Source organism: Gorilla gorilla, chromosome 4, assembly GCF_029281585.2.
Source record: "Gorilla gorilla gorilla isolate KB3781 chromosome 4, NHGRI_mGorGor1-v2.1_pri, whole genome shotgun sequence".
NCBI classification, from domain to species: domain Eukaryota; kingdom Metazoa; phylum Chordata; class Mammalia; order Primates; family Hominidae; genus Gorilla; species Gorilla gorilla.
In genome coordinates, this window is record NC_073228.2 from 69,584,529 (window position 1) to 69,656,617 (window position 72,089).

Sequence of the window (72,089 nt, forward strand, 5' to 3'; positions counted from 1 at the left end):
ATTTAATGGAATGGAATGGAATCAACTCGATTAGAAAGGAATGGAATGGAAAGGAGTGCAATGGAATGGAATGGGATGGAATGGAAAGGAATGGATTGGAATCAACACGAGTAGAATGGAATGGAATGGAACTGAACGGAATGGAATGTAATGGAGTGGAATGGAATTTAAAGGAATGGAATGTAATGGAGTGGAATGGAATTTAAAGAATGGAATGGAATGGAATGGAATGGAATGGAATGGAATGGAATGGAATGGAATGGAATGCAATGGAATGGAGTCGATTCAACCCAAGGAGAAAGGAATGCAATGGAATGGAATTGAATGGAATGGAATGGAATGGAATGGAATGGAATGGAATGGAATGGCATCAACCTGAGAAGAACGGAATGGAATGGAATGGAATGGAATCAACCTGAGAAGAACGGAATTGAATGGAATGGAATGGAATGGACTGGAATGGAATGGAATGGAATTGGTTCAACCCGAGTAGAACGGAACGGAATGGAGGGGAACGGAATACAATGGAATTGAATCAACCCGAGTAGAATGGAATGGAATGGAATGAAATGCAAAGAATGTAATGGGATGGAATTGAATGGAATGGAATCAACCCGATTAGAACGGAATGGAGTGGAATGGAATGGAATGGAATGAGATGGAATGGAGTGAAATGCAATGGAATGGATTGGAATGGAATGGAAAGGAATGGAATGGAATGGAATCAACCCAAGTAGAACGAAATGGAATGGAATGGAATGGAATCAACCCGAGAAGAACGGAATGGAATGGAATGGAATGGAAAGGAATGGAATGGAATGGAATCAACCCAAGTAGAACGAAATGGAATGGAATGGAATGGAATCAACCCGAGAAGAACGGAATGGAATGGAATGGAATGGAATGGAATGGAATGGAATGGAATGGAATGGAATGGAATGGAATGGAATGGAATGGAATGGAATGAAATGGAATCCTATAGAATGGAATTGAATCAGCCTGAGTAGAATCGAATGGAATGGAACGGAATGGAATGGAATGGAAGGGAACGGAATACAATGGAATTGAATCAACCAGAGTAGAACGGAAAGGAAAGGAATGGAATTGATTGGAATGGAATGGAATGGAATGGAATGGAATGGAAGGGAAAGGAATGGAATGAAGTGGGATGGAATGGAACGGAATGGAATGGAATGGAATGGAATTTTATGGAATGGAATGGAATGCAATGGAATGCAAGGGAATGGAATGGAATGCAAAGGATTGCAATGGAATGGAATGGAAAGGAATGGAATGGAATGGAATCAACCTGAGAAGAACGGAACGGAGTGGAATGGAATGGAATGGAATGGAAGGGAATGGAATGGAATGGAATGGAATGGAATGGAATGGAATGGAATGGAATGGAATGGCATGGAATGGAATGGAATGGAATGGAATGGAGTGGAATGCAATGGAATCAACCCGAGAAGAACGGAACACAAAGGAATGGAATGGAATGGAATGGAATGGAATGGAATGGAATGGATTGGAATGGAATGGAATGGAATAGAATGGAATTGGTTCAACCCGAGTAGAACGGAACGGAACGGAACGGAACGGAAAGCAATACAATGGAATTGAATCAACCCTAGTAGAATGGAATGGAATGGAATGGAAAGGAATGGAATGGGATGGAATTGAATGGAATGGAATCAACCCCATTAGAATGGAATGGAATGGAAAGGAATGGTATGGAATGGAATGGAATGGAATGGAACGGAATGAAATGGAATGGAATGGAATGAAAAGCAGTGGAATGGAATGGAAAGGAATGGAATGGAATGGAGTCAACCCGAGTAGAACGAACTGTGATGGAATGGAATGGAAAGGAATGGAATGGAGTGGCATGGAATGGAATGCAGTGGAATGGAATGGAATGGAATGGAATGGAATGGAATGGAATGGAATGGAATGGAATGGAATGGAATCAACCCGAGTAGAATGGAATAGAATGGAATGGAATGGAACGCAAAGGAATCGAATGGAATGGAATGCAATGGAATCGAATGGAATGGAATGGAATGGAATGGAAAGGAGTGGAATGGAACGGAATGGAATGGAATGGAGTGGAATGGAATGGAATGGAAAGGTATGGAATGCAATTGAATGGAATGGAACGGAATGGAATGGAATGGAAAGGAGTGGAATGAAATGGAATGCAATGTAATGGAATGGAATGGAATGGAACGGAATGGAATGGAAAAGAATGGAACTGCATCAACCCGAGTAGAACGGAACGGAACAGAACGAAATGGAAGGGATCGGAATAGAATGGAATTGAATCAACCCGAGTAGAACGGAAAGCATTGGAATGAAATGGAAAGGAATGGAATGGAATGGAATGGAATGGAATGGAATGGAATGGAATGGAATGGAATGGAGTGGAATGGAATGGAATCAACCCGAGAAGAACGGAATGGAAAGGAATGGAATGGAATGGAATGGAATGGAATGGAATGGAATGGAAAGGAATCGTATTTAATGGAAAGGAATGCAATGGAATGGAATGGATTGGATTGGATTGGAATGGAATGGAATGGAATGGAATTAAATGGAATACAATGGAATGGAATGCAATGGAATAGAATGGAATGGAATGGAAAGCAATGGAATGGAATGGAACCAACCCGAGTAGAACGGAATGGAATGGAATGGAATGGAATGGAATGGAATGGAATGCAATTTAATGGAATGGAATGGAATGGAATGGAATCAACTCGATTAGAACGGAATGGAATGGAAAGGAATGCAATAGAATGGAATGGGATGGAATGGAAAGGAATGGATTGGAATCAACAAGAGTAGAATGGAATGGAATGGAACTGAACGGAATGGAATGTAATGGAGTGGAATGGAATTTAAAGGAATGGAATGGAATGCAATGGAATTCAACGGAATGGAATGGAATGGAAAGGAATGCAGTTGAATGGAATGGAATGCAATGGAATGGAATGTAATGGAATGGAATGGAATGCAATGGAATGGAATGGAATGCAATGGAATGGAGTCGATTCAACCCAAGGAGAAAGAAATGCAATGGAATGGAATGGAATGGAATGGAATGGAATGGAATGGAATGGCATCAACCTGAGAAGAACGGAATGGAATGGAATGGAATGGAATCAACCTGAGAAGAACGGAATGGAATGGAATGGAATGGAATGGAATGGAATGGAATGGAATGGAATAGAATGGAATTGGTTCAACCCGAGTAGAACGGAAAGGAATGGAGCAGAACGGAATACAATGGAATTGAATCAACCCGAGTAGAATGGAATGGAATGGAATGAAATGCAAAGGAATCTAATGGGATGGAATTGAATGGAATGGAATCAACCCGATTAGAACGGAATGGAGTGGAATGGAATGGAATGGAATGAGATGGAATGGAGTGAAATGCAATGGAATGGAATGGAATGGAATGGAAAGGAATTGAATGGAATGGAATCAACCCAAGTAGAACGAAATGGAATGGAATGGAATGGAATCAACCCGAGAAGAACGGAATGGAATGGAATGGAATGGAAAGGAAAGGAATGGAATGGAATCAACCCAAGTAGAACGAAATGGAATGGAATGGAATGGAATCAACCAGAGAGGAGCGGAATGGAATGGAATGGAATGGAATGGAATGGAATGGAATGGAATGGAATGGAATGGAATGGAATAGAATGAAATGGAATGGTATAGAATGGAATTGAATCAGCCCGAGTAGAATCGAATGGAATGGAACGGAATGGAATGGAATGGAAGGGAACGGAATGCAATGGAATTGAATCAACCAGAGTAGAACGGAAAGGAAAGGAATGGAATTGATTGGAATGGAATGGAATGGAATGGAATGGAACAGAATGGAACGGAAAGGAATGGAATGGAGTGGGATGGAATGGAACGGAATGGAATGGAATGGGATGGAATTTAATGGAATGGAATGGAATGCAATGGAATGGAATGGAATCAACCTGAGAAGAACGGAACGGAGTGGAATGGAATGGAATGGAATGGAAGGGAATGGAATGGAGTGAAATGGAATGGAATCAACCAGAGAAAAACGGAATGGAAAGGAATGGAATGGAATGGAATGGAATGGAATGGAATGGAATGGAATGGAATGGAAAGGAATCGTATTTAATGGAAAGGAATGCAATGGAATGGAATGGATTGGATTGGATTGGAATGGAATGGAATGGAATGGAATTAAATGGAATACAATGGAATGGAATGCAATGGAATAGAATGGAATGGAATGAAAAGCAATGGAATGGAATGGAACCAACCCGAGTAGAACGGAATGGAATGGAATGCAATGGAATGGAATGGAATGGAATGGAATGGAATGGAATGGAATGGAATGGAATGGAATGGAATGCAATTTAATGGAATGGAATGGAATCAACTCGATTAGAAAGGAATGGAATGGAAAGGAGTGCAATGGAATGGAATGGGATGGAATGGAAAGGAATGGATTGGAATCAACACGAGTAGAATGGAATGGAATGGAACTGAACGGAATGGAATGTAATGGAGTGGAATGGAATTTAAAGGAATGGAATGGAATGGAATGGAATGCAATGGAATGGAATGGAATGGAATGGAATGGAATGCAATGGAATGGAGTCGATTCAACCCAAGGAGAAAGGAATGCAATGGAATGGAATTGAATGGAATGGAATGGAATGGAATGGAATGGAATGGCATCAACCTGAGAAGAACGGAATGGAATGGAATGGAATGGAATCAACCTGAGAAGAACGGAATGGAATGGAATGGAATGGAATGGACTGGAATGGAATGGAATGGAATTGGTTCAACCCGAGTAGAACGGAACGGAATGGAGGGGAACGGAATACAATGGAATTGAATCAACCCGAGTAGAATGGAATGGAATGGAATGAAATGCAAAGAATGTAATGGGATGGAATTGAATGGAATGGAATCAACCCGATTAGAACGGAATGGAGTGGAATGGAATGGAATGGAATGAGATGGAATGGAGTGAAATGCAATGGAATGGAATGGAATGGAATGGAATGGAATGGAATCAACCCAAGTAGAACGAAATGGAATGGAATGGAATGGAATCAACCCGAGAAGAACGGAATGGAATGGAATGGAATGGAAAGGAATGGAATGGAATGGAATCAACCCAAGTAGAACGAAATGGAATGGAATGGAATGGAATCAACCCGAGAAAAACGGAATGGAATGGAATGGAATGGAGAGGAATGGAATGGAATGGAATCAACCCAAGTAGAACGAAATGGAATGGAATGGAATGGAATCAACCCGAGAAGAACGGAATGGAATGGAATGGAATGGAATGGAATGGAATGGAATGGAATGGAATGGAATGGAATGGAATGGAATGGAATAGAATGAAATGGAATGGTATAGAATGGAATTGAATCAGCCCGAGTAGAATCGAATGGAATGGAACGGAATAGAATGGAATGGAAGGGAACGGAATACAATGGAATTGAATCAACCAGAGTAGAACGGAAAGGAAAGGAATGGAATTGATTGTAATGGAATGGAATGGAATGGAATGGAATGGAATGGAACGGAAAGGAATGGAATGGAGTGGGATGGAATGGAACGGAATGGAATGGAATGGAATGGAATTTAATGGAATGGAATGGAATGCAATGGAATGCAAGGGAATGGAATGGAATGCAAAGGATTGCAATGGAATGGAATGGAAAGGAATGGAATGGAATGGAATCAACCTGAGAAGAACGGAACGGAGTGGAATGGAATGGAATGGAATGGAATGGAATGGAATGGAATGGAATGGAATGGAATGGAATGGAGTGGAATGCAATGGAATCAACCCGAGAAGAACGGAACACAAAGGAATGGAATGGAATGGAATGGAATGGAATGGAATGGAATGGAATGGAATGGAATGGATTGGAATGGAATGGAATGGAATAGAATGGAATTGGTTCAACCCGAGTAGAACGGAACGGAACGGAACGGAACGGAAAGGAATACAATGGAATTGAATCAACCCTAGTAGAATGGAATGGAATGGAATTGAATGGAAAGGAATGGAATGGGATGGAATTGAATGGAAAGGAATCAACCCCATTAGAATGGAATGGAATGGAAAGGAATGGTATGGAATGGAATGGAATGGAATGGAACGGAATGAAATGGAATGGAATGAAAAGCAGTGGAATGGAATGGAAAGGAATGGAATGGAATGTAATCAACCCGAGTAGAACGAACTGTGATGGAATGGAATGGAAAGGAATGGAATGGGGTGGCATGGAATGGAATGCAGTGGAATGGAATGGAATGGAATGGAAAGGAGTGGAATGGAACGGAATGGAATGGAATGGAATGGAAAGGTATGGAATGCAATGGAATGGAATGGAACGGAATGGAAGGGAATGGAATGGAATGGAATGGAATGGAAAGGAGTGGAATGAAATGGAATGCAATGTAATGGAATGGAATGGAATGGAACGGAATGGAATGGAAAAGAATGGAACTGCATCAACCCGAGTAGAACGGAATGGAACAGAACGAAATGGAAGGGATCGGAATAGAATGGAATTGAATCAACCCGAGTAGAACGGAACGCATTGGAATGAAATGGAAAGGAATGGAATGGAATGGAATGGAATGGAATGGAATGGAATGGAATGGAATGGAATGGAGTGGAATGGAATGGAATCAACCCGAGAAGAACGGAATGGAAAGGAATGGAATGGAATGGAATGGAATGGAATGGAATGGAATGCAGTAAAATCTTATTAACTCAACCCGAATAGAACGGAACGAAACGGAACGGAACTGAATGGAACGGAATAGAATGGAATTTAATCAACACGAGTAGAATGGAATGGAATGGAATGGAATGGAATGGAATGGAATGGAATGGAATGGAATGGAATGGAGTGGAATGGAATGGAATGAAATTAGCCTGATTGGAGAGAAATGGAATGGAATGGAATGGAATGGAATGAAATTAGCCGGATTGGAGAGAAATGGCATGGAATGGAATGGAATGAAATGGAATGGAATAAAACCGAGAACAGCGGAAGGGAATGGAATGGAACGGAATGGATTGGCGTGGAATGGAATGGAATGGTATGGAATGTAATCAACCCCAGAAGAATGGAATGGAACGGAATTTAATTGAATGGAATGGAATGCAATGTTATGGAATAGAATGGAATTGAATCAACACAAAGAGAACGGAATGGGACAGAATGGAATGGAATGGAAAGGAATGGAACAGACTAGAATGGAATTGAATCAACCAGAGAAGAATGGAATGGAATGGAATGGAATGGAATGGAATGGAATGGAATGGAATGGAATGGAATGGAAAGGAATGGAATTGAATGGAGTGGAATGGAATGGAATGGAATGGAGTGGAAAGGAATTTAAAGGTATGGAATGTAATGCAATGGAATTCAACGGAATGGAATGGAATGGAAAGGAATGCAATTGAATGGAATGGAATGGAATGCAATGGAATGGTATGGAATGGAATGGAATGGAATGCAATGGAATGGAATGGATTCAACCCAAGGAGAAAGGAATGCAATGGAATGGAATGGATTGGAATGGAATGGAATGGAATGGAATGGAATGGAATGGAATGGCATCATCCTGAGAAGAACGGAATGGAATGGAATGGAATGGAATCACTCTGAGAAGAACGGAATGGAATGGAATGGAATGGAATGGACTGGAATGGAATAGAATGGAATTGGTTCAACCCGAGTAGAACGGAACGGAATGGAGCGGAACGGAATACAATGGAATTGAATCAACCCGAGTAGAATGGAATGGAATGGAATGAAATGCAAAGGAATGGAATGCGATGGAATTGTTTAGAATGGAATCAACCCGATTAGAACGGAATGGAGTGGAATGGAATGGAATGGAATGAGATGGAATGGAGTGAAATGCAAAGGAATGGAATGGAATGGAAAGGAAAGGAATGGAATGGAATGGAATCAACCCAAGTAGAACGAAATGGAATGGAATGGAATGGAATCAACCCGAGAAGAACGGAATGGAATGGAATGGAATGGAATGGAATGGAATGGAATAGAATGGAATGGAATGGAATGGAATGGAATGGAATAGAATGAAATGGAATGGTATAGAATGGAATTGAATTAGCCCGAGTAGAATCGAACAGAATAGAACGTAATGGAATGGAATGGAAGGGAACGGAATACAATGGAATTGAAACAACCAGAGTAGAACGGAAAGGAAAGGAATGGAATTGATTGGAATGTAATGGAATGGAATGGAATGGAATGGAACGGAAAGGAATGGAATGGAGTGGGATGGAATGGAACGGAATGGAATGGAATGGAATGGAATTTAATGGAATGGAATGGAATTCAACGGAATGCAACGGAATGGAATGGAATGCAAAGAATGCAATGGAATGGAATGGAATGGAATGGAATCAACCTGAGAAGAACGGAACGGAGTGGAATGGAATGGAATGGAATGGAATGGAATGGAATGGAATGGAATGGAAAGGAATGGAAAGGATTGGAATGGAATGGAATGGAATAGAATTGAATTGGTTCAACCCGAGTAGAACGGAACGGAACGGAACGGAAAGGAATACAATGGAATTGAATCAACCCTAGTAGAATGGAATGGAATGGAATGGAATGGAAAGGAATGGAATGGGATGGAATTGAATGGAATGGAATCAACCCTATTAGAATGGAATGGAATGGGAAGAATGGTATGGAATGGAACGGAATGGAATGGAACGGAATGAAATGGAATAGAAAGAAAAGCAGTGGAATGGAATGGAAAGGAATGGAATGGAATGGAATCAACCCGAGTAGAACGAACTGTGATGGAGTGGAATGGAATGGAATGGAATGGAGTGGCATGGAATGGAATTGAGTGGAATGGAATGGAATGGAAAGGAATGGAATGGAATGGAATGGAATGAAATGGAATCAACCCGAGTAGAATGGAATAGAATGGAATGGAATGGAACGCAATGGAATCGAATGGAATGGAATGCAATGGAATCGAATGGAATGGAATGGAATGGAATGGAATGGAAAGGAGTGGAATGGAACGGAATGGAATGGAATGGAATGGAATGGAATGGAATCGAATGGAAAGCTATGGAATGCAATGGAATGGAATGGAACAGAATGGAATGGAAAGGAATGGAATGGAATGGAATGCAATGGAATGGAATGGAACAGAATGGAATGGAAAGGAATGGAATGGAATGGAATGGAATGGAATGGAATGGAATGGAATGGAAAGGAGTGGAATGGAATGGAATGCAATGGAATGGAATGGAATGGAACGAAATGGAATGGAAAAGAATGGAACTGAATCAACCCGAGTAGAACGGAACGGAACAGAACGAAACGGAAGGGATCGGAATAGAATGGAATTGAATCAAGCCGAGTAGAACGGAACGCATTGGAATGAAATGGAATGGAATGGAATGGAAAAGAAAGGAATGGAAAGGAATAGAATGGAATGGAATGGAATGGAATGGAATGGAGTGGAATGTAATGGAATCAACCCGAGAAGAACGGTATGGAAAGGAATGGAATGGAAAGGAATGGAATGGAATGGAATGGAATGGAATGGAATGGAATGCAGTAGAATCTTATTAACTCAACCCGAATAGAACGGAACGGAACGGAACAGAACGGAACGGAATAGAATGGAATTTAATCAACACGAGTAGAATGGAATGGAATGGAATGGAATGGAATGGAATGGAATGGAATGGAAAGGAATAAAATTAGCCGGATTGGAGAGAAATGGAATGGAATGGCATGGAATGGAATGGAATGGAATAAACCCGAGTAGAATGGAATGAAATGGAACGGAATGGAATGGAATGGAATGGAATGGAATGGAACGGAATGGAATGGAATGGAATGGAATGGAATGGAATGGAACGGAATGAAATGGAATGGAATGGAATGGAATGGAATGGAATGGAATGGAATGGAATGGAATCAACCAGAGAAGAGCGGAAGGGAATGGAATGGAACGGAATGGATTGGCGTGGAATGGAATGGAATGGTATGGAATGTAATCAACCCGAGAAGAATGGAAAGGAATGGAATTTAATTGAATGGAACGAAATGCAATGGAATGGAATAGAATGGAATTGAATCAACCCGAAGAGAACAGAATGGAACAGTATGGAAAGGAACGGAACGGAATGGAACGGAGTAGAAAGGAATTAAATCAACCCGAGTAGAATGGAATGGACTTGAATGGAATGGAAAGGAATGGAATGGAATGGAATGGAATGGAATGGAATGGAATGGAATGGAACCATACCGAGAAGAAGGGAATGGAATGGAATGGGATGGGATGGAATGGAATGGAATGGAATGGAATGGAATGGAATGGAATTGAATGGAATGGAACGGAATGGAATTGAGTGGAATGGAATGGAATGGAATGGATTCGAATGGAATCGAATGGAATGGAATGGAATAGAATGGAATCAACCCGAGTAGAACTTAATGGGATGGAATGGAATGGAATGGAATGGAATGGAATTGAATGGAATAGAGTGGAATTGAATCAACACGAGTAGAACGCAACGGAACTAAACGGAACGGATTAGAATGGAATGGAACAGAATAGAATTTAATTGAATCAACCAGAGTGGAATGGAACGGAACAGAGTGGAATGGAAAGGAATGGAATGGAAGGGAATGGAATGGAATGGAATGGAATGGAATGCAATGTAATGGAATAGAATGGAATGGAATCAACCCTGGTGGAGAGAAATGGAAAAGAATGGAATGGAATGGAATGGAATGGAATGGAATGGAATGGAATGGAATGGAATGGAATGGAATCATCCCGAGAAGAAAGGAATGGAAAGGAATGGAATGGATTGGAATGAAATGAAATGGAATGGAAAAGAATGGAATTGAATCAACACGAATAGAACTTAACGGAATGGAATGTAATGGAGTGGAATAGAATGCAATTGAATCCACCCGAGTAGAACGGAATGGAATGGAATGGAATGGAGTGGAATGGAATGCAATGGAATTAAACGGAATAGAATGGAATGGAATGGAATGGAATCAAACCGAGTAGAATGGTATGGAATGGAATGGAATGGAATGGAATGGAATGGAATGGAATGGAATGCAATGGAATGGAATGGAAAGGATTGCAATGCAATGGAATGGAATGGAATGGAATGGAATGGAATGGAATGGAATGGAATCGAATGGAGTGGATTGGAATGGAATTTAGTGGAATGGAATGGAATGGAATCAACCCGAGTAAAACGGAATGGAATTTAATGGAATGGAATGGAATGGAATGGAATGGAACGGAAAGGAATGGAATGCAGTGGGATGGAATGGAACGGAATGGAATGGAATGGAATGGAATTTAATGGAATAGAATGGAATGCAATGGAATGCAACGGAATAGAATGGAATGCAAAGAAATGCAATGGAATAGAATGGAATGGAATGGAATCAACCTGAGAAGAACGGAACGGAGTGGAATGGAATGGAATGGAATGGAATGGAAGGGAATGGAATGGAATGGAATGGAATGGAGTGGAATGCAATGGAATCAACCCGAGAAGAACGGTACATAAAGGAATGGAATGGAATGGAATGGAATGGAATGGAATGGAATGGAATGGTAAGGATTGGAATGGAATGGAATGGAATAGAATGGAATTGGTTCAACCCGAGTAGAACGGAACGGAACGGAAAGGAATACAATGGAATTGAATCAACCCTGGTAGAATGGAATGGAATGGAATGGAATGGAATGGAATGGAAAGGAATGGAATGGGATGGAATTGAATGGAATGGAATCAACCCTATTAGAATGGAATGGAATGGAAAGGAATGGTATGGAATGGAATGGAATGGAATGGAACGGAATGAAATGGAATGGAATGAAAAGCAGTGGAATGGAATGGAAAGGAATGGAATGGAATGGAATCAACCCGAGTAGAACGAACTGTGATGGAGTGTAATGGAATGGAATGGAATGGAAAGGAATGGAATGGAATGGAATGGAATGGAAAGGAGTGGAATGAAATGGAATGCAATGGAATGGAATGGAATGGAACGAAATGGAATGGAAAAGAATGGAACTGAATCAACTCGAGTAGAACGGAACGGAACAGAACGAAACGGAAGGGATCGGAATAGAATGGAAAAGTATCAAGCCGAGTAGAACGGAACGCATTGGAATGGAATGGAATGGAATGGAATGGAATGGAATGGAATGGAATGGAATGGAATGGAATGGAGTAGAATGGAATGGAATCAACCCGAGAAGAACGGAATGGAAAGGAATGGAATGGAATGGAATTGAATGGAATGGAATGGAATGGAATGGAATGGAATGGAATGGAATGGAATGCAGTAGAATCTTATTAACTCAACCCGAATAGAACGGAATGGAACGGAACAGAACGGAACGGAACAGAATGGAATTTAATCAACACGAGTAGAATGGAATGGAATGGAATGGAATGGAATGGAATGGAATGGAATGGAATGGAATGGAATGGAAAGGAATAAATTTAGCCGGATTGGAAGGAAATGGAATGGAATGGAATGGAATGGAATGGAATGGAATAAACCCGAGTAGAATGGAATGAAATGGAACGGAATGGAATGGAATGGAATGGAATGGAATGGAATGGAATGGAATGGAATGGAATGGAATGGAATGGAATGGAATGGAATGGAATCAACCCGAGAAGAGGGGAAGGGAATGGAATGGAAAGGAATGGATTGGCGTGGAAAGGAATGGAATGGTATGGAATGTAATCAACCCGAGAAGAATGGAATGGAATGGAATTTAATTGAATGGAACGAAATGCAATGGAATGGAATAGAATTGAATTGAATCAACCCGAGGAGAACAGAATGGAACAGTATGGAATGGAACGGAACGGAATGGAACGGAGGAGAATGGAATTGAATCAACCCGAGTAGAATGGAATGGACTTGAATGGAATGGAAAGGAATGGAATGGAATGGAATGGAATGGAATGGAATGGAATGGAATGGAACCATCCCGAGAAGAAGGGAATGGAATGGAATGGGATGGGATGGAATGGAATGGAATGGAATGGAATGGAATGGAATTGAATGGAATAGAATGGAATTGAATCAACACGAGTAGAACGTAACGGAACAGAACGGAACGGATTAGAACGGAATGGAACAGAATAGAATTTAATTGAATCAACCAGAGTGGAATGGAACGGAACGGAGTGGAATGGAAAGGAATGGAATGGAAGGGAATGGAATGGAATGGAATGGAATGGAATGGAATGGAATGGAATGGAATGGAATGGAATGGAATGGAATGGAATAGAATGGAAAGGAATCAACCCTGGTGGAGAGAAATGGAAAAGAATGGAATGGAATGGAATGGAATGGAATGGAATGGAATGGAATGGAATGGAATGGAATGGAATGGAATCATCCCGAGAAGAAAGGAATGGAAAGGAATGGAATGGAATGGAATGGAATGGAATGGAATGGAATGGAATGGAATGGAATGGAATGGAATGGAATAGAATGGAATGGAATCAACCCTGGTGGAGAGAAATGGAAAAGAATGGAATGGAATGGAATGGAATGGAATGGAATGGAATGGAATGGAATGGAATGGAATGGAATGGAATGGAATGGAATGGAATCATCCCGAGAAGAACGGAATGGAATGGAATGGAATGGATTGGAATGGAATGAAATGGAATGTAAAAGAATGGAATTGAATCAACACGAATAGAACTTAACGGAATGGAATGTAATGGAGTGGAATAGAATGCAATTGAATCCACCCGAGTAGAACGGAATGGAATGGAATGGAATGGAGTGGAATGGAATGCAATGGAATTAAACGGAATAGAATGGAATGGAATGGAATGGAATCAAACCGAGTAGAATGGTATGGAATGGAATGGAATGGAATGGAATGGAATGGAATGGAATGGAATGGAATGGAACGGAACGGAATGGAACGGAAAGGAATAGAATGGAGTTGAATAAAAACGAATCTAATGGAAAGTAATGGAATGGAATGGAAAGGAATAGAATGGAATTGTATCAACCCAAGTAGAATGGAACGGAATGGAACGTAACGGAGTGGAATAGAATACAATCGAATCCACCCGACTAGAACGGACTGGAATGGAATGGAATGGAATGCAATGGAATGGGAAGGAATGGAATGGAATGGAATGGAATTGAATGGAATGGAATGGAATGGAATGCAATGGAATCAAGCTGAGTAGATTGGAATGCAATGGAACGGAACGGAACGGAATAGAATGGAATTGAATCAACACGAGTAGAATGGAATGGAATGGAATGGAATGGAATGGAATGGAATGGAAAGAATGGAACGGAATGGAATGGAATGAAATGGAATGGAATGGAATCAAACCGAGTGGAGGAAAATGGTATGGAATGGGATGGATTGGAATGGAATGGAATGGAATGGAATGGAAAGGAATGGAATGCAATGGAATGGAATGGAAAGCATTGCAATGCAATGGAATGGAATGGAATGGAATGGAATGGAATGGAATGGAATGGAATGGAATGGAATGGAATGGATTGGAATGGAATTTAGTGGAATGGAATGGAATGGAATCAACCTGAGAAGAACGGAACGGAGTGGAATGGAATGGAATGGAATGGAATGGAAGGGAATGGAATGGAATGGAATGGAATGGAGTGGAATGCAATGGAATCAACCCGAGAAGAACGGTACATAAAGGAATGGAATGGAATGGAATGGAATGGAATGGAATGGAATGGAATGGTAAGGATTGGAATGGAATGGAATGGAATAGAATGGAATTGGTTCAACCCGAGTAGAACGGAACGGAACGGAAAGGAATACAATGGAATTGAATCAACCCTGGTAGAATGGAATGGAATGGAATGGAATGGAATGGAATGGAAAGGAATGGAATGGGATGGAATTGAATGGAATGGAATCAACCCTATTAGAATGGAATGGAATGGAAAGGAATGGTATGGAATGGAATGGAACGGAATGAAATGGAATGGAATGAAAAGCAGTGGAATGGAATGGAAAGGAATGGAATGGAATGGAATCAACCCGAGTAGAACGAACTGTGATGGAGTGTAATGGAATGGAATGGAATGGAAAGGAATGGAATGGAATGGAATGGAATGGAAAGGAGTGGAATGAAATGGAATGCAATGGAATGGAATGGAATGGAACGAAATGGAATGGAAAAGAATGGAACTGAATCAACTCGAGTAGAACGGAACGGAACAGAACGAAACGGAAGGGATCGGAATAGAATGGAAAAGTATCAAGCCGAGTAGAACGGAACGCATTGGAATGGAATGGAATGGAATGGAATGGAATGGAATGGAATGGAATGGAATGGAATGGAGTAGAATGGAATGGAATCAACCCGAGAAGAACGGAATGGAAAGGAATGGAATGGAATGGAATTGAATGGAATGGAATGGAATGGAATGGAATGGAATGGAATGGAATGGAATGCAGTAGAATCTTATTAACTCAACCCGAATAGAACGGAATGGAACGGAACAGAACGGAACGGAACAGAATGGAATTTAATCAACACGAGTAGAATGGAATGGAATGGAATGGAATGGAATGGAATGGAATGGAATGGAATGGAATGGAATGGAAAGGAATAAATTTAGCCGGATTGGAAGGAAATGGAATGGAATGGAATGGAATGGAATGGAATGGAATAAACCCGAGTAGAATGGAATGAAATGGAACGGAATGGAATGGAATGGAATGGAATGGAATGGAATGGAATGGAATGGAATGGAATGGAATGGAATGGAATGGAATGGAATGGAATCAACCCGAGAAGAGGGGAAGGGAATGGAATGGAAAGGAATGGATTGGCGTGGAAAGGAATGGAATGGTATGGAATGTAATCAACCCGAGAAGAATGGAATGGAATGGAATTTAATTGAATGGAACGAAATGCAATGGAATGGAATAGAATTGAATTGAATCAACCCGAGGAGAACAGAATGGAACAGTATGGAATGGAACGGAACGGAATGGAACGGAGGAGAATGGAATTGAATCAACCCGAGTAGAATGGAATGGACTTGAATGGAATGGAAAGGAATGGAATGGAATGGAATGGAATGGAATGGAATGGAATGGAATGGAACCATCCCGAGAAGAAGGGAATGGAATGGAATGGGATGGGATGGAATGGAATGGAATGGAATGGAATGGAATGGAATTGAATGGAATAGAATGGAATTGAATCAACACGAGTAGAACGTAACGGAACAGAACGGAACGGATTAGAACGGAATGGAACAGAATAGAATTTAATTGAATCAACCAGAGTGGAATGGAACGGAACGGAGTGGAATGGAAAGGAATGGAATGGAAGGGAATGGAATGGAATGGAATGGAATGGAATGGAATGGAATGGAATGGAATGGAATGGAATGGAATGGAATAGAATGGAATGGAATCAACCCTGGTGGAGAGAAATGGAAAAGAATGGAATGGAATGGAATGGAATGGAATGGAATGGAATGGAATGGAATGGAATGGAATGGAATGGAATGGAATCATCCCGAGAAGAAAGGAATGGAAAGGAATGGAATGGAATGGAATGGAATGGAATGGAATGGAATGGAATGGAATGGAATGGAATGGAATAGAATGGAATGGAATCAACCCTGGTGGAGAGAAATGGAAAAGAATGGAATGGAATGGAATGGAATGGAATGGAATGGAATGGAATGGAATGGAATGGAATGGAATGGAATGGAATGGAATCATCCCGAGAAGAACGGAATGGAATGGAATGGAATGGATTGGAATGGAATGAAATGGAATGTAAAAGAATGGAATTGAATCAACACGAATAGAACTTAACGGAATGGAATGTAATGGAGTGGAATAGAATGCAATTGAATCCACCCGAGTAGAACGGAATGGAATGGAATGGAATGGAGTGGAATGGAATGCAATGGAATTAAACGGAATAGAATGGAATGGAATGGAATGGAATCAAACCGAGTAGAATGGTATGGAATGGAATGGAATGGAATGGAATGGAATGGAATGGAATGGAATGGAATGGAATGGAACGGAACGGAATGGAACGGAAAGGAATAGAATGGAGTTGAATAAAAACGAATCTAATGGAAAGTAATGGAATGGAATGGAAAGGAATAGAATGGAATTGTATCAACCCAAGTAGAATGGAACGGAATGGAACGTAACGGAGTGGAATAGAATACAATCGAATCCACCCGACTAGAACGGACTGGAATGGAATGGAATGGAATGCAATGGAATGGGAAGGAATGGAATGGAATGGAATGGAATTGAATGGAATGGAATGGAATGGAATGCAATGGAATCAAGCTGAGTAGATTGGAATGCAATGGAACGGAACGGAACGGAATAGAATGGAATTGAATCAACACGAGTAGAATGGAATGGAATGGAATGGAATGGAATGGAATGGAATGGAAAGAATGGAACGGAATGGAATGGAATGAAATGGAATGGAATGGAATCAAACCGAGTGGAGGAAAATGGTATGGAATGGGATGGATTGGAATGGAATGGAATGGAATGGAATGGAAAGGAATGGAATGCAATGGAATGGAATGGAAAGCATTGCAATGCAATGGAATGGAATGGAATGGAATGGAATGGAATGGAATGGAATGGAATGGAATGGAATGGATTGGAATGGAATTTAGTGGAATGGAATGGAATGGAATCAACCTGAGTAGAACGGAATGGAATGGAATGGAATGGAATGGAACGGAAAGGAATGGAATGGAGTGGGATGGAATGGAACGGAATGGAATGGAATGGAATGGAATTTAATGGAATGGAATGGAATGCAATGGAATGCAACGGAATGGAATGGAATGCAAAGGAATGCAATGGAATGGAATGGAATGGAATGGAAAGGAATCAACCTGAGAAGAACGGAACGGAGTGGAATGGAATGGAATGGAATGCAAGGGAATGGAATGGAAAGGAATGGAATGGAATGCAATGGAATGGAATGGAATGGAGTGGAATGCAATGGAATCAACACGAGAAGGACGGTACACAAAGGAATGGAATGGAATGGAATGGAATGGAATGGAATGGAATGGAATGGAATGGAATGGAATGGAATGGAAAGGAATGGAATGGAATGGAAAGGATTGGAATGGAATGGAATGGAATAGAATGGAATTGGTTCAACCCGAGTAGAACGGAACGGAACGGAACGGAACGGAAAGGAATACAATGGAATTGAATCAACCCTAGTAGAATGGAATGGAATGGAATGGAATGGAATGGAATGGAATGGAATGGAAAGGAATGGAATGGGATGGAATTGAATGGAATGGAATCAACCCTATTAGAAAGAATGGAATGGAAAGGAATGGTATGGAATGCAATGGAATGGAATGGAACGGAATGAAATGGAATGGAATGAAAAGCAGTGGAATGGAATGGAATCAACCCGAGTAGAACGAACTGTGATGGATTGCAATGGAATGGAATGGAATGGAGTGGCATGGAATGGAATTGAGTGGAAACGAATGGAATGGAATGGAATGGAATGGAATGGAATGGAATGGAATGAAATGGAATCAACCCGAGTAGAATGGAATAGAATGGAATGGAATGGAACGCAATGGAATCGAATGGAATGGAATGCAATGGAATCGAATGGAATGGAATGGAATGGAATGGAATGGAAAGGAGTGGAAAGGAACGGAATGGAATGGAATGGAATGGAATGGAATGGAATGGAATGAAATGGAAAGGTATGGAATGCAATGCAATGGAATGGAACGGAATGGAACGGAATGGAATGGAAAAGAATGGAACTGAATCAACCCAAGTAGAACAGAACGGAACAGAACGAAACGGAAGGGATCGGAATAGAATGGAATTGAATCAACCCGAGTAGAACGGAACGCGTTGGAATGAAATGGAATGGAATGGAATGGAATGGAATGGAAAGGAATGGAATGGAATGGAATGGAATGGAATGGAGTGGAATGGAACGGAATCAACCCGAAAAGAACGGAACACAAAGGAATGGAATGGAATGGAATGGAATGGAATGGAATGGAATGGAATGGAATGGAATGGAATGGAATGGAATGGAAAGGAATGGAAAGGATTGGAATGGAATGGAATGGAATAGAATGGAATTGGTTCAACCCGAGTAGAACGGAACGGAACGGAACGGAAAGGAATACAATGGAATTGAATCAACCCTAGTAGAATGGAATGGAATGGAATGGAATGGAAAGGAATGGAATGGGATGGAATTGAATGGAATGGAATCAACCCTATTAGAATGGAATGGAATGGAAAGAATGGTATGGAATGGAACGGAATGGAATGGAACGGAATGAATTGGAATAGAAAGAAAAGCAGTGGAATGGAATGGAAAGGAATGGAATGGAATGGAATCAACCCGAGTAGAACGAACTGTGATGGAGTGGAATGGAATGGAATGGAATGGAGTGGCATGGAATGGAATTGAGTGGAATGGAATGGATTGGAAAAGAATGGAATGGAATGGAATGGAATGAAATGGAATCAACCCGAGTAGAATGGAATAGAATGGAATGGAATGGAACGCAATGGAATCGAATGGAATGGAATGCAATGGAATCGAATGGAATGGAATGGAATGGAATGGAATGGAAAGGAGTGGAATGGAACGGAATGGAATGGAATGGAATGGAATGGAATCGAATCGAATGGAAAGCTATGGAATGCAATGGAATGGAATGGAACAGAATGGAATGGAAAGGAATGGAATGGAATGGAATGGAATGGAATGGAATGGAATGGAATGGAATGGAATGGAAAGGAATGGAATGTAATGGAATGCAATGGAATGGAATGGAATGGAACGAAATGGAATGGAAAAGAATGGAACTGAATCAACCCGAGTAGAACGGAATGGAACAGAACGAAATGGAAGGGATCGGAATAGAATGGAATTGAATCAAGCCGAGTAGAACGGAACGCATTGGAATGAAATGGAATGGAATGGAATGGAAAAGAAAGGAATGGAATGGAATAGAATGGAATGGAATGGAATGGAATGGAATGGAGTGGAGTGTAATGGAATCAACCCGAGAAGAACGGTATGGAAAGGAATGGAATGGAAAGGAATGGAATGGAATGGAATGGAATGGAATGGAATGGAATGGAATGGAATGCAGTAGAATCTTATTAACTCAACCCGAATAGAATGGAACGGAACGGAACAGAACGGAACGGAATAGAATGGAATTTAATCAACACGAGTAGAATGGAATGGAATGGAATGGAATGGAATGGAATGGAATGGAATGGAATGGAAAGGAATAAAATTAGCCGGATTGGAGAGAAATGGAATGGAATGGCATGGAATGGAATGGAATGGAATAAACCCGAGTAGAATGGAATGAAATGGAACGGAATGGAATGGAATGGAATGGAATGGAACGGAATGGAATGGAATGGAATGGAATGGAATGGAACGGAATGGAATGGAATGGAATGGAATGGAATGGAATGGAATGGAATGGAATGGAATCAACCAGAGAAGAGCGGAAGGGAATGGAATGGAACGGAATGGATTGGCGTGGAATGGAATGGAATGGTATGGAATGTAATCAACCCGAGAAGAATGGAAAGGAATGGAATTTAATTGAATGGAACGAAATGCAATGGAATGGAATAGAATGGAATTGAATCAACCCGAAGAGAACAGAATGGAACAGTATGGAAAGGAACGGAACGGAATGGAACGGAGTAGAAAGGAATTAAATCAACCCGAGTAGAATGGAATGGACTTGAATGGAATGGAAAGGAATGGAATGGAATGGAATGGAATGGAATGGAATGGAATGGAACCATACCGAGAAGAAGGGAATGGAATGGAATGGGATGGGATGGAATGGAATGGAATGGAATGGAATGGAATGGAATGGAATGGAATTGAATGGAATGGAACGGAATGGAATTGAGTGGAATGGAATGGAATGGAATGGATTCGAATGGAATCGAATGGAATGGAATGGAATAGAATGGAATCAACCCGAGTAGAACGGAATGGGATGGAATGGAATGGAATGGAATTGAATGGAATAGAGTGGAATTGAATCAACACGAGTAGAACGCAACGGAACTAAACGGAACGGATTAGAACGGAATGGAACAGAATAGAATTTAATTGAATCAACCAGAGTGGAATGGAACGGAACGGAGTGGAATGGAAAGGAATGGAATGGAAGGGAATGGAATGGAATGGAATGGAATGGAATGCAATGGAATGGAATAGAATGGAATGGAATCAACCCTGGTGGAGAGAAATGGAAAAGAATGGAATGGAATGGAATGGAATGGAATGGAATGGAATGGAATGGAATGGAATGGAATGGAATCATCCCGAGAAGAAAGGAATGGAAAGGAATGGAATGGATTGGAATGGAATGAAATGGAATGGAAAAGAATGGAATTGAATCAACACGAATAGAACTTAACGGAATGGAATGTAATGGAGTGGAACAGAATGCAATTGAATCCACCCGAGTAGAACGGAATGGAATGGAATGGAATGGAGTGGAATGGAATGCAATGGAATTAAACGCAATAGAATGGAATGGAATGGAATGGAATCAAACCGAGTAGAATGGTATGGAATGGAATGGAATGGAATGGAATGGAATGGAATGGAATGGAATGGAATGGAATGCAATGGAATGGAATGGAAAGGATTGCAATGCAATGGAATGGAATGGAATGGAATGGAATGGAATGGAATGGAATGGAATCGAATCGAATGGAGTGGATTGGAATGGAATTTAGTGGAATGGAATGGAATGGAATCAACCCGAGTAAAACGGAATGGAATTTAATGGAATGGAATGGAATGGAATGGAATGGAACGGAAAGGAATGGAATGGAGTGGGATGGAATGGAACGGAATGGAATGGAATGGAATGGAATTTAATGGAATAGAATGGAATGCAATGGAATGCAACGGAATGGAATGGAATGCAAAGAAATGCAATGGAATAGAATGGAATGGAATGGAATCAACCTGAGAAGAACGGAACGGAGTGGAATGGAATGGAATGGAATGGAATGGAAGGGAATGGAATGGAATGGAATGGAATGGAGTGGAATGCAATGGAATCAACCCGAGAAGAACGGTACATAAAGGAATGGAATGGAATGGAATGGAATGGAATGGAATGGAATGGAATGGAATGGTAAGGATTGGAATGGAATGGAATGGAATAGAATGGAATTGGTTCAACCCGAGTAGAACGGAACGGAACGGAAAGGAATACAATGGAATTGAATCAACCCTGGTAGAATGGAATGGAATGGAATGGAATGGAATGGAAAGGAATGGAATGGGATGGAATTGAATGGAATGGAATCAACCCTATTAGAATGGAATGGAATGGAAAGGAATGGTATGGAATGGAATGGAATGGAATGGAACGGAATGAAATGGAATGGAATGAAAAGCAGTGGAATGGAATGGAAAGGAATGGAATGGAATGGAATCAACCCGAGTAGAACGAACTGTGATGGAGTGTAATGGAATGGAATGGAATGGAAAGGAATGGAATGGAATGGAATGGAATGGAATGGAAAGGAGTGGAATGAAATGGAATGCAATGGAATGGAATGGAATGGAACGAAATGGAATGGAAAAGAATGGAACTGAATCAACTCGAGTAGAACGGAACGGAACAGAACGAAACGGAAGGGATCGGAATAGAATGGAAAAGTATCAAGCCGAGTAGAACGGAACGTATTGGAATGGAATGGAATGGAATGGAATGGAATGGAATGGAATGGAATGGAATGGAATGGAATGGAATGGAATGGAGTAGAATGGAATGGAATCAACCCGAGAAGAACGGAATGGAAAGGAATGGAATGGAATGGAATTGAATGGAATGGAATGGAATGGAATGGAATGGAATGGAATGGAATGCAGTAGAATCTTATTAACTCAACCCGAATAGAACGGAATGGAACGGAACAGAACGGAACGGAATAGAATGGAATTTAATCAACACGAGTAGAATGGAATGGAATGGAATGGAATGGAATGGAATGGAATGGAATGGAATGGAATGGAATGGAAAGGAATAAATTTAGCCAGATTGGAAGGAAATGGAATGGAATGGAATGGAATGGAATGGAATGGAATAAACCAGAGTAGAATGGAATGAAATGGAACGGAATGGAATGGAATGGAATGGAATGGAATGGAATGGAATGGAATGGAATGGAATGGAATGGAATGGAATGGAATGGAATGGAATGGAATCAACCCGAGAAGAGGGGAAGGGAATGGAATGGAACGGAATGGATTGGCGTGGAATGGAATGGAATGGTATGGAATGTAATCAACCCGAGAAGAATGGAATGGAATGGAATTTAATTGAATGGAACGAAACAAAATGGAATGGAATAGAATTGAATTGAATCAACCCGAGGAGAACAGAATGGAACAGTATGGAACGGAACGGAACGGAATGGAACGGAGGAGAATGGAATTGAATCAACCCGAGTAGAATGGAATGGACTTGAATGGAATGGAAAGGAATGGAATGGAATGGAATGGAATGGAATGGAATGGAATGGAATGGAATGGTAAGGATTGGAATGGAATGGAATGGAATAGAATGGAATTGGTTCAACCCGAGTAGAACGGAACGGAACGGAAAGGAATACAATGGAATTGAATCAACCCTGGTAGAATGGAATGGAATGGAATGGAAAGGAATGGAATGGGATGGAATTGAATGGAATGGAATCAACCCTATTAGAATGGAATGGAATGGAAAGGAATGGTATGGAATGGAATGGAATGGAATGGAACGGAATGAAATGGAATGGAATGAAAAGCAGTGGAATGGAATGGAAAGGAATGGAATGGAATGGAATCAACCCGAGTAGAACGAACTGTGATGGAGTGTAATGGAATGGAATGGAATGGAAAGGAATGGAATGGAATGGAATGGAATGGAATGGAAAGGAGTGGAATGAAATGGAATGCAATGGAATGGAATGGAATGGAACGAAATGGAATGGAAAAGAATGGAACTGAATCAACTCGAGTAGAACGGAACGGAACAGAACGAAACGGAAGGGATCGGAATAGAATGGAAAAGTATCAAGCCGAGTAGAACGGAACGTATTGGAATGGAATGGAATGGAATGGAATGGAATGGAATGGAATGGAATGGAATGGAATGGAATGGAATGGAATGGAGTAGAATGGAATGGAATCAACCCGAGAAGAACGGAATGGAAAGGAATGGAATGGAATGGAATTGAATGGAATGGAATGGAATGGAATGGAATGGAATGGAATGGAATGCAGTAGAATCTTATTAACTCAACCCGAATAGAACGGAATGGAACGGAACAGAACGGAACGGAATAGAATGGAATTTAATCAACACGAGTAGAATGGAATGGAATGGAATGGAATGGAATGGAATGGAATGGAATGGAATGGAATGGAATGGAAAGGAATAAATTTAGCCAGATTGGAAGGAAATGGAATGGAATGGAATGGAATGGAATGGAATGGAATAAACCAGAGTAGAATGGAATGAAATGGAACGGAATGGAATGGAATGGAATGGAATGGAATGGAATGGAATGGAATGGAATGGAATGGAATGGAATGGAATGGAATGGAATGGAATGGAATGGAATGGAATCAACCCGAGAAGAGGGGAAGGGAATGGAATGGAACGGAATGGATTGGCGTGGAATGGAATGGAATGGTATGGAATGTAATCAACCCGAGAAGAATGGAATGGAATGGAATTTAATTGAATGGAACGAAACAAAATGGAATGGAATAGAATTGAATTGAATCAACCCGAGGAGAACAGAATGGAACAGTATGGAACGGAACGGAACGGAATGGAACGGAGGAGAATGGAATTGAATCAACCCGAGTAGAATGGAATGGACTTGAATGGAATGGAAAGGAATGGAATGGAATGGAATGGAATGGAATGGAATGGAATGGAATGGAATGGAATGGAATGGAACCATCCCGAGAAGAAGGGAATGGAATGGAATGGGATGGGATGGAATGGAATGGAATGGAATGGAATGGAATGGAATTGAATGGAATAGAATGGAATTGAATCAACACGAGTAGAACGCAACGGAACAGAACGGAACGGATTAGAACGGAATGGAACAGAATAGAATTTAATTGAATCAACCAGAGTGGAATGGAACGGAACGGAGTCTAATGGAAAGGAATGGAATGGAATGGAATGGAATGGAATGGAATGGAATGGAATGGAATGGAATGGAACGGAATGGAATGGAATAGAATGGAATGGAATCAACCCTGGTGGAGAGAAATGGAAAAGAATGGAATGGAATGGAATGGAATGGAATGGAATGGAATGGAATGGAATGGAATGGAATGGAATCATCCCGAGAAGAACGGAATGGAATGGAATGGAATGGATTGGAATGGAATGAAATGGAATGTAAAAGAATGGAATTGAATCAACACGAATAGAACTTAACGGAATGGAATGTAATGGAGTGGAATAGAATGCAATTGAATCCACCCGAGTAGAACGGAATGGAATGGAATGGAATGGAGTGGAATGGAATGCAATGGAATTAAACGGAATAGAATGGAATGGAATGGAATGGAATCAAACCGAGTAGAATGGTATGGAATGGAATGGAATGGAATGGAATGGAATGGAATGGAATGGAATGGAATGGAATGGAACGGAACGGAATGGAACGGAAAGGAATAGAATGGAGTTGAATAAAAACGAATCTAATGGAAAGTAATGGAATGGAATGGAAAGGAATAGAATGGAATTGTATCAACCCAAGTAGAATGGAACGGAATGGAACGTAACGGAGTGGAATAGAATACAATCGAATCCACCCGACTAGAACGGACTGGAATGTAATGGAATGGAATGCAATGGAATGGGAAGGAATGGAATGGAATGGAATGGAATTGAATGGAATGGAATGGAATGGAATGCAATGGAATCAAGCTGAGTAGATTGGAATGCAATGGAACGGAACGGAACGGAATAGAATGGAATTGAATCAACACGAGTAGAATGGAATGGAATGGAATGGAATGGAATGGAATGGAAAGAATGGAACGGAATGGAATGGAATGAAATGGAATGGAATGGAATCAAACCGAGTGGAGGAAAATGGTATGGAATGGGATGGATTGGAATGGAATGGAATGGAATGGAATGGAAAGGAATGGAATGCAATGGAATGGAATGGAAAGGACTGCAATGCAATGGAATGGAATGGAATGGAATGGAATGGAATGGAATGGAATGGATTGGAATGGAATTTAGTGGAATGGAATGGAATGGAATCAACCTGAGTAGAACGGAATGGAATGGAATGGAATGGAATGGAACGGAAAGGAATGGAATGGAGTGGGATGGAATGGAACGGAATGGAATGGAATGGAATGGAATTTAATGGAATGGAATGGAATGCAATGGAATGCAACGGAATGGAATGGAATGCAAAGGAATGCAATGGAATGGAATGGAATGGAATGGAATGGAATCAACCTGAGAAGAACGGAACGGAGTGGAATGGAATGGAATGGAATGCAAGGGAATGGAATGGAAAGGAATGGAATGGAATGCAATGGAATGGAATGGAAAGGAATAAAATTAGCCGGATTGGAGAGAAATGGAATGGAATGGAATGGAATGGAATGGAATGGAATGGAATAAACCCGAGTAGAATGGAATGGAATGGAATGGAATGGAATGGAATGGAATGGAATGGAATGGAATGGAATGGAATGGAATGGAATGGAATGGAATCAACCCGAGAAGAGCGGAAGGGAATGGAATGTAACGGAATGGATTGGCGAGGAATGGAATGGAATGGTATGGAATGTAATCAACCCAAGAAGAATGGAAAGGAATGGAATTTAATTGAATGGAACGAAATGCAATGGAATGGAATAGAATGGAATTGAATCAACCCGAAGAGAGCGGAATGGAACAGTATGGAAAGGAACGGAACAGAATGGAACGGAGTAGAAAGGAATTAAATCAACCCGAGTAGAATGGAATGGACTTGAATGGAATGGGAAGGAATGGAATAGAATGGAAAGGAATGGAACCATCCCGAGAAGAAGGGAATGGAATGGAATGGGATGGGATGGAATGGAATGGAATGGAATGGAAAGGAATGGAATGGAATGGAATGGAATGGAATGGAATGGAATGGAATGGAATTGAATGGAATAGAATGGAATTGAATCAACACGAGTAGAACGCAACGGAACTGAACGGAACGGATTAGAACGGAATGGAACAGAATAGAATTTAATTGAATCAACCAGAGTGGAATGGAACGGAACGGAGTGGAATGGAAAGGAATGGAATGGAATGGAATGGAATGGAATGGAATGGAATGGAATGGAATGGAATGGAATGGAATGGAATGGAATGGAATGGAATCAACCCTGGTGGAGAGAAATGGAAAAGAATGGAATGGAATGGAATGGAATGGAATGGAATGGAATGGAATGGAATGGAATGGAATGGAATCATCCCGAGAAGAAAGGAATGGAAAGGAATGGAATGGATTGGAATGGAATGAAATGGAATGGAAAAGAATGGAATTGAATCAACACGAATAGAACTTAACCGAATGGAATGTAATGGTGTGGAATAGAATGCAATTGAATCAACCCGAGTAGAACGGAATGGAATGGAATGGAATGGAATGGAATAGAATGGAATGGAAAGGAATGGAATGGAGTGGGATGGAATGGAACGGAATGGAATGGAATGGAATGGAATTTAATGGAATGGAATGGAATGCAATGGAATGCAACGGAATGGAATGGAATGCAAAGGAATGCAATGGAATGGAATGGAATGCAATGGAATCAAGCTTAGTAGATTGGAATGCAATGGAACGGAACGGAACGGAATAGAATGGAATTGAATCAACACGAGTAGAATGGAATGGAATGGAATGGAATGGAATGGAAAGGAATGGAACGGAATGGAATGGAATGAAATGGAATGGAATGGAATCAAACCGAGTGGAGGAAAATGGTATGGAATGGAATGGAATGGAATGGAATGGAATGGAATGGAATGGAATCATCCCGGGAAGAACGGAATGGAATGGAATGGAATGGAATGGAATGGAATGGAATGGAATGGAATGGAATGGAATGGAATGGAATAGAATGGAATAGAATCAACCCGTGTAGAATGTAATGCAATGGAATGGAATGGAAAGGAATGGAATGCAATGGAATGGAATGGAAAGGATTGCAATGCAATGGAATGGAATGGAATGGAATGGAATGGAATGGAATGGAATGGATTAGAATGGAATTTAGTGGAATGGAATGGAATGGAATCAACCCGAGTAGAACGGAATGGAATGGAATGGAATGGAATGGAATAGAATGGAACGGAAAGGAATGGAATGGAGTGGGATGGAATGGAACGGAATGGAATGGAATGGAATGGAATTTAATGGAATGGAATGGAATGCAATGGAATGCAACGGAATGGAATGGAATGCAAAGGAATGCAATGGAATGGAATGGAATGGAATGGAATCAACCTGAGAAGAACGGAACGGAGTGGAATGGAATGGAATGGAATGGAAGGGAATGGAATGGAAAGGAATGGAATGGAATGCAATGGAATGGAATGGAATGGAATGGAATGGAGTGGAATGCAATGGAATCAACCCGAGAAGGACGGTACACAAAGGAATGGAATGGAATGGAATGGAATGGAATGGAATGGAATGGAATGGAAAGGAATGGAATGGAATCGAAAGGATTGGAATGGAATGGAATGGAATAGAATGGAATTGGTTCAACCCGAGTAGAACGGAACGGAACGGAACGGAACGGAAAGGAATACAATGGAATTGAATCAACCCTAGTAGAATGGAATGGAATGGAATGGAATGGAATGGAAAGGAATGGAATGGGATGGAATTGAATGGAATGGAATCAACCCTATTAGAATGGAATGGAATGGAAAGGAATGGTATGGAATGGAATGGAATGGAATGGAACGGAATGAAATGGAATGGAATGAAAAGCAGTGGAATGGAATGGAATCAACCCGAGTAGAACGAACTGTGATGGATTGGAATGGAATGGAATGGAATGGAGTGGCATGGAATGGAATTGAGTGGAATGGAATGGAATGGAATGGAATGGAATGGAATGGAATGGAAAGGAACGCAATGGAATCGAATGGTATGGAATGCAATAGAATCGAATGGAATGGAATGGAATGGAATGGAATGGAATGGAATGGAATGGAATGGAAAGGAGTGGAAAGGAACGGAATGGAATGGAATGGAATGGAATGGAATGGAATGGAATGGAATGGAATGGAATGGAATGGAAAGGTATGGAATGCAATGGAATGGAATGGAACGGAATGGAACGGAATGGAATGGAAAAGAATGGAACTGAATCAACCAGAGTAGAACAGAACGGAACAGAACGAAACGGAAGGGATCGGAATAGAATGGAATTGAATCAACCCGAGTAGAACGGAATGCATTGGAATGAAATGGAATGGAATGGAATGGAATGGAATGGAATGGAATGGAATGGAATGGAATGGAATGGAGTGAAATGGAATGGAATCAACCCGAGAAGAACGGAATGGAAAGGAATGGAATGGAATGGAATGGAATGGAATGGAATGGAATGGAATGGAATGGAATGGAATGGAATGGAATGGAAAGGAATCGTATTTAATGGAAAGGAATGCAATGGAATGGAATGGATTGGATTGGATTGGAATGGAATGGAATGGAATGGAATTAAATGGAATACAATGGAATGGAATGCAATGGAATAGAATGGAATGGAATGAAAAGCAATGGAATGCAATGGAACCAACCTGAGTAGAACGGAATGGAATGGAATGCAATGGAATGGAATGGAATGGAATGCAATTTAATGGAATGGAATGGAATGGAATGGAATCAACTCGATTAGAAAGGAATGGAATGGAAAGGAGTGCAATGGAATGGAATGGGATGGAATGGAAAGGAATGGATTGGAATCAACAAGATTAGAATGGAATGGAATGGAACTGAACGGAATGGAATGTAATGGAGTGGAATGCAATTTAAAGGAATGGAATGGAATGGAATGGAATGCAATGGAATGGAATGGAATGGAATGGAATGGAATGCAATGGAATGGAGTCGATTCAACCCAAGGAGAAAGGAATGCAATGGAATGGAATTGAATGGAATGGAATGGAATGGAATGGAATGGAATGGAATGGCATCAACCTGAGAAGAACGGAATGGAATGGAATGGAATGGAATGGAATCAACCTGAGAAGAACGGAATGGAATGGAATGGAATGGAATGGACTGGAATGGAATGGAATGGAATTGGTTCAACCCGAGTAGAACGGAACGGAATGGAGGGGAACGGAATACAATGGAATTGAATCAACCCGAGTAGAATGGAATGGAATGGAATGAAATACAAAGAATGTAATGGGATGGAATTGAATGGAATGGAATCAACCCGATTAGAACGGAATGGAGTGGAATGGAATGGAATGGAATGAGATGGAATGGAGTGAAATGCAATGGAATGGATTGGAATGGAATGGAAAGGAATGGAATGGAATGGAATCAACCCAAGTAGAACGAAATGGAATGGAATGGAATGGAATCAACCCGAGAAGAACGGAATGGAATGGAATGGAATGGAAAGGAATGGAATGGAATGGAATCAACCCAAGTAGAACGAAATGAAATGGAATGGAATGGAATCAACCCGAGAAGAACGGAATGGAATGGAATGGAATGGAACGGAATGGAATGGAATGGAATGGAATGGAATGGAATGGAATGGAATAGAAAGAAATGGAATGGTATAGAATGGAATTGAATCAGCCCGAGTAGAATCGAATGGAATGGAACGGAATGCAATGGAATGGAAGGGAACGGAATACAATGGAATTGAATCAACCAGAGTAGAACGGAAAGGAAAGGAATGGAATTGATTGGAATGGAATGGAATGGCATGGAACGGAAAGGAATGGAATGAAGTGGGATGGAATGGAACGTAATGGAATGGAATGGAATGGAATTTAATGGAATGGAATGGAATGGAATGGAATGCAACGGAATGCAATGGAATGCAAAGGATTGCAATGGAATGGAATGGAATGGAATGGTATGGAATGGAATCAACCTGAGAAGAACGGAACGGAGTGGAATGGAATGGAATGGATTGGAATGGAATGGAATGGAATGGAATGGAATGGAATGGAATGGAATGGAATGGAATGGAGTGGAATGCAATGGAATCAACCCGAGAAGAACGGAACACAAAGGAATGGAATGGAATGGAATGGAATGGAATGGAATGGAATGGAATGGAATGGAATGGAATGGATTGGAATGGAATGGAAAGGAATAGAATGGAATTGGTTCAACCCGAGTAGAACGGAACGGAACGGAACGGGACGGAAAGGAATACAATGGAATTGAATCAACCCTAGTAGAATGGAATGGAATGGAATGGAATGGAAAGGAATGGAATGGGATGGAATTGAATGGAATGGAATCAACCCGATTAGAATGGAATGGAATGGAAAGGAATGGTATGGAATAGAATGGAATGGAATGGAACGGAATGAAATGGAATGGAATGAAAAGCAGTGGAATGGAATGGAAAGGAATGGAATGGAATGGAATCAACCCGAGTACAACGAACTGTGATGGAATGGAATGGAAAGGAATGGAATGGAGTGGCATGGAATGGAATGCAGTGGAATGGAATGGAATGGAATGGAATGGAATGGAATGGAATGGAATCAACCCGAGTAGAATGGAATAGAATGGAATGGAATGGAACGCAATGGAATCGAATGGAATGGAATGCAATGGAATGGAATGGAATGGAATGGAATGGAATGGAAAGGAGTGGAATGGAACGGAATGGAATGGAATGGAATGGAATGGAATGGAATGGAATGGAAAGGTATGGAATGCAATGGAATGGAATGGAACGGAATGGAAGGGAATGGAAAGTAATGGAATGGAATGGAAAGGAGTGGAATGAAATGGAATTCAATGTAATGGAATGGAATGGAATGGAATGGAATGGAATGGAAAAGAATGGAACTGAATCAACCCGAGTAGAACGGAACGGAACAGAACGAAACGGAAGGGATCGGAATAGAATGGAATTGAATCAAGCCGAGTAGAACGGAACGCATTGGAATGAAATGGAATGGAATGGAATGGAATGGAATAGAATGGAATGGAATGGAATGGAATGGAGTGGAATGGAACGGAATCAACCCAAGAAGAACGGTATGGAAAGGAATGGAATGGAATGGAATGGAATGGAATGGAATGGAATGGAATGGAATGGAATGGAATGGAATGCAGTAGAATCTTATTAACTCAACCCGAATAGAACGGAATGGAACGGAACAGAACGGAACGGAATAGAATGGAATTTAATCAACACGAGTAGAATGGAATGGAATGGAATGGAATGGAATGGAATGGAATGGAAAGGAATAAATTTAGCCGGATTGGAAGGAAATGGAATGGAATGGAATGGAATGGAATGGAATGGAATAAACCCGAGTAGAATGGAATGAAATGGAACGGAATGGAATGGAATGGAATGGAATGGAATGGAATGGAATGGAATGGAATGGAATGGAATGGAATCAACCCGAGAAGAGGGGAAGGGAATGGAATGGAACGGAATGGATTGGCGTGGAATGGAATGGAATGGTATGGAACGTAATCAACCCGAGAAGAATGGAATGGAATGGAATTTAATTGAATGGAACGAAATGCAATGGAATGGAATAGAATTGAATTGAATCAACCCGAGGAGAACAGAATGGAAAAGTATGGAACGGAACGGAACGGAATGGAACGGAGGAGAATGGAATTGAATCAACCCGAGTAGAATGGAATGGACTTGAATGGAATGGAAAGGAATGGAATGGAATGGAATGGAATGGAATGGAATGGAACCATCCCGAGAAGAAGGGAATGGAATGGGATGGGATGGAATGGAATGGAATGGAATGGAATGGAATGGAATGGAATGGAATGGAATGGAATGGAATGGAATTGAATGGAATAGAATGGAATTGAATCAACACGAGTAGAACGCAACGGAACTGAACGGAACGGATTAGAACGGCATGGAACAGAATAGAATTTAATTGAATCAACCAGAGTGGAATGGAACGGAACGGAGTCTAATGGAAAGGAATGGAATGGAATGGAATGGAATGGAATGGAATGGAATGGAATGGAATGGAATGGAATGGAATAGAATGGAATGGAATCAACCCTGGTGGAGAGAAATGGAAAAGAATGGAATGGAATGGAATGGAATGGAATGGAATGGAATGGAATGGAATTGAATGGAATGGAATGGAATCATCCCGAGAAGAACGGAATGGAATGGAATGGAATGGATTGGAATGGAATGAAATGGAATGGAAAAGAATGGAATTGAATCAACACGAATAGAACTTAACGGAATGGAATGTAATGGAGTGGAATAGAATGCAATTGAATCCACCCGAGTAGAACGGAATGGAATGGAATGGAATGGAGTGGAATGGAATGCAATGGAATTAAACGGAATAGAATGGAATGGAATGGAATGGAATCAAACCGAGTAGAATGGTATGGAATGGAATGGAATGGAATGGAATGGAATGGAATGGAATGGAATGGAATGGAATGGAATGGAACGGAACGGAATGGAACGGAAAGGAATAGAATGGAGTTGAATAAAAACGAATCTAATGGAAAGTAATGGAATGGAATGGAAAGGAATAGAATGGAATTGTATCAACCCAAGTACAATGGAACGGAATGGAACGTAACGGAGTGCAATAGAATACAATCGAATCCACCCGACTAGAACGGACTGGAATGGAATGGAATGGAATGCAATGTAACGGGAAGGAATGGAATGGAATGGAATGGAATTGAATGGAATGGAATGGAAGGGAATGCAATGGAATCAAGCTGAGTAGATTGGAATGCAATGGAACGGAACGGAACGGAATTGAATGGAATTGAATCAACACGAGTAGAATGGAACGGAATGGAATGGAATGGAATGGAAAGGAATGGAACGGAATGGAATGGAATGAAATGGAATGGAATGGAATCAAACCGAGTGGAGGAAAATGGTATGGAATGGGATGGATTGGAATGGAATGGAATGGAATGGAATGGAATGGAATGGAATGGAATGGAATGGAATGGAATGGAATGGAATGCAATCATCCCGGGAAGAACGGAATGGAATGGAATGGAATGGAATGGAATGGAATGGAATAGAATGGAATAGAATCAACCCGTGTAGAATGAAATGCAATGGAATGGAATGGAAAGGAATGGAATGCAATGGAATGGAATTTAAAGGATTGCAATGCAATGGAATGGAATGGAATGGAATGGAATGGAATGGAATGGAATGGAATGGATTGGAATGGAATTTAGTGGAATGGAATGGAATGGAATCAACCAGAGTAGAACGGAATGGAATGGAATGGAATGGAATGGAATGGAATGGAATGGAATGGAATGGAACGGAAAGGAATGGAATGGAGTGGGATAGAATGGAACGGAATGGAATGGAATGGAATGGAATTTAATGGAATGGAATGGAATGCAATGGAATGCAACAGAATGGAATGGAATGCAAAGGAATGCAATGGAATGGAATGGAATGGAATGGAATCAACCTGAGAAGAACGGAATGGAGTGGAATGGAATGGAATGGAATGGAAGGGAATGGAATGGAAAGGAATGGAATGGAATGCAATGGAATGGAATGGAATGGAATGGAATGGAGTGCAATGCAATGGAATCAACCCGAGAAGGACGGTACACAAAGGAATGGAATGGAATGGAATGGAATGGAATGGAAAGGAATGGAATGGAATGGAAAGGAATGGAATGGAATGGAAAGAATTGGAATGGAATGGAATGGAATAGAATGGAATTGGTTCAACCCGAGTAGAACGGAACGGAACGGAACGGAACGGAAAGGAATACAATGGAATTGAATCAACCCTAGTAGAATGGAATGGAATGGAATGGAATGGAATGGAAAGGAATGGAATGGGATGGAATTGAATGGAATGGAATCAACCCTATTAGAATGGAATGGAATGGAAAGAATGGTATGGAATGGAATGGAATGGAATGGAACGGAATGAAATGGAATGGAATGAAAAGCAGTGGAATGGAATGGAATCAACCCGAGTAGAACGAACTGTGATGGATTGGAATGGAATGGAATGGAATGGAGTGGCATGGAATGGAATTGAGTGGAATGGAATGGAATGGAATGGAATGGAATGGAATGGAATGGAATCAACCCGAGTAGAATGGAATAGAATGGAATGGAATGGAACGCAATGGAATCGAATGGAATGGAATGCAATGGAATCGAATGGAATGGAATGGAATGGAATGGAATGGAATTGAAAGGAGTGGAAAGGAACGGAATGGAATGGAATGGAATGGAATGGAATGGAATGGAATGGAATGGAATGGAAAGGTATGGAATGCAATGCAATGGAATGGAACGGAATGGAACGGAATGGAATGGAAAAGAATGGAACTGAATCAACCCGAGTAGAACAGAGCGCAACAGAACGAAACGGAAGGGATCGGAATAGAATGGAATTGAATCAACCCGAGTAGAACGGAACGCATTGGAATGAAATGGAATGGAATGGAATGGAATGGAATGGAATGGAATGGAATGGAATGGAATGGAATGGAAAGGAATCGTATTTAATGGAAAGGAATGCAATGGAATGGAATGGATTGGATTGGATTGGAATGGAATGGAATGGAATGGAATTAAATGGAATACAATGGAATGGAATGCAATGGAATAGAATGGAATGGAATGAAAAGCAATGGAATGCAGTGGAACCAACCCGAGTCGAACGGAATGGAATGGAATGCAATGGAATGGAATGGAATGGAATGGAATGGAATGGAATGCAATTTAATGGAATGGAATGGAATGGAGTGGAATCAACTCGATTAGAAAGGAATGGAATGGAAAGGAGTGCAATGGAATGGAATGGGATGGAATGGAAAGGAATGGATTGGAATCAACACGAGTAGAATGGAATGGAATGGAACTGAACGGAATGGAATGTAATGGAGTGGAATGGAATTTAAAGGAATGGAATGGAATGGAATGGAATGCAATGGAATGGAATGGAATGGAATGGAATGGAATGCAATGGAATGGAGTCGATTCAACCCAAGGAGAAAGGAATGCAATGGAATGGAATTGAATGGAATGGAATGGAATGGAATGGAATGGAATGGAATGGAATGGAATCAACCTGAGAAGAACGGAATGGAATGGAATGGAATGGAATGGACTGGAATGGAATGGAATGGAATTGGTTCAACCCGAGTAGAACGGAACGGAATGGAGGGGAGCGGAATACAATGGAATTGAATCAACCCGAGTAGAATGGAATGGAATGGAATGAAATGCAAAGAATGTAACGGGATGGAATTGAATGGAATGGAATCAACCCGATTAGAACGGAATGGAGTGGAATGGAATGGAATGGAATGAGATGGAATGGAGTGAAATGCAATGGAATGGATTGGAATGGAATGGAAAGGAATGGAATGGAATGGAATCAACCCAAGAAGAACGAAATGGAATGGAATGGAATGGAATCAACCCGAGAAGAACGGAATGGAATGGAATGGAATGGAAAGGAATGGAATGGAATGGAATCAACCCAAGTAGAACGAAATGGAATGGAATGGAATGGAATCAACCCGAGAAGAACGGAATGGAATGGAATGGAATGGAATGGAATGGAATGGAATGGAATGGAATGGAATGGAATAGAATGAAATGGAAAGGTATAGAATGGAATTGAATCAGCCCGAGTAGAATCGAATGGAATGGAACGGAATGCAATGGAATGGAAGGGAACGGAATACAATGGAATTGAATCAACCAGAGTAGAACGGAAAGGAAAGGAATGGAATTGATTGGAGTGGAATGGAATGGAATGGAATGGAATGGAATGGAACGGAAAGGAATGGAATGAAGTGGGATGGAATGGAACGGAATGGAATGGAATGGAATGGAATTTAATGGAATGGAATGGAATGGAATGGAATGGAATGGAATGGTATGGAATGGAATCAACCTGAGAAGAACGGAACGGAGTGGAATGGAATGGAATGGAATGGAATGGAATGGAATGGAATGGAATGGAATGGAATGGAATGGAATGGAATGGAATGGAGTGGAATGCAATGGAATCAACCAAAGAAGAACGGAACACAAAGGAATGGAATGGAATGGAATGGAATGGAATGGAATGGAATGGAATGGAATGGATTGGAATGGAATGGAATGGAATAGAATGGAATTGGTTCAACCCGAGTAGAACGGAACGGATCGGAACGGAACGGAAAGGAATACAATGGAATTGAATCAACCCTAGTAGAATGGAATGGAATGCAATGGAATGGAAAGGAATGGAATGGGATGGAATTGAATGGAATGGAATCAACCCGATTAGAATGGAATGGAATGGAAAGGAATGGTATGGAATGGAATGGAATGGAATGGAACGGAATGAAATGGAATGGAATGAAAAGCAGTGGAATGGAATGGAAAGGAATGGAATGGAATGGAATCAACCCGAGTAGAACGAACTGTGATGGAATGGAATGGAAAGGAATGGAATGGAGTGGCATGGAATGGAATGCAGTGGAATGGAATGGAATGGAATGGAATGGAATCAACCCGAGTAGAATGGAATAGAATGGAATGGAATGGAACGCAACGGAATCGAATGGAATGGAATGCAATGGAATGGAATGTAATGGAATGGAATGGAATGGAATGGAAAGGAGTGGAATGGAACGGAATGGAATGGAATGGAATGGAATGGAATGGAATGGAATGGAATGGAATGGAATGGAATGGAATGGAAAGGTATGGAATGCAATGGAATGGAATGGAACGCAATGGAAGGGAACGGAAAGTAATGGAATGGAATGGAAAGGAGTGGAATGAAATGGAATGCAATGTAATGGAATGGAATGGAATGGAACGGAATGGAATGGAAAAGAATGGAACTGCATCAACCCGAGTAGAACGGAACGGAACAGAACGAAATGGAAGGGATCAGAATAGAATGGAATTGAATCAACCCGAGTAGAACGGAACGCATTGGAATGAAATGGAATGGAATGGAATGGAATGGAATGGAATGGAATGGAAGGGAATGGAATGGAATGGAATGGAATGGGATGGAGTGGAATGGAATGGAATCAACCCGAGAAGAACGGAATGGAAAGGAATGGAATGGAATGGAATGGAATGGAATGGAATGGAATGGAATGGAATGGAATGCAGTAAAATCTTATTAACTCAACCCGAATAGAACGGAACGAAACGGAACGGAACTGAACGGAACGGAATAGAATGGAATTTAATCAACACGAGTAGAATGGAATGGAATGGAATGGAATGGAATGGAATGGAATGGAATGGAATGGAATGGAATGGAATGGAATGGAATGGAATGGAATGGAATGGAATGGAATGGAATGGAATGGAATGAAATTAGCCGGATTGGAGAGAAATGGAATGGAATGGAATGCAATGGAATGGAATGGAATGGAATGAAATTAGCCGGATTGGAGAGAAATGGAATGGAATGGAATGGAATGGAATGGAATGGAATGGAATAAACCCGAGTAGAATGGAATGAAATGGAACGGAATGGAATGGAATGGAATGGAATGGAAAGGAATGGAATGGAATGGAATGGAATGGAATGGAATGGAATGGAATGGAATGGAATGGAATGGAATGGAATGGAATGGAATGGAATGGAATGGAATGGAATCAACCCGAGAAGAGCGGAAGGGAATGGAATGGAACGGAATGGATTGGCGTGGAATGGAATGGAATGGTGTGGAATGTAATCAACCCGAGAAGAATGGAATGGAACGGAATTTAATTGAATGGAATGGAATGCAATGTTATGGAATAGAATGGAATTGAATCAACCCAAAGAGAACGGAATGGGACAGAATGGAATGGAATGGAACGAAATGGAACAGACTAGAATGGAATTGAATCAACCAGAGAAGAATGGAATGGAATGGAATGGAATGGAATGGAATGGAATGGAATGGAATGGAATGGAAAGGAATGGAATGGAATGGAGTGGAATGGAAGGGAATGGAATGGAGTGGAAAGGAATTTAAAGGTATGGAATGTAATGCAATGGAATTCAACGGAATGGAATGGAATGGAAAGGAATGCAATTGAATGGAATGGAATGGAATGCAATGGAATGGAATGGAATGGAATGGAATGAAATGGAATGGAATGGAATGGATTCAACCCAAGGAGAAAGGAATGCAATGGAATGGAATGGAATGGAATGGAATGGAATGGAATGGAATGGAATGGAAAGGAATGGAATGGCATCATCCTGAGAAGAACGGAATGGAATGGAATGGAATGGAATCAATCTGAGAAGAATGGAATGGAATGGAATGGAATGGAATGGAATGGAATGGACTGGAATGGAATAGAATGGAATTGGTTCAACCCGAGTAGAATGGAACAGAATGGAGCGGAACGGAATACAATGGAATTGAATCAACCCGAGTAGAATGGAATGGAATGGAATGAAATGCAAAGGAATGGAATGCGATGGAATTGATTGGAATGGAATCAACCCGATTAGAACGGAATGGAGTGGAATGGAATGGAATGGAATGAGATGGAATGGAGTGAAATGCAAAGGAATGGAATGGAATGGAAAGGAAAGGAATGGAATGGAATGGAATCAACCCAAGTAGAACGAAATGGAATGGAATGGAATGGAATCAACCAGAGAAGACCGGAATGGAATGGAATGGAATAAAATGGAATGGAATGGAATGGAATGGAATGGAATGGAATGGAATGGAATAGAATGAAATGGAATGGTATAGAATGGAATTGAATCAGCCCGAGTAGAATCGAACGGAATGGAACGTAATGGAATGGAATGGAAGGGAACGGAATAGAATGGAATTGAATCAACCAGAGTAGAACGGAAAGGAAAGGAATGGAATTGATTGGAATGTAATGGAATGGAAAGGAATGGAATGGAACGGAAAGGAATGGAATGGAGTGGGATAGAATGGAACGGAATGGAATGGAATGGAATGGAATTAAATGGAATGGAATGGAATTCAACGGAATGCAATGGAATGGAATGGAATGCAGAGGAATGCAATGGAATGGAATGGAATGGAATGGATTCAACCTGAGAAGAACGGAACGGAGTGGAATGGAATGGAATGGAATGGAATGGAATGGAATGGAATGGAATGGAATGGAATGGAATGGAGTGGAATGCAATGGAATCAACCCGAGAAGAACGGAACACAAAGGAATGGAATGGAATGGAATGGAATGGAATGGAATGGAATGGAATGGAATGGAAAGGATTGGAATGGAATGGAATGGAATAGAATGGAATTGGTTCAACCCGAGTAGAACGGAACGGAACGGAACGGAATGGAAAGGAATACAATGGAATTGAATCAACCCTAGTAGAATGGAATGGAATGGAATGGAATGGAAAGGAATGGAATGGGATGGAATTGAATGTAATGGAATCAACCCTATTAGAATGGAATGGAATGGAAAGGAATGGTATGGAATGGAACGGAATGGAATGGAACGGAATGAATTGGAATAGAAAGAAAACCAGTGGAATGGAATGGAAAGGAATGGAATGGAATGGAATCAACCCGAGTAGAACGAACTGTGATGGAGTGGAATGGAATGGAATGGAATGGAGTGGCATGGAATGGAATTGAGTGGAATGGAATGGAATGGAATGGAATGGAATGGAATGGAATGGAATGGAATCAACCCGAGTAGAATGGAATAGAATGGAATGCAATGGAACGCAATGGAATCGAATGGAATGGAATGCAATGGAATGGAATGGAATGGAATGGAATGGAATGGAAAGGAGTGGAATGGAACGGAATGGAATGGAATGGAATGGAATGGAATGGAATGGAATGGAATCGAATGGAAAGGTATGGAATGCAATGGAATGGAATGGAACAGAATGGAATGGAAAGGAATGGAATGGAATGGAATGGAATGGAATGGAATGGAATGGAATGGAAAGGAGTGGAATGAAATGGAATGCAATGGAATGGAATGGAATGGAACGAAATGGAATGGAAAAGAATGGAACTGAATCAACCCGAGTAGAACGGAACGGAACAGAACGAAACGGAAGGGATCGGAATAGAATGGAATTGAATCAAGCCGAGTAGAACGGAACGCATTGGAATGAAATGGAATGGAATGGAATGGAATGGAACAGAATGGAATGGAATGGAATGGAATGGAGTGGAATGGAACGGAATCAACCCGAGAAGAACGGTATGGAAAGGAATGGAATGGAATGGAATGGAATGGAATGGAATGGAATGGAATGGAATGGAATGCAGTAGAATCTTATTAACTCAACCCGAATAGAACGGAACGGAAAGTAACAGAACGGAACGGAATAGAATGGAATTTAATCAACACGAGTAGAATGGAATGGAATGGAATGGAATGGAATGGAATGGAATGGAATGGAATGGAATGGAAAGGAATAAAATTAGCCGGATTGGAGAGAAATGGAATGGAATGGCATGGAATGGAATGGAATGGAATAAACCCGAGTAGAATGGAATGAAATGGAACGGAATGGAATGGAATGGAATGGAATGGAATGGAATGGAATGGAATGGAATGGAATGGAATGGAATGGAACGGAATGGAATGGAATGGATTCAGCCCGAGAAGAGCGGAAGGGAATGGAATGGAACGGAATGGATTGGCGTGGAATGGAATGGAATGGTATGGAATGTAATCAACCCGAGAAGAATGGAATGGAATGGAATTTAATTGAATGGAACGAAATGCAGTGGAATGGAATAGAATGGAATAGAATCAACCCGAAGAGAACGGAATGGAACAGTATGGAATGGAACGGAACGGAATGGAACGGAGTAGAAAGGAATTGAATCAACCCGAGTAGAATGGAATGGACTTGAATGGAATGGAAAGGAATGGAATGGAATGGAATGGAATGGAACCATCCCGAGAAGAAGGGAATGGAATGGAATGGGATGGGATGGAATGGAATGGAATGGAATGGAAAGGAATGGAATGGAATGGAATGGAATGGAATGGAATGGAATGGAATGGAATGGAATTGAATGGAATAGAATGGAATTGAATCAACAAGAGTAGAACGCAACGGAACTGAACGGAACGGATTAGAACGGAATGGAACAGAATAGAATTTAATTGAATCAACCAGAGTGGAATGGAACGGAACGGAGTGGAATGGAAAGGAATGGAATGGAAGGGAATGGAATGGAAAGGAATGGAATGGAATGGAATGGAATAGAATGGAATGGAATCAACCCTGGTGGAGAGAAATGGAAAAGAATGGAATGGAATGGAATGGAATGGAATGGAATGGAATGGAATGGAATGGAATGGAATGGAATGGAATGGAATCATCCCGAGAAGAACGGAATGGAAAGGAATGGAATGGATTGGAATGGAATGAAATGGAATGGAAAAGAATGGAATTGAATCAACACGAATAGAACTTAACGGAATGGAATGTAATGGAGTGGAATAGAATGCAATTGAATCCACCCGAGTAGAACGGAATGGAATGGAATGGAATGGAGTGGAATGGAATGCAATGGAATTAAACGGAATAGAATGGAATGGAATGGAATGGAATCAAACCGAGTAGAATGGTATGGAATGGAATGGAATGGAATGGAATGGAATGGAATGGAATGGAATGGAAAGGAACGGAACGGAATGGAACGGAAAGGAATAGAATGGAGTTGAATAAAAACGAATCTAATGGAAAGTAATGGAATGGAATGGAAAGGAATAGAATGGAATTGTATCAACCCAAGTAGAATGGAACGGAATGGAACGTAACGGAGTGGAATAGAATACAATCGAATCCACCCGAATAGAACGGACTGGAATGGAATGGAATGGAATGCAATGGAATGGGAAGGAATGGAATGGAATGGAATGGAATGGAATGGAATGGAATGGAATGGAATGGAATGGAATGGAAAGGAATGCAATGGAATCAACCTGAGTAGATTGGAATGCAATGGAAAGGAATGGAAAGGAATGCAATGGAATCAACCTGAGTAGATTGGAATGCAATGGAACGGAATGGAACGGAATAGAATGGAATTGAATCAACACGAGTAGAATGGAATGGAATGGAATGGAATGGAATGGAATGGAAAGGAATGGAATGGAATGGAATGGAATGAAATGGAATGGAATGGAATCAAACCGAGTGGAGGAAAATGGTATGGAAAGGGATGGATTGGAATGGAATGGAATGGAATGGAATGGAATGGAATGGAATGGAATGGAATGGAATGGAATGGAATGGAATGGAATGGAATCTTCCCGGGAAGAACGGAATGGAATGGAATGGAATTGAATGGAATGGAATGGAATGGAATGGAATGGAATGGAATGGAATGGAATGGAATGGAATGGAATGGAATGGAACAGAATTGAATAAAATGGAATAGAATCAACCCGTGTAGAATGTAATGCAATGGAATGGAATGAAAAGGAATGGAATGCAATGGAATGGAATGGAAAGGATTGCAATGCAATGGAATGGAATGGAATGGAATGGAATGGATTGGAATGGAATTTAGTGGAATGGAATGGAATGGAATCAACCCGAGTAGAACGGAATGGAATGGAATGGAATGGAATGGAATGGAATGGAATGGAATGGAATGGAATGGAATGGAACGGAAAGGAATGGAATGGAGTGGCATGGAATGGAACGGAATGGAATGGAATGGAATGGAATTTAATGGAATGGAATGGAATGCAATGGAATGCAATGGAATGGAATGGAATGCAAAGGAATGCAATGGAATGGAATGGAATGGAATGGAATCAACCTGAGAAGAACGGAACGGAGTGGAATGGAATGGAATGGAATGGAATGGAATGGAATGGAATGGAATGGAATGGAATGGAATGGAGTGGAATGCAATGGAATCAACCCGAGAAGAACGGTACATAAAGGAATGGAATGGAATGGAATGGAATGGAATTGAATGGAATGGAATGGAATGGAATGGAATGTAATGGAATGGAATGGAATGGAAAGGATTGGAATGGAATGGAATGGAATAGAATGGAATTGGTTCAACCCGAGTAGAACGGAACGGAACGGAACGGAACGGAAAGGAATACAATGGAATTGAACCAACCCTAGTAGAATGGAATGGAATGGAATGGAATGGAATGGAATGGAAAGGAATGGAATGGAATGAAAAGCAGTGGAATGGAATGGAAAGGAATGGAATGGAATGGAATCAACCCGAGTAGAACGAACTGTGATGGAGTGGAATGGAATGGAATTGAATGGAATGGAAAGGAATGGAATGGAATGGAATGGAATGGAAAGGAGAGGAATGAAATGGAATGCAAAGGAATGGAATGGAATGGAACGAAATGGAATGGAAAAGAATGGAACTGAATCAACCCGAGTAGAACGGAACGGAACAGAACGAAACGGAAGGGATCGGAATAGAATGGAATTGAATCAAGCCGAGTAGAACGGAACGCATTGGAATGAAATGGAATGGAATGGAATGGAATGGAATGGAATGGAATGGAATGGAATGGAATAGAATGGAATGGAATGGAATGGAATGGAATGGAGTGGAATGGAATGGAATCAACCCGAGAAGAACGGTATGGAAAGGAATGGAATGGAATGGAATGGAATGGAATGGAATGGAATAGAATGGAATAGAATCAACCCGTGTAGAATGTAATGCAATGGAATGGAATGGAAAGGAATGGAAAGGAATGGAACAGAATGGAATGGAATGAAATGGAATGGAATGGAATCAAACCGAGTGGAGGAAAATGGTATGGAATGGGATGGATTGGAATGGAATGGAATGGAATGGAATGGAATGGAATGGAATGGAATGGAATGGAATCATCCCGGGAAGAACGGAATGGAATGGAATGGCATGGAATGGAATGGAATGGAATGGAATGGAATGGAATGGAATGGAATGGAATAGAATGGAATAGAATCAACCCGTGTAGAATGTAATGCAATGGAATGGAATGGAAAGGAATGGAATGCAATGGAATGGAATGGAAAGGATTGCAACGCAAAGGAATGGAATGGAGTGGAATGGAATGGAATGGAATGGAATGGAATGGAATGGATTGGAATGGAATTTAGTGGAATGGAATGGAATGGAATCAACCCGAGTAGAAGAGAATGGAATGGAATGGAATGGAATGGAATGGAATGGAATGGAATGGAATGGAATGGAACGGAAAGGAATGGAATGGAGTGGGATGGAATGGAACGGAATGGAATGGAATGGAATGGAATTTAATGGAATGGAATGGAATGCAATGGAATGCAACGGAATGGAATGGAATGCAAAGGAATGCAATGGAATGGTATGGAATGGAATGGAATCAACCTGAGAAGAACGGAACGGAGTGGAATGGAATGGAATGGAATGGAAGGGAATGGAATGGAAAGGAATGGAATGGAATGCAATGGAATGGAATGGAATGGAATGGAATGGAATGGAATGGAATGGAATGGAATGGAATGGAGTGGAATGCAATGGAATCAACCCGAGAAGAACGGTTCACAAAGGAATGGAATGGAATGGAATGGAATGGAATGGAATGGAATGGAATGGAATGGAATGGAAAGGAATGGAATGGAATGGAAAGGATTGGAATGGAATGGAGTGGAATAGAATGGAATTGGTTCAACCCGAGTAGAATGGAACGGAACAGGACGAAACGGAAGGGATCGGAATAGAATGGAATTGAATCAAGCCGAGTAGAACGGAACGCATTGGAATGAAATGGAATGGAATGGAATGGAATGGAATGGAATGGAATGGAATGGAATGGAATAGAATGGAATGGAATGGAATGGAATGGAATGGAATGGAGTGGAATGGAATGGAATCAACCCGAGAAGAACGGTATGGAAAGGAATGGAATGGAATGGAATGGAATGGAATGGAATGGAATCGAATAGAATGGAATAGAATCAACCCGTGTAGAATGTAATGCAATGGAATGGAATGGAAAGGAATGGAAAGGAATGGAACGGAATGGAATGGAATGGAATGAAATGGAATGGAATGGAATCAAACCGAGTGGAGGAAAATGGTATGGAATGGGATGGATTGGAATGGAATGGAATGGAATGGAATGGAATGGAATGGAATGGAATGGAATCATCCCGGGAAGAACGGAATGGAATGGAATGGAATGGAAAGGAATGGAATGGAATGGAATGGAATGGAATGGAATAGAATGGAATAGAATCAACCCGTGTAGAATGTAATGCAATGGAATGGAATGGAAAGGAATGGAATGCAATGGAATGGAATGGAAAGGATTGCAACGCAAAGGAATGGAATGGAGTGGAATGGAATGGAATGGAATGGAATGGAATGGATTGGAATGGAATTTAGTGGAATGGAATGGAATGGAATCAACCCGAGTAGAAGAGAATGGAATGGAATGGAATGGAATGGAATGGAATGGAATGGAATGGAACGGAAAGGAATGGAATGGAGTGGGATGGAATGGAACGGAATGGAATGGAATGGAATGGAATTTAATGGAATGGAATGGAATGCAATGGAATGCAACGGAATGGAATGGAATGCATAGGAATGCAATGGAATGGTATGGAATGGAATGGAATCAACCTGAGAAGAACGGAACGGAGTGGAATGGAATGGAATGGAATGGAAGGGAATGGAATTGAAAGGAATGGAATGGAATGCAATGGAATGGAATGGAATGGAATGGAATGGAGTGGAATGCAATGGAATCAACCCGAGAAGAACGGTTCACAAAGGAATGGAATGGAATGGAATGGAATGGAATGGAATGGAAAGGAATGGAATGGAGTGGAAAGGATTGGAATGGAATGGAGTGGAATAGAATGGAATTGGTTCAACCCGAGTAGAATGGAACGGAACGGAACGGAACGGAAAGGAATACAATGGAATTGAATCAACCCTAGTAGAATGGAATGAAATGGAATGGAATGGAATGGAAAGGAATGGAATGGGATGGAATTGAATGGAATGGAATCAACCCTATTAGAATGGAATGGAATGGAAAGGAATGGTACGGAATGGAATGGAATGGAATGGAACGGAATGAAATGGAATGGAATGAAAAGCAGTGGAATGGAATGGAAAGGAATGGAATGGAATGGAATCAACCCGAGTAGAACGAACTGTGATGGATTGGAATGGAATGGAATGGAATGGAGTGGCATGGAATGGAATTGAGTGGAATGGAATGGAATGCAGTGGAATGGAATGGAATGGAATGAAATGGAATGGAATGAAATGGAATCAACCCGAGTAGAATGGAATAGAATGGAATGGAATGGAACGCAATGGAATCGAATGCAATGGAATCGAATGGAATGGAATGGAATGGAATGGAATGGAATGGAATGGAAAGGAGTGGAAAGGAACGGAATGGAATGGAATCGAATGGAATGGAATGGAATGGAATGGAATGGAATGGAATGGAATGGAAGGGAAAGGTATGGAATGCAATGGAATGGAATGGAACAGAATGGAATGGAAAGGAATGGAATGGAGTGGAATGGAATGGAATGGAATGGAATGGAGTGGAACGAAATGGAATGCAATGGAATGGAATGGAATGGAACGAAATGGAATGGAAAAGAATGGAACTGAATCAACCCGAGTAAAGCGGAACGGAACAGGACGAAACGGAAGGGATCGGAATAGAATGGAATTGAATCAAGCCGAGTAGAACGGAACGCATTGGAATGGAATGGAATGGAATGGAATGGAATGGAATGGAATGGAATGGAATGGAATGGAATGGAATGGAGTGGAATGGAATGGAATCAACCCGAGAAGAACGGAATGGAATGGAATGGAATGGAATGGAATGGAATGGAATGGAATGGAATGGAATGGAATGGAATGGAATGCAGTAGAATCTTATTAACTCAACCCGAATAGAACGGAATGGAACGGAACAGAACGGAACGGAATAGAATGGAATTTAATCAACACGAGTAGAACGGAATGGAATGGAATGGAATGGAATGGAATGGAATGGAATGGAATGGAATGGAATGGAATGGAATGGAATGGAATGGAATGGAATGGAAAGGAATAAAATTAGCCGGATTGGAGAGAAATGGAATGGAATGGAATGGAATGGAATGGAATGGAATAAACCCGAGTAGAATGTAATGAAATGGAACGGAATGGAATGGAATGGAATGGAATGGAATGGAATGGAATGGAATGGAATGGAATGGAATGGAATGGAATGGAATCAACCCGAGAAGAGTGGAAGGGAATGGAATGGAACGGAATGGATTGGCGTGGAATGGAATGGAATGGTATGGAATGTAATCAACCCGAGAAGAATGGAATGGAATGGAATTTAATTGAATGGAAAGAAATGCAATGGAATGGAATAGAATGGAATTGAATCAACCCGAGGAGAACGGAATGGAACAGTATGGATCGGAACGGAACGGAAAGACACGGAGTAGAATGGAATTGAATCAAGCCGAGTAGAACGGAATGGACTTGAATGGAATGGAAAGGAATGGAATGGAATGGAATGGAATGGAACCATCCCGAGAAGAAGGGAATGGAATGGAATGGGATAGGATGGAATGGAATGGAATGGAATGGAATGGAATGGAATGGAATGGAATGGAATGGAATGGAATGGAATGGAATGGAATGGAATTGAATGGAATAGAATGGAATTGAATCAACACGAGTAGAACGCAACGGAACTGAACGGAACGGATTGGAACGGAATGGAACAGAATAGAATTTAATTGAATCAACCAGAGTGGAATGGAACGGAACGGAGTGGAATGGAAAGGAATGGAATGGAATGGAATAGAATGGAATAGAATCAACCCGTGTAGAATGTAATGCAATGGAATGGAATGGAAAGGAATGAAATGCAATGGAATGGAATGGAAAGGATTGCAATGCAATGGAATGGAATGGAATGGAAAGGAATGCAATGGAATGGGAAGGAATGGAAAGGAATCAACCTGAGTAGATTGGAATGCAATGGAACGGAACGGAACGGAATAGAATGGAATTGAATCAACACGAGTAGAATGGAATGGAATGGAATGGAATGGAATGGAATGGAATGGAATGGAATGGAATGGAAAGGAATGGAATGGAATGGAATGGAATGGAATGGAATGAAATGGAATGGAATGGAATCAAACCGAGTTGAGGAAAATGGTATGGAATAGGATGGATGGGATGGATTGGAATGGAATGGAATGGAATGGAATGAAATGGAATGGAATGGAATCAAACCGAGTTGAGGAAAATGGTATGGAATAGGATGGATGGGATGGATTGGAATGGAATGGAATGGAATGGAATGGAATGGAATGGAATGGAATAGAATGGAATAGAATCAACCCGTGTAGAATGTAATGCAATGGAATGGAATGGAAAGGAATGAAATGCAATGGAATGGAATGGAAAGGATTGCAATGCAATGGAATGGAATGGAATGAAAAGGAATGCAATGGAATGGGAAGGAATGGAATGGAATGGAATGGAATTGAATGGAATGGAATGGAATGGAATGGAATGGAATGGAATGGAATGGAATCAACCTGAGTAGATTGGAATGCAATGGAACGGAACGGAACGGAATAGAATGGAATTGAATCAACACGAGTAGAATGGAATGGAATGGAATGGAATGGAATGGAATGGAAAGGAATGGAATGGAATGGAAAGGAATGAAATGGAATGGAATGGAATCAAATCGAGTGGAGGAAAATGGTATGGAATGGGATGGATTGGAATGGAACGGAATGAAATGGAATGGAATCATCCCGGGAAGAACGGAGTGGAATGGAATGGAATGGAATGGAATGGAATGGAATGGAATGGAATGGAAAGGATTGCAATGCAATGGAATGGAATGGAATGGAAAGGAATGGAATGGATTGGAATGGAATTTAGTGGAATGGAATGGAATGGAATCAACCCGAGTAGAACGGAATGGAATAGAATGGAATGGAATGGAATGGAATGGAATGGACTGGAATGGAAAGGAAAGGAATGGAATGAAGTGGGATGGAATGGAACGGAATGGAATGGAATGGAAAGGAATTTAATGGAATGGAATGGAAAGCAATGGAATTCAACGGAATGGAATGGAATGTAAAGGAATGCAATGGAATGGAATCAAATGGAATGGAATCAACCTGAGAAGAACGGAACGGAGTGGAATGGAATGGAACGGAATGGAAGGGAATGGAATGGAATGGAATGGAATGGAATGGAAAGGAATGGAATGGAATGGAATGGAGTGCAATGCAATGGAATCAACCCGAGAAGAACGGTACACAAAGGAATGGAATGGAATGGAATGGAATGGAATGGAATGGAATGGAATGGAATGGAATGGAATGGAATGGAAAGGATTGGAAGGGAATGGAATGGAATGGAATGGAATGGAAAGGATTGGAATGGAATGGAATGGAATAGAATGAAATTGGTTCAACCCGAGTAGAACGGAACTGAACGGAACGGAACGGAAAGGAATACAATGGAATTGAATCAACCCTAGTAGAATGGAATGGAATGGAATGGAATGGAATGGAATGGAATGGAATGGAATCAACCTGAGTAGATTGGAATGCAATGGAACGGAACGGAACGGAATAGAATGGAATTGAATCAACACGAGTAGAATGGAATGGAATGGAATGGAATGGAATGGAATGGAAACGAATGGAATGGGATGGAATTGAATGGAATGGAATCAACCCTATTAGAATGGAATGGAATGGAAAGGAATGGTATGGAATGGAATGGAATGGAATGGAACGGAATGAAATGGAATGGAATGAAAAGCAGTGGAATGGAATGGAAAGGAATGGAATGGAATGGAATCAACCCGAGTAGAACGAACTGTGATGGATTGGAATGGAATGGAATGGAATGGAGTGGCATGGAATGGAATTGAGTGGAATGGAATGGAATGGAATGGAATGGAATGGAATGGAATGGAATGAAATGGAATCAACCCGAGTAGAATGGAATAGAATGGAATGGAATGGAACGCAATGGAATAGAATGGAATGGAATGCAATGGAATCGAATGGAATGGAATGGAATGGAATGGAAAGGAGTGGAATGGAACGGAATGGAATGGAATCGAACGGAATGGAATGGAATGGAATGGAATGGAAAGGTATGGAATGCAATGGAATGGAATGGAACAGAATGGAATGGAAAGGAATGGAATGGAATGGAACGGAAAGGAATGGAATGAAGTGGGATGGAATGAAATGGAATGGAATGGAATGGAATGGAATGGAATGGGATGGAATGGAATGGAATGGAATGGAGTGGAATGGAATGGAATCAACCCGAGAAGAACGGTATGGAAAGGAATGGAATGGAATGGAATGGAATGGAATGGAATGGAATGGAATGGAATGGAATGGAATGGAATGGAATGGAATGCAGTAGAATCTTATTAACTCAACCCGAATAGAACGGAATGGAGCGGAACAGAACGGAACGGAATAGAATGGAATTTAATCAACACGAGTAGAATGGAATGGAAAGGAATGGAATGGAATGGAAAGGAATAAAATTAGCCGGATTGGAGAGAAATGGAATGGAATGGAATGGAATGGAATGGAATAAACCCGAGTAGAATGGAATGAAATGGAACGGAATGGAATGGAATGGAATGGAATGGAATGGAATGGAATGGAATGGAATGGAATGGAATGCAATGGAATGGAATGGAATGGAATCAACCCGAAAAGAGCGGAAGGGAATGGAATGGAACGGAATGGATTGGCGTGGAATGGAATGGAATGGTATGGAACGTAATCAACCCGAGAAGAATGGAATGGAATGGAATTTAGTTGAATGGAACGAAATGCAATGGAATGGAATAGAATGGAATTGAATCAACCCGAAGAGAACGGAATGGAACAGTATGAAACGGAACGGAACGGAATGGAACGGAGTAGAATGGAATTGAATCAACCCGAGTAGAATGGAATAGACTTGAATGGAATGGAAAGGAATGGAATGCAATGGAATGGAATGGAACCATCCCGAGAAGAAGGGAAAGGAATGGAATGGGATGGGATGGAATGGAATGGAATGGAATGGAATGGAATGGAATGGAATGGAATGTTATAGAATGGAATTGAATCAACACGAGTAGAACGCAACGGAACTGAACGGAACGGATTAGAACGGAATGGAACAGAATAGAATTTAATTGAATCAACCAGAGTGGAATGGAACGGAACGGAGTGGAATGGAATGGAATGGAATGGAATGGAATGGAAAGGAAAGGAATAGAATGGAATGGAATCAACCCTGGTGCAGAGAAATGGAAAAGAATGGAATGGAATGGAATGGAATGGAATGGAATCATCCCGAGAAGAACGGAATGGAATGGAATGGAATGGATTGGAATGGAATGAAATGGAATGGAAAAAAATGGAATTGAATCAACACGAATAGAACTTAACGGAATGGAATGTAATGGAGTGGAATAGAATGCAATTGAATCCACCCGAGTAGAACGGAATGGAATGGAATGGAATGGAGTGGAATGCAATGCAATGGAATTAAACGGAATAGAATGGAATGGAATGGAAAGGAATCAAACCGAGTAGAATGGTATGGAATGGAATGGAATGGAATGGAATGGAATGGAATGGAATGGAATGGAACGGAACGGAATGGAACGGAAAGGAATAGAATGGAGCTGAATAAAAACGAATTTAACGGAAAGTAATGGAATGGAATGGAAAGGAATAGAATGGAACTGTATCAACCCAAGTAGAATGGAACGGAATGGAACGTAACGGAGTGGAATAGAATACAATCGAATCCACCCGACTAGAACGGACTGGAATGGAATGGAATGGAATGCAATGGAATGGGAAGGAATGGAATGGAATGGAATGGAACGGAATGGAATGGAATGGAATGGAATGGAATGGAATGCAATGGAATCAACCTGAGTAGATTGGAATGCAATGGAATGGAACGGAAAGGAATAGAATGGAATTGAATCAACACGAGTAGAATGCAATGGAATGGAATGGAATGGAAAGGAATGGAATGGAATGGAATGGAATGAAATGGAATGGAATGGAATCAAATCGAGTGGAGGAAAATGGTATGGAATGGGATGGATTGGAATGGAATGGAATGGAATGGAATGGAATGGAATGGAATGGAATGGAATGGAATGGAATCATCCCGGGAAGAACGGAATGGAATGGAATGGAATGGAATGGAATGGAATGGAATGGAATGGAATGGAATGGAATGGAATGGAATGGAATGGAATAGAACCAACCCGTGTAGAATGTAATGCAATGGAATGGAATGGAAAGGAATGGAATGCAATGGAATGGAAAGGAAAGGATTGCAATGCAATGGAATGGAATGGAATGGAATGGAATGGAATGGAATGGAATGGATTGGAATGGAATTTAGAGGAATGGAATGGAATGGAATCAACCCGAGTAGAACGGAATGGAATGGAATGGAACTGAATGGAATGGAATGGAATGGAATGGAATGGAATGGAATGGAATGAAATGTAATGGAGTGGAATCAACCCGAGAATAAAGAATGGAATGGAATGGAATGGAAAGGAATGGAATGGAATAGAATGGAATTGAATCTCCCCGAGTAGAATGGAATGGAATGGACACTAAAGAAAAGGAACCGAGCAGAACTGAATAGAATGGAATTATATCAACCCGAGTAGAATGAAATGGAATGGAACGGAATGGAATGGAATGGAATGGGATGGAAAGGAAAGGAATGGAATCAACCCGATTAGAAAGGAACAGAACGGAACGGAAAGGAACGGAATGGAATTGAACGAAATGGAAGGGAATGGAATGGAATCAACCCGAGAAGAATGGAATGGAATGGAATGGAATGGAATGGAATGGAATGGAATGGAATGGAATGGAATGGAATGGAATAGAATGGAATTGAATCAACCCGAGTAGAATGCAATGTAATGGAATTGATAGGAATGGTATGGAATGGAATGGCGTGGAATGGAATGGAATCAACACGAGTAGAAAGGAATTGAATGGAGTGGAATGGAAAGAATGAAACGGAAAGTATTGGAATGGAATGGAATGGAATGGAATCAACCCGAGAAGAAAGGAATGGAATGGAATGGAATGAAATGGAATTGAATTGAATGGAATGGAAAGTAAAGGAAAGGAACGGAACGGAACAGAATAGAATGGAATTGAATCAACCCGAGTAGAATGGAATGGAATGGAACGGAACGGAATGGAACGGAATGGAATGGATTTGAATGGAATTGAATCAACCCGTGTAGAATGGAATGGAATGGAAAGGAATGGAATGGAATGGAATGGAATTGAATGGACTGGAATGGAATCAACCTGAGAAGAAAGGAATGGAATGGAATGGAATGGAATGGAATGGAATGGAATGGAATGGAATGGAATGGAATAGAATGGAATTGAATCTACCCGAGTAGAATGGAATGGAACGGAAACTAAAGGAAAGGAATGGAACGGAACGGAATAGAATGGAATTGAATCAACCCGAGTAGAATGGAATGGAATGGAACGGAATGGAATGGAATGGAATGGGATGAAAAGGAAGGAATGGAATCAACCCGAGTAGAACAGAACAGAACGGAACGGAAAGGAACGGAACGGAACAGAACGGAATGGAATGGAATGGAATGGAATCACCCCGAGAAAAACGGAATGGAATGGAATGGAATGGAATGGAATGGAATGGAATGGAATGGAATGGAATGGAATGGAATGAAATGGAATGGAATGGAATGGAATGGAAAGGAATGAAATGGAATAGAATGGATTAGAATGGAAATGAATCAACCCGAGTAGAATGGAATGGAAAGAAATGGAATGGAGTGGTATGGAATGGAATGGAATGCAATGGAACAGAATCAACCCGGGTAGAAAGGAAATGAATGGAATGGAATGCAATGGAATGGAATGGAATGGAATGGAATGGAATGGAATGGAATGGAATGGAATGGAATTAACGTGAGAAGAAATTAATGGAATGGAATGGAATGCAGTGGAATGGAATGGAAACGAATGGAATGGAATGGACTGGTATGGAATGGAATCAACCCGAGAAGAACGGAATGAAATGGAATGGAATGAAATGGAATTGAATGGAATGAAATGGAATGGAATGGATTTAACCCGAGTAGAAAGGAATAGAATGGAATGGAATGGAATGCAATGGAATGCAATGGAATGGAATGGAATCAACCCGAGTAGAAAGGAATGGAATGGAATGGAATTGAACGCAATGGAATGGAATAGAATGGAACTGAATCAACCCGAGCAGAATGGAACAGAACAGAACGGAACGGAACGGAACGGAATGGAATGGAATAGAATGGAATTGAATCAACCCGAGTAGAATGGAATGGAATGGAAAGGAATAGAATGGAATAGAATGGAATGGAATGGAATGGAATGGAATGGAATGGAATGGAATGGAATGGAATGGAATGGAACGGAATGGTATGGATTCAACCCGAGTAGAATGCAATGGAATGGAACGGAACGGAACGGAATAGAACAGGAATTGAATCTATAAAGAATAGAATGGAATGGAAGGGAATGGAAAGGAATGGAATGGAATGCAATGCAATGCAATGGAATGGAATGGAATAAACCCAAGTGAAGAGAAATGGAATGGAATGGATTGGAATGGAATGGAATGGAATGGAATGGAATGGAATGGAATGGAATGGAATGGAATGGAATGGAATGGAATCATCCAGAGCAGAACGGAATGGAATGGAATGGAATGGATTGGTATGGAATGAAATGGATTGGAATGGAATGGAATGGAATAGAATGGAATTGAAACAACACGAGTAGAACGGAATGGAACGGAATGGAACGGAACAGAACGGAAAGGAATAGAATGGAATTGAATCAAACCGAATAGAATGGAATGTAATGGAATGGAATGTAAAGGAATGGAATGGGAAGGAATATAATGGTATCGAATGGAATGGAAGGGAAAGGAATGGAATGGAATGGCATGGAATGGAATATAATGGTATCAAACTGAGAAGAACGGAATGGAATGGAATGGAATGGAAACAACCCGAGAAGAAAGGAATGGAAAGGAATGGAATCGAATAGAATGGAATGGAATGGAATGGAATGGAATGGAATGAAATGGAATGGAAAGGAATAGAATGTAATTGAATCAACCCGAGTAGAATGGAATGCAACAGAACCTAACAGAAAGGAACTGAAAGCAACGGGACGGAATAGAATGGAATTGAATCAAGCAGAGTATAACGGAATGGAATGGAATGGAATGCAATGGGATGGGATGGAATGGAATGGAATGGAATCAACCCGAGTAGAACGGAACGGAACGGAACGGAACTGAACGGAACGGAATGGAATGGAATTGAATGGAATCAACCCGAGAAGAGCGGAATGGAATGGAATGGAATGGAATGGAATGGAATGGAATGGAAAGGAAGGGAATGGAACGGAATGGAATGGAAAAGAAAGGAATGCAATGGAAAGGAATAGAATGGAATTAAATGAATCTGAGTAGAATGGAATCGAATGGAATGGAATGCAATGGAATGGAATGGAATGGAATGGAATGGAATCAACCCGAGTAGAAAGGAATGGAAAGGAATGGAATGGAATGGAATGGAATGGAATGGAATGGAATGGAATGGAATGGAATGGAATGGAAAGGAGTGGAGTGGAATGGAATGGAATGGAATCAACCCGAGTAGAACGGAATGGAATGGAATGGAATGGAATGGAACGGAATGGAATGGAATGGAACTGAATGGAATGCAATCATCCGGAATGGAATGGAATGGATTAGAATGGAATGGAATGGAATCAACCCGATTGGAATGGAATGTAATGGAATAGAATGGAATGGAATGCAATGGATTCAACACGAAGAGAATAGAATGGAATGGAATAGAATGGAATTTAATCAACACGAGTGAAATGGAGTGGATTGGAATGCAATGGAGTGGAATGGAATGGAGTAGAACGGAATTGAATCAACCCGAGTGGAATAGAATGGAATGGAATGGGATGGAATGAAATGAAATAGAATGGAATGGAATGGAATGGAATGGAATGGAATGGAATGGAATGGAATGGAATGGAATGGAATGGAATCGAATCGAATGGATTTGAATGGAATGGAAAGGAATGGAAAGGAATGGAATGGAATGGAATCAACCACAGTGAAATTGGTTGAAAATCAATGGAATGGAATGGAATGGAATGGAATGGAATGCGATGGGATGGAATCGAATGGAATGGAATGGGATGGAATAGAATGAAATGGAATGGAATCAACACTAATGAAAAGGAACGGAATGGAAAGAGATGTAACGGAATGAAATGGAATGGAATGAAATCAACCCCCCTAGAAAAGAATTGAATGGGATTTAATGGAATGGAATGGAAAGAATGGAATGGAATTGAGAGGAATGGAATGGAATGGAAAGGAATGGAATGGTATGGAAAGGAATGGCATAGAATGTAATTGAATAAAGCCGAGTGGAATACAATTGAATGCAAAGAAGTGAGTGGAATGGATTGGAATGGAATGGAATGGAATGGATTGAACCCGATTGGAACAGAGTGGAATGGAATGGAATGGAATGGACTGCAATGGAATGTAGTGGAACGGAATAGTATGGAATGGATTGCAAGCAACACCAGTGGAATTGAATGGAATGGAATGGAATCAAACTGACTGGTATGGAATGGAATGGAATGGAATGGAATGGAATGGAATGGAATGCTGTGGAATGGAATGGAATGGAATGGAATGGAATGCAATGGAATGGAATGGAATGGAATGGAATGGAATGGAATGGAATGGAATGGAATCAACCCCAGCGGATTCTAAAGGAATGGGAAGGAATGGATTGGAATGGAATGGAATGGAATAGAATAGAATGGTATGGAAGAGAATGGAATGTAATCAACCCCGGGGGAATGGAATGGAATGGATTGGAATGGGATGGAATGGAACGGAATGGAATGCAATGGAATCAACCGGAGTGGAATGGACTGAAATCGCATGGAATGGAATCGAATCAACGCGAGTGGAATGGAATGAAATGGAATGGAATGAAATAGAATGGAATGGAATGGAATGGAATGCAATGGAATGGAATGGAATGGAAAGGAAAACAGTGGAATCAACTCGAGTGGAATGGAAGGGAAAGAATGGACTGGAATGGAATTGAATGGAATGGAATGGATTTGAATCAACCAAAGTGCAATGTAATGTAATGGAATGGAATCAGCAAGAACGGAATGGAATTGAATGAAATAGAATGGAATTTAATAAACAGGATTCGAATGGAATGGAATGGAATGGAATGGAATGGAATGGAATGGAATGGAATGGAATGGAATGGAATCAGACCCAGTGGATTGGAATGGATTGGAATGGAATGGAATGGAATAGAATGGAATGGAAAACAATCTAATCAATTCCGGTGGAAAGGAAAGGAATAGAAGGGAATGGAATGGAATGGAAAGGAATGGAATAATCACACGTGGAATGGAATGCAATGGAATGGCAAGAAATGCAATGATTTAGAATGGAATTGAATCAACCCTAGTGGAATGGAATGGAATGCAATGGAATGGAATAGAATGGAATTGAATCAACCAGAGTGCAATTTAATTGAATGGAATGGAATGGAATGGAATGGAATGGAATGGAATGGAATGGAATGGAATGGAATGGAATGGAATGGAATGGAATGGAATAGAATGCAATAGAAAAGAGTAGAAACAACCCGAATGGAATGGAATGGAATGAAATGGAATGGAATGGAATGGATTGGAATGGAATAAATTGAAATGGAATGGAATGGAATGGAATAGAATGGAAATGAATCAACCCAAAATGAATGGAATTTAATGGAATGGAATGGAATGCAATAGAATGGAATTGAATCAATACGAGTGGAATGGAATGGAATAGAATGGAATGGAATCGGGACAACGCCAGTGGAATGCAAAGGAATGGAAGGGAATAGAATGGAACGGAATGGAATTGAATGGAATGGAATGAAATGGAATGGAATGGAATGGAATGCAATGGGACAGAATGGAATGCAAAGGAATGGAATTGAATCAAACCAAGTGGTGTCGAAGGATACGGAAAGGAATGGAATTGAATGGAATGCAGTGCAATGGAAAGGAATGGAATGGAAAGGAATGGAATGGAATGGAATGGAATGGAATCAACCCTAGTGTAATGGAATGGTAAGGAATGGGATGGAATGGAATGAAATGGAATGGAATGGAATCAACCCAAGTAGAAAAGAATTAAATGGAATGGAATGGAATGGAGAGGAATGGAATGGAATTGAATGGAATGGAATGGAATGGAATGGAATGCAAAGGAATGGCATACAATGGAATTGAATAAAGCCAAGTGAAATAAAATGGAATGGAAAGTAGTGAATGGAATGTAATGGAATGGATGGGAATGGATTGAACAAGATTGGAAAAGAGTGGAATTGAATGGAATGGAATGGACTGCAATGGAATGGCATGGAATGGAATGGCATGGAATGGAAAGGAATGGAATGAAATGGAATGGAATGGAATGGAATGGAATGCAATGGAATGGAATGCAATGGATTAGAATGGAACTGAATCAAACCGAGTGGAATGAATGGAATGGAATGGAATGGAGTGGAAAGGAATGGAATGGAACGGGAAAGAATGGAATTGAGTTAACCCAAATGGAATGGAATGGAAAGGATTAGAACGGAGTTGAATCAACCCAAATGGAATGGAATGGAATGGAATGGAATGCAATGCAATGGATTAGAACGGAACTGAATCAACCCGAGTTTAATGAATGGAATGGAATGGAATGGAGTGGAAAGGAATGGAATGGAACGGGAAAGAATGGAATTGAGTCAACCCAAATGGAATGGAATGGAATAGATTAGAATGGAGTTGAATCAATCCGAACGGATTGGAATGGAATTGAACGGAATGGAATGGAATGGAATGGAATGGAAAGGAATTGAATGGAATGGAATGGAATGGAATGGAATCAACCTGAATGGAATGGAATGGATTGGAATGGAATGGAATGGAATGGAATGGAATGGATTGGAATGGAATGGAATGGAATGCAATCATCCAGAATGGAAAGGAATGGAATGGAATGGAATGAAATGGAATCAACCCGATTGGAATGGAATGGAATGGAATAGAATGGAATGCAAAGCAATGGATTCAACACGAAAAGCATGGAATAGAATGGAATAGAATGGAATTTAATCAACCCGGGTGAAATGGAATGGAATGGAATGGAGTGGAATGGAATGGAATGGAATGGAGTGGAATGCAATGGAATGGAATAGAATGGAATGGAATGGAATGGAATGGAATAGAATGGAATGGAATCAACCCTGGTGGAGAGAAATGGAAAAGAATGGAATGGAATGGAATGGAATGGAATGGAATGGAATGGAATGGAATGGAATGGAATGGAATGGAATGTAATGGAATGGAATCATCCCGAGAAGAACGGAATGGAATGGAATGGAATGGAATGGATTGCAATGGAATGAAATGGAATGGAAAAGAATGGAATTGAATCAACACGAATAGAACTTAACGGAATGGAATGTAAAGGAGTGGAATAGAATGCAATTGAATCCACCCGAGTAGAACGGAATGAAATGGAATGGAATGGAGTGGAATGGAATGCAATGGAATTAAACGGAATAGAATGGAATGGAAAGGAATGGAATCAAACCGATTAGAATGGTATGGAATGGAATGGAATGGAATGGAATGGAATGGAATGGAACGGAATGGAATGGAACGGAAAGGAATAGAAAGGAGTTGAATAAAAACGAATCTAATGGAAAGTAATGGAATGGAATGGAAAGGAATAGAATGGAATTGTATCAACCCAAGTAGAACGGAACGGAATGGAACGTAACGGAGTGGAATAGAATACAATCGAATCCACCCGACTAGAACGGACTGGAATGGAATGGAATGGAATGCAATGGAATGGGAAGGAATGGAATGGAATGGAATGCAATGGAATGGAATGGAATTGAATGGAATGGAATGGAATGGAATGCAATGGAATCAAAATGAGTAGATTGGAATGCAATGGAACGGAACGGAACGGAATAGAATGGAATTGAATCAACACGAGTAGAATGGAATGGAATGGAATGGAATGGAAAGGAATGGAATGGAATGGAATGGAATGAAATGGAATGGAATGGAATCAAACCGAGTGGAGGAAAATGGTATGGAATGGGATGCATTGGAATGGAATGGAATGGAATGGAATGGAATGGAATGGAATGGAATGGAATGGAATGGAATCATCCCGTGAAGAACGGAATGGAAAGAAATGGAATGGAATGGAATGGAATGGAATGGAATGGAATGGAATAGAATGCAATAGAATCAACCCGTGTAGAATGTAATGCAATGGAATGGAATGGAAAGGAATGGAATGCAATGGAATGGAAAGGAAAGGATTGCAATGCAATGGAATGGAATGGAATGGAATGGAATGGAATGGAATGGAATGGAATGGAATGGAATGGAATGGAATGGAATGGAATGGAATTTAGTGTAATGGAATGGAATGGAATCAACCCGAGTAGAACGGAATGAAATGGAATGGAATGGAATGGAATGGAATGGAAAGGAATGGAATGGAATGGAATGGAATGGAATGGAATGAAATGGAATGGAGTGGAATCAACCCGAGAATAAAGAATGGAATGGAATGGAATGGAATGGAATGGAATGGAATGGAATGGAATGGAATGGAATGGAATGGAATGAAAAGGAATGAAATGGAATAGAATGGATTAGAATGGAAATGAATCAACCCGAGTAGAATGGAATGGAAAGAAATGGAATGGAGTGGTATGGAATGGAATGGAATGCAATGGAACAGAATCAACCCGGGTAGAAAGGAAATGAATGGAATGGAATGCAATGGAATTGAATGGAATGGAATGGAATGGAATGGAATGGAATGGAATGGTATGGAATGGAATGGAATGGAATGGAATGGAATGGAATGGAATGGAATGGAATGGAATGGAATGGAATGGAATGGAATCAACACGAGAAGAACTTAATGGAATGCAATGGAATGCAATGGAATGTAATGGAAAGGAATGGAATGGAATGGAGTGGTATGGAATGGAATCAACCCGAGAAGAATGGAATGGAATGGAATGGAATGGAATGGAATGGAACGGAATGGAATGGAATGGAATTTAATGGAATGGAATCAACCCGAGTAGAAAGGAATGGAATGGAATGGAATGGAACACAATGGAATGGAATAGAATGGAATTGAATCAACCCGAGCAGAATGGAACAGAACAGAACGGAACGGAACGGAACAGAATGGAATGGAATACAATGGAATTGAATCAACCCGAGTAGAATGGAATGGAATGGAAAGGAAAGGAATGGAATGGAATGGAATGGAATGGAATGGAATGGAATGGAATGGAAAGAATTGAATGGAATGGAATGGTATGGATTAAACCCGAGTAGAATGCAATCGAATGGAACGGAACGGAACGGAATAGAACGGAATTGAATCTACAACGAATAGAATGGAATGGAATGGAATGGAAAGGAATGGAATGGAATGCAATGCAATGCAATGGAATGTAATGGAATAAACCCGAGTGAAGAGAAATGGAATGGAAAGGATTGGAATGGAATGGAATGGAATGGAATGGAATGGAATGGAATGGAATGGAATGGAATGGGATGGAATGGAATGGAATGGAATCATCCTGAGCAGAACGGAATGGAATGGAATGGAATGGATTGGTATGGAATGAAATGGATTGGAATGGAAAGGAATGGAATAGAATGGAATTGAAACAACACGAGTAGAACGGAATGGAACGGAATGGAACGGAACAGAACGGAAAGGAATAGAATGGAATTGAATCAAACCGAATAGAATGGAATGGAATGGAATGGAATGTCAAGGAATGGAATGGGAAGGAATATAATAGTATGGAATGGAATGGAATGGAATTGAATGGAATGGAATGGAATGGAATGGAATATAATGGTATCAAACTGAGAAGAACGGAATGGAATGGAATGGAATCGAATGGAATGGAATGGAATGGAATGGAATGAAACGGAATGGAATGGAATGCAATGGAAACAACCCGAGAAGAAAGGAATGGAATGGAATGGAATAGAATAGAATGGAATGGAATGGAATGGAATGGAATGAAATGGAATGGAAAGGAATAGAATGTAATTGAATCAGCCCGAGTAGAACGGAATGGAAGAGAAACTAACAGAAAGGAACTGAAAGCCACGGGACGGAATAGAATGGAATTCAATCAAGCAGAGTATAACGGAATGGAATGGAATGGAATGGAATGGGATGGGATGGAATGGAATGGAATGGAATCAACCCGAGTAGAACGGAACGGAACGGAACGGAACTGAACGGAACGGAATGGAATGGAATTGAATGGAATCAACCCGAGAAGAGCGGAATGGAATGGAATGGAATGGAATGGAATGGAATGGAATTGAATGGAATGGAATGGAATGGAATCGAATGGATTGGAATGGAATGGAAAGGAATGGAAAGGAATGGAATGGAATGGAATCAACCAGAGTGAAATTGGTTGAAAATCAATGGAATGGAATGGAATGGAATGGAATGGAATGGAATGGAATGGAATGGAATGGAATGGGATGGAATCGAATGGAATGGAATGGGATGGAATAGAAAGAAATGGAATGGAATCAACACTAATGAAAACGAATGGAATGGAAAGAGATGTAATGGAATGAAATGGAATGGAATGAAATCAACCCCCCTAGAAAAGAATTGAATGGAATTTAATGGAATGGAATGGAAAGAGTGGAATGGAATTGAGAGGAATGGAATGGAATGGAAAGGAATGGAATGGTATGGAAAGGAATGGCATTGAATGTAATTGAACAAAGCCGAGTGGAATACAATGGAATGGAAAGTAGTGAGTGGAATGGATTGGAATGGAATGGAATGGAACGGATTGAACCCGATTGGAAAAGAGTGGAATGTAATGGAATGGACTGCAATGGAATGTAATGGAACGGAATTGTATGGAATGGATTGCAAGCTACACAAGTGGAATTGAATGGAATGGAATGGAATCAAATTGACTGGTATGGAACGGAATGGAATGGGATGGAATGAAATGGAATGGAGTGGAATGGTGTGGAATGGAATGGATTGGAATGTAATTTAACGGAGTAGAAATGAATCAACCCGAGTGGAATTTAATGGAATGGAATGGAATGGAATAGAATGGAATTTAATCTCCCGAAAGGAAGGGAGTGCAATGGAATGGAATGGAATGGAATGGAATAAAATGGAAATGAATCAACACGAGTGGAACGGAATGGAATGGAGTGGAATGGAAAGGAATGGAATGGAATGGAAGGGAATGAAGCGGAATGGTATGGAATCAACCCGAGTATCACGGAATGGAATGGAATGGAATGGAAAGGAATGGAATGGAATGGAATGGAATGGAATGGAATGGAATGGAATGGAATGGAATGGAATGGAATCAACCCGATAGGAATGGAATGGAATGGAATGGAATGGAATAGAATGCAACGGAATGGAATGGAATCAACTCGAATGCAATGGAAGGGAAAGGAATGGAATGGAATGGAATGAAATGGATTGGAATGGAATGGAATGGAATGCATTCATCCAGAATGGGAAGGAATGGAATCAAATGGAATGGAATGGAATGGAATGGAATGCAATGGAATGGAATGGAATGGAATGGAATGGAATGGAATCAACCCATTTGAAATGGAATGGAATGGAATGGAAGGAAAGGAATGGCATAGAATGGAATTGAATAAAGCCGAGTGAAATAAAATGGAATGGAAAGTAGTGAATGAAATGTAATGCAATGGATTGGAATGGATTGAATCCAACTGGAACAGAGTGGAATTGAATGGAATGGAATGGACTGCAATGGAATGGCATGGAATGGAATGGCATGGAATGGAATGGAACGGAATGGAATGGAATGCAATTGAATGGAATGCAATGGATTAGAATGGAACTGAATCAAACCGATTGGAATGAATGGAATGGAATGGAAGGGAATGGAATGGAATGGAATGGAATGCAATGGATTAGAATGGAACTGAATCAACCCGAGTGGAATGAATGGAATGGAATGGAATGGAGTGGAAAGGAATGGAATGGAATGGAGTGGAAAGGAATGGAATGGAATGGAATGGAATGGAATGGAATGGAATGGAATGGAATGGAATGGAATCAACATGAATGGAATGGAATGGAATAGAATGGAATGGAAAACAATCTAATCAATTCCGGTGGAATGGAATGGAATAGAAAGGAATAGAATGGAATGGAAAGGAATGGAATAATCCCAAGTGGAATGGAATGCAATGGAATAGCATGGAATGGAATGATTTAGAATGGAATTGAATCAACCCGAGTGGAATGGAATGGAATGCAATGGAATGGAATAGAATGGAATTGAATCAACCAGAGTGCAATTTAATGGAATCGAATGGAGTGGAACATAATGGAATGGAATGGAATAGAATGCAATAGAAAAGAGTAGAATCAACCCAATTGGAATGGAATGGAATGGAATGGAATGGAATAAAATGGAATGGAATGGAATGCAATGGAATAGAATGGAATTGAATCAACCCGAAATGACTGGAATTTAATGGAAGGAAATGGAATGCAATAGAATGGAATTGAATCAAAACGACTGGAATGGAATGGAATAGAATGGAATGGAATCGAGACAACGCCAGTGGAATGGAAAGGAATGGAAGGGAATAGAATGGAACGGAATGGAATGGAATGGAATGGAATGGAATGAAATGGAATGGAATGGAATGCAATGGGACAGAATGGAATGCAAAGGAATGGAATTGAATCAAACCAAGTGGTGTCGAAGGATACGGAATGGAAAGGAATGGAATGGAATGCAGTGCAATGGAATGGAATGCAGTGCAATGGAAAGGAATGGAATGGAAAGGTAAGGAATGGAATGGAATGGAATGGAATGGAATGGAATGGAATGGAATGGAATGGAATGGAATGGAATGCAATGGAATGGAATGGAATGGAATGGAATGGAATAGAATGGAATGGAATGCAATGGATTCAACACGAAAGGCATGGAATAGAATGGAATAGAATGGAACTTAATCATCCCGGGTGAAATGGAATGGAACGGAATATAATGGAATGGAATGGAATGGAATGGAATCAACCCCATTGGAATGGAATGGAAGGGAATGGAATGGAATGGAATGGAAAGGAATATAAAGGAATTGAATCAACCCGAGTGGAATGGAATGGAATGGAATGGAATAGAATGGAATGGAATGGAATGGAATCAACCCCAGTGGAATGGAATGGAATGGAATGGAATGGAATGGAATGGAATGGAATGGAATGGAATGGAATGAATGGAATGGAATGGAATGGAACGGAATGGATTGGAATGGAATGGAATGGATTGGAATGGAATGGAAAGGAACGGAAAGGAATGGAATGGAATGGAATCAACCAGAGTGAAATGGATTGATAAGGAATGGAATGGAATGGAATGGAATGGGATGGAATGGAATGGAGTGGAATGGAATGGATTGGAATGGAATGGAATACAAAGGAATTGAATCAACCCGAGTGGAATGGAATGGAATGGAATGGAATAGAATGGAATGGAATGGAGTGGAATCAACCCCATTGGAATGGAATGGAAGGGAATGGAATGGAATGGAATGAAATGGAATGGAATGGATTGGAACGGAATGGAATGGATTGGAATGGAATGGAAAGGAACGGAAAGGAATGGAATGGAATGGAATCAACTAGAGTGAAATGGATTGAAAAGGAATGGAATGGAATGGAATGAAACGGAATGGAATGGAATGGAATGCAATGGAATGGAAAGGAATGAAATGGATTGGAATGGAATGGAATAGAATGGAATTGAATAAACCTGAGTGCAATGGAATGGAAAGGAATGGAATAGAATGGAATGGAATGGAATGGAATCAACCCCAGTGGAATGGAATGGAATGGAATGGAATGGAATGGAATGGAATGGAATGCAATGGAATGGAATGGAATGGAATGGAATGGAATGGAATGGAATGGAATGGAATGCAATGGAATGGAATGCAATGGATTAGAATGGAACTTAATCAAACCGAGTGGAATGAATGGAATTGAATGGAATGGAGTGGTAAGAAATGGAATGGAACGGGAAAGAATTCAATTGACCCAACCCAAATGGAATGGAATGGAATAGGTTAGAACAGAGTTAAATGAACCCGAATGGAATGGAATGGAATGGAATGGAAAGGAATGGAATGGAATGGAATGGAATGGAGTGGAATGGAATGGAATCAACCCGATAGGAATGGAATGGAATGGAATGGAATGGAATGGAATGGAATAGAATGCAACGGAATGGAATGGAATCAACTCGAATGCAATGGAAGGGAAAGGAATGGAATGGAATGGAATGAAATGGATTTGAATGGAATGGAATGGAATGCATTCATCCAGAATGGGAAGGAGTGGAAGGAAATGGAATGGAATGGAATGGAATGGAATGGAATGGAATGGAATGGAATGGAATGGAATGGAACGGAATTGAATGGAATGGAATTGAATGGAATGGAATCAACCTGAATGGAATGGAATGGAATCGAATGGAATGGATTGGAATGGAATGGAATGGAATGCAATCATCCAGAATGGAAAGGAATGGAATGGAAGGGAATGAAATGGAATCAACCCGATTGGAATGGAATGGAATGGAATAGAATGGAATGGAATGCAATGGATTCAACACGAAAGGCATGGAATAGAATGGAATAGAATGGAATTTAATCAACCCGGGAGAAATCGAAAGGAACGGAATGGAATGGAATGGAATGGAATCAACCCCAGTGGAATGGAATGGAAGGGAATGGAATGGAATGGAATGGAATGGAATGGAATATAAAGGAATAGAATCAACCCGAGTGGAATACAATGGAATGGAATGGAATATAATGGAATGGAATGGAATGGAATCAACCCCAGTGGAATGGAATGGAAGGGAATGGAATGGAATGGAATGGAATTGAATGGAATGAATGGAATGGAATGGAATGGAATGGAACGGAATGGATTGGAATGGAATGGAATGGAATGGATTGGAATGGAATGGAAAGGAACGGAAAGGAATGGAATGGAATGGAATCAACCAGAGTGAAATGGATTGAAAAGGAATGGAATGGAATGGAATGGAATGCGACGGAATGGAATGGAATGGGATGGAATGGAATGGAATGGAATGGAATGGAATGGAATGGAATGGAATCAACTCGAATGCAATGGAAGGGAAAGGAATGGAATGGAATGGAATGAAATGGATTGGAATGGAATGGAATGGAATGCAATCATCCAGAATGGAAAGGAACGGAATGGAATGGAATGGAATGGAATCAACCCATTTGGAATGGAATGGAATGGAATGGAATGGAAAGGAATGGCATAGAATGGAATTGAATAAAGCCGAGTGAAATAAAATGGAATGGAAAGTAGTGAATGAAATGTAATGGAATGGATTGGAATGGATTGAACCCGATTGGAACAGAGTGGAATTGAATGGAATGGAATGGACAGCAATGGAATGGCATGGAATGGAATGGCATGGAATGCAATGGAATGGAATGGAATGGAATGGAATGGAATGGAAAGGAATGGAATGGAGTGGAATGGAATGGAATGGAATGGAATGCAATGGAATGGAATGGAATGGATTGGAATGGAATGGAAAGGATTGGAATGGAATAGAAAGAACAGAAAGGAATGGAATGGAATGGAATCAACCAGAGTGAAATGGATTGAAAAGGAATGGAATGGAATGGAATGGAGTGGAGTGGAATGGAAAGGAATGGAATGGATTGGAATGGAATGGAATAGAATGGAACTGAATAAACCAGAGTGGAATGGAATGGAATGGAATGGAATAGAATGGAATGGAATAGAATGGAATCAACCCCAGTGGAATGGAATGGAATGGAATGGAATGGAATGGAATGGAATGGAATGGAATGGAATTGAATGGAATGGAAAGGAATGGCATGGAATGGAATTGAATAAAGCCGAGTGAAATAAAATGGAATGGAAAGTAGTGAATGCAATATAATGGAATGGATTGGAATGGATTCAACCCGATTGGAACAGAGTGGAATTGAATGGAATGGAATGGACTGCAATGGAATGGCAGGGAATGGAATGGTATGGAACGGAATGGCATGGAATGGAATGGAATGGAATGGAATGGAATGGAATGGAATGGAATGGAATGCAATGGAATGGAATACAATGGATTAGAATGGAACTGAATCAAACCGAGTGGAATGAATGGAATGGAATGGAATGGAATGGAGTGGAAAGGAATAATGGAACAGGAAAGAATGGAATTGAGTCAACCCAAATGGAATGGAATGAAATGGATTAGAACGGAATTGAATCAACCCGAATGGAATGGAATGGAATGGAATGGAATGGAATGGAATGGAATGGAATGGAATGGAATGGAATGGAATGGAATGGAATGGAAAGCAATGGATTAGAATGGAACTGAATCAACCCGAGTGGAATGAATGGAACGGAATGGAATGGAGTGGAAAGGAATGGAACGGAACGGGAAAGACTGGAATTGAGTCAATCGAAATGGAATGGAATGGAATAGATTAGAACGGAGTTGAATCAATCCGAATGGAATGGAATGGAATGGCAAGGAAAGGAATGGAATGGAATCGAATTGAATGGAATGGAAATGAATGGAATGGAATCAACCTGAATGGAATGGAATGGAATGGAATGGAATGGAATGGAATGGAATGGACTGGAATGGGATGGAATGGAATGCAATCATCCATAATGGAAAGGAATGGAATGGAAGGGAATGAAATGGAATCAACAAGATTGGAATGGAATGGAATGGATTAGAATGGAATGGAATGCAGTGGATTCAACACGAAAGGCATGGAATAGAATGGAATAGAATGGAATTTAATCAACCCGGGTGAAATGGAATGGAATGGAACGGAATGGAATGGAATGGAATGGAATGGAATGGAATGGAATGGAATGGAATGGAATGGAGTGGAATGGAATGGATTGGAATGGATTGGAATGGAATCTAATATGAAGGAATTGAAGCAACCCGAGTGGAATGGAATGGAATGGAATGGAATGGAATCAACCCCAGTGGAATGGAATGGAAGCAAATGGAATGGAGTGGAATGAAAGAGAATGGAATGAATGGAATGGAATGGAATGGAATGGAATGGAATGGATTGGAATGGAAAGGAATGGATTGGAATGGAATAGAAAGGAACGGAAAGGAATGGAATGGAACGGAATCAACCAGAGTGAAATGGATTGAAAAGGAATGGAATGGAATGGAATGGAATGGAATGGAATGGAATGGAATGGAATGGAATGGAATGGAAAGGAATGGAATGGATTGGAATGGAATGGAATAGAATGGAACTGAATAAACCTGAGTGGAATGGAAAGGAATGGAATGGAATAGAATGGAATGGAATGGAATGGAATCAACCCCAGTGGAATGGAATGGAATGGAATGGAATGGAATGGAATGGAATGGAATTGAATGGAATGGAATGGAATGGAATGCAAAGGATTAGAATGGAACTGAATCAACCCGAGTGGAATGAATGGAATGGAGTGGAATGGAAAGGAGTGGTAAGGAATAGAATGGAACGTTAAAGAATTCAATTGAGTCAACCCAAATGGAATGGAGTGTAATGGGTTAGAACGAAGTTAAATCAACCCGAAAGGAATGGAATGGAATGGAATGGAATGGAATGGAATGGAATGGAATGGAATGGAATGGAACGGAATCAACCAGATAGGAATGGAATGGAATGGAATGGAGTGGAATAGAATGGAATGGAATGGAATGGAATCAACTCGAATGCAATGGAAGGGAAAGGAATGGAATGGAATGGAATGAAATGGATTGGAATGGAATGGAATGGAATGCAATCATCCAGCATGGAAAGGAATGGAAAGGAATGGAATGGAATGGAATGGAATGGAATGGAATGGAATGGAATCAACCAATTTGGAATGGAAAGGAATGGAATAGAATGGAATGGAATGCAATGGATTCAACACGAAAGGCATGGAATAGAATGGAATAGAATGGAATTTAATCAACCCGGGTTAAATGGAATGGAATGGAATGGAATGGAATGGAGTGGAATGGAATGGAGTGGAATGGAATGGATTGGAATGGATTGGAATGGAATCTAATATGAAGGAATTGAAGCAACCCGAGTGGAATGGAATGGAATGGAATGGAATGGAATCAACCCCAGTGGAATGGAATGGAAGCGAATGGAATGCAATGGAATGGAATTGAATGGAATGAATGGAATGGAATGGAATGGAATGGAATGGAATGGAATGGAATGGATTGGAATGGAATGGACTGGAATGGAATAGAAAGGAAC